Raw genomic sequence first — 72,089 nt, forward strand, 5'->3', positions numbered from 1 at the left:
TCCACGCCCTCTCATTGGTTGCCTGGTGGTGATGTGTCCACCTCATTGGTCGTTTGCTGGTGACGTGTCCACGCCCTCTCATTGACCATTTGCTGGTGACATGGCCACGCCCTCTCATTGGTTACCTGCTGGTGACGTGGGCGGTTCTTTTAGCCATGCCTACCACAGTCGCAGTTGATCACGCGGACTGTGCTTGCAGCCACGCCTCCTTGCACATGAACCAACGTCTTCCTTCAACTATACAAAGGTTTGAAATCCTGCCTAAACTCAACGCATATCTGCTTTAATTACTACACAACTAGCCAAAACCCGTGGAACATCCACGGAAGGGAGGATGTGGTGTATGGATAGAGTGTACCATTATGGATGGCATAGGGGATTTGCTTGTCCGAGTAAGAGTTAGGAAGAAAGATGAGAATGAAGAGTGCATATATGAACAACGCTCGCCGACACCGGCACAAATGCATGCTCTGGATTGTCCACTTAGTGGACGGCTTGCTTTCGCCTTCGTCCAGCAGACGCCAATACGATGGCGTCGTAAGATGGCGTCGTATCGGCAGTTAATCGGATGCTTTTGGGCCCCAACGTCGGCTAATTCAGATTTTTCGAGTATGGCTGTACGCGATAAACAAAGAGCGCGGTTCGTAGATCGTAAATCCATTAGTGCCGTGGGCATCGGGTCACTGGGTGCGGCGTAAAAGGGATAACAAAGTCGAGTCCTTACGCTATTATTATACAGATGGGAAGGGAGCTAATCTTTACATTTAGTAAGAAAGAACTGACTACTGCAGGCTACCTCGTAAGTATACAATTACATTTATACATATTATATATATACTTATATACATGTAAATATTCTATATTTTCCTCAAGCGATTATAATGAAAATAATATTAAATACCAACCTTGTGTCATCATTTTCCAGTTCAGGCTCAAAACTTTGTTGCCATCCATTATAAATGGCATATCACCACCACCTTGCGAAGAGTGCTTTTCAGCTTGTCAGACACATGGATAGAGGTGCTAGGTCTTAAGTTAATCAAAGCAAGGATAATTGTCGACAGAATCATGCCACTGCCTCCCTGACTATTCCCTCATGTTTATTCACAAGTAACTGTCACATTCGTTTTAGTCACTGAACTATTAACGAGCCATGACTCAAAAATTGCCCTTTTTTCCTGTTTTACCTGTTTTCCCTTCCGTGCACTTGCCACGTCCGGTTATTATTATTATTGCTTCCAGGATGCTAGTTTGCAAACAATGTGAACCCAGCGTTGCATAAAATTTAATTAGTAGATTTAATATGCATCTTGGAATAAACTGCAATGGGAGCCTGAAAGTTGTGTTTGTTAATGTGGCTTCCTACACTGGAAACAGAAAGCATTATAAATTGAATGAAACTTATGGTCATTTAGTGCTGAAGTGGAATGCCAACAATTATAACTTTTATGGGGATTATTCAACTGCCTGCAAATAACAAAATATCAGACAAATTTATTCCAGAAGAGTATTGGCAGCAATTTTTTTTTTATGTACATGGTCTAGGCTAGAATTCTGTACTTGTCTTGTAAAAAAAAAATTTTTTTGAAGAAAGGGATAAAAGGATCGTTAATTACACTATATGCCCTTATATATACCTGACATACAAATATCCATCCACATCACACAGTGGTGGTGTATAGTACGTTATTTTGAGCTGATTCATAACCAAACTCTTGCTCTTCCATGAGCCTTGTTCCTTTAAAGAACAAGAAGAAAAAGACATACAATATCATAGCCCCCACCGTGGTTTTAGCAATTTTGCTGGAAGAAGTTAAAGGCCATCAGTCATCTTTGGTCGGGTAACAAAACAAAATCTTCTGCATATGTATACTCATGTATACTCATGTATTGTCTTTGTGCTATGTTTGAAGAAAATCGGTCCATGCATGTCCGAGAAATGGATGGGGCCACGTTTAAGTAACAAAATGGCCACCAGTCAGCCATCTTGAATATGATCTGGAAAAAAAAGATGTGCATACGCAACCCATCGTTCATTATCTGTGTGCCAAATTTAAACAAAATTGGTGAATGCATGTCCGAGAAATGGTGGAGGACGTGGTCAATATCAGGGTTTTTTTTTACAACTAAAATGTCCGCCAGTCTACCAGTCAGCCATCTTCGATAAATCGCAAATAGAGTGAAGTGCACGTATATGCCGTCATGTGCTGTGCTTGTGTCAAGTTTGAACAAAATCAGAACATGCATATTCAATAAATGGTTGGGGACACGTTTATGACAAGTGGTTGGAGACAAGTAACAAAATGGCCACCAGTCGGCCATCTTGGATTTGATCTCGGAAAAAAAATGGCGGGAATATGTAAGCCATCATTCTTTATTTGTGTGCCAAGTTTGAACAACATCAGGAAATACATGTCCAATAGATGGTCGAGGACGTGTTCAACATCGGGTTTGTTTTCCAACTAAAATTGTCGCCAGTCGGCCATCTTTGATCGCATCGTGAAACAAAATGATGTGCACATGTTCAACATATTGTATTGTCTTTCTGCCAAGTATGAACAAAATCAGTTGATACCCCTCCAAGATATGGTTGCGGACACACGGACGGACGAGACCCAGTCCATAAGCCCCCGTTTCAGACTAAGTGCAACGGGGGCTAATAAGGTCCATCATCCTTGTGTTGGAGTTCCAGCATGTTTCGTTATACGTATGACGGAAGCCTTTCGGTTATTAATCAGTACAAATGTATGTATGTATGTATGTATGTATGTATGTATATATATATATATATATATATATATATATATATATATATATATATATATATATATATATATATATATATACATACATACATACATACATACATACATACATACATACATACATACATACATATATATATATATATATATATATATATATATATATATATATATATATATATATATATATATATATATATATATATATATATATACACACACTAGCTGAGGTACCCGGCTTCGCCCGGGTTGAATAAGAATAAGACAAATATATGATGAAAAGAACATGTATATTTTATCACATGTATATTTTCAATATCACAGTACATTTCCTACATGACGTTTTGTCAATTGTCAATTTCTCAAAACCTCTTGGTATACAACATTTCTGGTTTTCTTACTTGGTGCCAAGACAAAGATTGCTTGGTTTTCCAACCCTCGAGCAGCCTACGTACAGCTGGCCATGGGAAGTACCCGGCATTGCCGGGTGGGGGAAGGGAGGGGGAAGGGAGGAGGAGGGGGAGGGGGGAGGGGGAGGGGGGAGGGGAGGGGGAGTGGAGGGGAAGTAGGGGGAGGGATGGGGGAGGGGGGAGGGGGAAGGGGGTGAGGGGGGAGGGGGGAGGGGTGAGTAGGAGGGGGAGGGGTGAGTAGGAGGGGGAGGGGTGGGGGGAGGGGGGGCTTCGCCCGGGTTGAATAAGAATAATACAAATATATGATGAAAAGAACATGTATGTTTTAGAGCAATATCACAGTACATTTCCTACATGACGTTTTGTCAATTTTCAATTTCTCAAAACCTCTGGGTATACAACATTTCTGGTTTTCTTACTTGGTGCCAAGACATAAAGATTGCTTGGTTTTCCAACCCTCGAGCAGCCCACGTACAGCTGGCCATGGGAAGTACCTGGCATTGCCGGGCGGGGCAAGGGAGGGGAGGAGGAAGGGAGGGGAAGGGAACGGGGGGGGAGGGGAGGAGAGGGGGGAGGGGAGAAGAGGGGGGGAGGGGAGAAGAGGAGGGAGGGGGAGGAGGAGAGGGGAGGGGGAGGAGGAGAGGGGAGGGGGAGGAGGAGAGGGGAGGGGGAGGAGGAGAGGGGAGGGGGAGGCGGAGAGGGGAGAAGAGGAGGGAGGGGGAGGAGGAGAGGGGAGGGGGGAGGTGAGGGGGGAGGTGAGGGGGAGGGGGGGAGGTGAGGGGGGAGGTGAGGTGAGGGGGGAGCGGGGGAGGTGAGGGGGGAGGGGGGGAGGTGAGGGCGGAGGGGGGAGGGGGGAGGTGGGAGGGGGAGGGGGGGAGGGGAGGGGGGGAGTGGAGGAGGAGGGGGGGAGGTGAGGGGAGGGGGGAGGGGAGGGGGAGGGGGTGAAGGGGAGGTGAGGGGGAGGGGGGAGGGGAGGGGTGAGGGGAGGGGTGAGGGGAGGGGGATGGGGAGGGGGGAGGGGAGGGGGGAGGGGAGGGGGGAGGGGAGGGAGGAGGGGAGGGAGGAGGGGGGGAGGGGGAGGGGAGGGGGGAGGGGAGGGGGGAGGGGAGGGGGAGGGGAGGAGGGGAGGGGGAGGGGGGAGAGGGAGGGGGAGGTGAGGGGGAGGGGGGAGTGGAGGGGGAGGGGGAGGGGGGAGTGGAGGGGAGGGGGGAGTGGAGGGGAAGGGGGAGGGGGAGGGGGGTGAGGGAGTGGGGGAGGGGGAGGGAGTGGGGGAGGGGGAGGGGGTGAGGGGGGAGGGGAGGGGGAGGGGAGGGGGAGGGGAGGGGAGGGGAGGGGGAGGGGAGTGGGAGGGGGGAGGGGAGGAAGAGGGGGGGAGGGGAGGGGGGAGGGGGGCTTCGCCCGGGTTGAATAAGAATAATACAAATATATGATGAAAAGAACATGTATATTTTAGAGCAATATCACAGTACATTACATTTCCTCCATGGCGATTTGTCAATTTTCAATTTCTCAAAACCTCTTGGTGTACAACATTTCTGGTTTTCTTACTTGGTGCCAAGACATAAAGATTGCTTGGTTTTCCAACCCTCGAGCAGCCCACGTACAGCTGGCCATGGGAAGTACCCGGCATTGATGGGTGGGGGAAGGGGGGGAGGAGGAAGGGGAGGGGAGGGGAACGGGGGGAGAGGGGGGTAACGGGGGGGGAGGGGAGGGGAACGGGGGGGGAGGGGAGGGGAACGGGGGGGGAGGGGAGGGGAACGGGGGGGGAGGGGAGGGGAACGGGGGGGGAGGGGAACGGGGGGGGAGGGGAACGGGGGGGGAGGGGAGGGGAACGGGGGGGAGGGGAGGGGAACGGGGGGGGAGGGGAGGGGAACGGGGGGGGAGGGGAACGGGGGAGGGGAACGGGGGGGGAGGGGAACGGGGGGGAGGGGAGGGGAACGGGGGGGGAGGGGAGGGGAACGGGGGGGAGAGGAGGGGAACGGGGGGGAGGGGAGGGGAACGGGGGGGGAGGGGAGGGGAACGGGGGGGAGGGGAGGGGAACGGGGGGGGAGGGGAGGGGAATGGGGGGGAGGGGAATGGGGGGGAGGGGAGGGGAATGGAGGGGAGGGGAACGGGGGGGGAGGGGAATGGGGGGGAGGGGAGGGGAACGGGGGAATGGGGGGGAGGTGGAGGGGAACGGGGGGAGGGGAACGGGGGGGGGAGGGGAACGGCTAGCTTGGCAAGCGATAGCAGGATTTTTACTTTTATTTTTACCTCAATGAGGGCTATATATATAGTCCGTGCTTGGAGCCTTCAAGTTCAACATAAACTTTTTTTATGAAAAATAATGCAGATGTACTAACAATCCACCAATGTCAAGTTCAGAAATGAATGCAGATCCTTTACTTTGCGATACAAACGCAATTCCCGCCATTTCCACTCACGATCGAGGCCCTCCACAGTCTGGCTTCTATCAGTTCGGCCGCGCCTCTTCTTCCTCCTACAACTTCGTCTCACTTCTTTCACTCAAAATGTACGAAATTCTGCCGCATGAAATTATGTAGAGGCCTCGTCGGGGGGATATAAGGTACATAAGGAAGGCGTTGTAACAGAAGAATCAAAATAAAAGTGGAAGAACATGAGGAAATGGGAGCTATTCTGGACCCACAGCCAAACCCGACAAACCATTGCAATACACCCCGAACGTCTAGCGCCGCCACAAACCACCATGGAATTGCAGGTGGTGCGGTTTTTTTTAAACCATTGATATTAAAATAAATCGTAGCCTATAACCACCAGGATTTTATTGCTGATTCCGAATCTGTGTCTAAAACTTTTCTCGATGTGTAGTTCTTGAGTTATAAGCGGACATCCAGACAGACACACATACACACACACACACACACACACACACACACACACACACACACACACACACACTCACACCTCCTCCTTTATATATATATATATATATATATATATATATATAGTATATATATATATATATATATATTATATATATATATATTTGTATGTATATATACACACACTGCCAGACTGACGTTTCACTGGTAGGAGGCTGTGTCTGTATGCACTAACCCTCAAATCATGGATTTTAACCTGGAGACCAGTCGACTCTACTTTGAAGATCGCACGGTTTGTGGTTTGTTGAGGATCAAGGCAAGTTATCAATGGAACCCTGACCAACATCTCTATTCCTGCCATAAAGAGTTCCAGTGAAACATCAGGCCTGGCCAGCTGGTTCATGAGATAATTTAACCAATCTGATCTGCTCTCTAAGCTACCGGCCACAAACTAATGGTAAAAGGAAGATGAGGATGCACCTAATGCAGAAAAACAACTTTTGAAATTCATTTTTTTTCACAGGTCCATCAAATTACTAACCTTAAGGGACTATCTTCAAGATTTACATACAAAAAAAAAGGCACAAGTCGTAATGCTTTCCGCAGCTCCCTTCTTATTCCTTTGCCTTAGCCCTCGCCTCTTCCCTCTCATCCCAAATGCATTTTCCCCCTTTTCTCACTCTTCTTCCGCAACTTTCTTACCCGTCTTATTTCACCCCGTCTTTCCATCAATCCATTATTTTTCTCATTATACCCCATACTCCCTTCCACATTCATTTCTTGCACATTTGCACGATGCCTCATCGCATCGGCCACATTCTCACTTATTGCTGCTTACCAGGAATGAAGCCAGGGCCATGATACCTTGGCCAGGAATTAAGCCAGGATATGATGCGGTTCAATACCCTTTTAGCCACGCCCGAATGGCATCAGCCCATAATGAGGCAACCTTTAAATGAAAATGCGTCACCACATCTGGAAATATATTCGTCCATCAAGTACGTGAATATACATTCATTGTGTGACCAGAAAATCATGTTTCTGGCAATTTTAGACGCTGCCTTCAACCCACACAAAGGTGTGTAACACTTGTGTCTATTTACTCACCCACGCCCATGTGCCTTATGTTATGTACAGATGGCATCAATAATTGACACTGAGCGTCGGTGGAGCTCATTCTTGTTCCGGCATGAAGCCATGATGTGCCATCAACTTCATGCAAGGCTAAAGTATAGTTTCACTTGCTAAACCATTAAGGTGATCACACGGTGCTTCAATCAAGTAAGCATGTGACTTAATTAACTGCGATCCTAGGATGAGTTTAATCATTAGCATAGTGCTGAAATAAATAAAGTGTGTTTATGCATACTATTATGAGAATCATCAACATTTACATCATGCATGCAGATTTTTTGTGAAGGACAGACAGTGGTTCATCAACGCTTCCGAACACACAGAATTCATTAGAAACTTAAACAGCAGGTCCAGAGAAAAACGATCTCAATATCCCAGGGAAACTAATGCAGGATCGATTTGTACAATCTCGAAGTCACGCAAGCTAAACGACATCATGGGGTGGAAGTTGAGGACATCAGGATCCACCATTGATTTGTTTCTGCAACATGCAGGTTAATAAGATTAATTTATGAAATAGTTTGCCGTCAAAAATTATTGGCTCGATACAAATGCATCTTTGAGACCGTTTTGTATGGCTATTTACACAGGCCTTCTGCCTGCGTTTAAGGGTTTATAATGTCTCTGGTGACTGGTGTAACCCTCTTTTTGTCTCTGTCGGGTGAGTGAACATCGTGCCGGATATTAGAACCTGGAAGCTCAATGTGCTTGGTATGGCAGCCACTGAGGCTCAAAGATGATTAAACAGAGCAAAGTCATTGTGAGATGTACTCCTACTTGACCCTGCCCATAAGCTGCGATGCTGTAACAACAATTTAAATTCAAATTTCTCCAATACTCCCCCTTTTTCTTTTCGTTCCTTTTACTTTAACCTACCTCACTTCCTGTTATCCAAATGCAGTCTTGGGCATCCTACATGTTAAGTGGATGCCATATGAGAGCTCTGCACCACAAGCTAAATTAGTGTTGCTGATGCACCTGATGCTGAAAACAACTTTTGTTGATGTATATATATTGTTGCGGATATGAGGACTGTATTTTTTTATTGTGTGCTTTATTATTATTATTGTTTATTCTGCGCCTCCTGCCTCCAGTGTTGTGTAAAAGTAAAAAGGGCGTCCCGGTAGTTATTCCATGAAACACCACATTGCAGGACCCGATAAAACCCTTGTTCAGCAGTTTATATCCTTATTATGTGTTTTAGGGTAAGGCCTTGTCGTCCATTAACATGACACTCCATTGCACCGAGTAAAAGAGATAGATTCCCTTCAATCCCATTCCCAAAAACTTCCATTTCCCCTTTCGTAATGGCCAAGCCTCAATTTGGCAATTACATCCCCTCCAAAGCCGCCATTGACCACGAGGCAGGGTTGGGGAAGAAAGGCGGGTCTCCACCTCGTCATAGAGGGGAGGAGTAAGTCGGCCCCGCTCATCCAACCCAGAACGAGGGGTTTGGCTTGAGAGGGCGGAGAGAGAATGCTTGGGGGAGGTTCGCAAAAGGTGAAGGGCGGGGCCTATATAACCCGCCACGGGACGCTCCCCAAGCACACAAGCAGATGAGTCCAAGAGATGAGCTGAAAGGCTGAGCTGAGCTGCGTGGTGAGGTGGACAGGAAAGAGCTGGGTCGTCAGAGCAGGGCTGAGTCATGAGGTCCAAAAGCAGAAGATCATCCAGGGAAGCACAAAGCCTGCTATTCGTCACCTTGCTCGCCAGCAGCAGCGTCTACAGCAGCAACAAGACTCGACAGCCGTTTGGGGCCTGGACGGCAGTTTGGAGCAGGGCCGCGAAGGGACGGCGGCTGCCGAACGCGCCGATTCGTGCTGCCGAACAAATTGGACTTTCCTCTCCTTCCAGCCAATTCCTATCATCATTCCCCGTGTGAGTCGTCTTTGTTTGTTCTGTCCTGGGTAGGTAATTAAGTCTGTATAAGCTAGTATTTTCCCTGTGTCTCTAAAAGCTTCTGTATATTATTTTCTTATCTTTCCTTCTCCTTGGTTATTTTGAGCCTGTAAATAGTAAATAAATTCAGTAGTATTTTCAACCCTTTTCTCATCTTCTTCTTCCTCTTTGCATTCGTCGTCTTCGTCTTTTCCCCATTGAATATCTGTGGCGCGATACGGCCAACGTTTGGGTGAATCGGGTTTAGTCGGGGAACAACTGTTCGGTCGCGGAGCCTTCGCTCGGCAAACAACATCCTTAACCGCGTACCGTAACAATATATACAATATATATATATATATATATATATATATATATATATATATATTGCTGCGGTTTTGAGATTGGCACATTGAAGTCAATAAATGTTAAAGGTTTGCCCCCCATAGTTAGTCCACAAGCAACATGTAGGCCCACTTAGAGTATTAGTTATGTCATAGTATGTGTAAGAGTCGGCCATTTCCCTAGTAATATCTGCATTGTGTAAAGAAATGAGCTTAGGTCCCTTTCATTTTGCAGCCACCCTCCAATTCCACCATGGGCATAATCAATCCCGCGCCCCATTTTGACCGATCCCTCCGTGCGTTACGCTTTGGCTGCCAGCAGCATTCGCTGCCCTTGGTTTGCTCAAAACTAGCTCAGTAACACGAGGTAGGCCTAAGAAGAGGGATGAGCACGGGGGTCGAGGAGGGGCGGCGTCAAGCAGCACGTCAGAGGCGGTGACGGTAAGGGCTCAGCCAACCGGGGCTCTGTTGGCATGGCGTGATAGGGCGTGGTAAGGGCGCGTCTGGCAAGTTCCAGAGAGTTCGCTGGGCATGGCTATATAAGCCTTCATGCAAAGCCCTTGAAGAGGACTTGCTACCAGAGGACTGCCCTTAAAAGGACTTGGTCGAGGACTGGTATGAGAGAGGACTCGTTACCAGGACTCACGTGCACACGACAATATTGAGAGGATTTGTCAGAGGAGTTGAAGGAATTGAAAAGCGCATTGTTAGCGCCTATTCGCTTATTACATATGCAGCCACGTGAGTGATTAACTGCCAGAGCCCAGCCCTACCGTGCGCCCCGTAATTATCCCGTGCGCGCCAACGACATACGGAGAGCTCCTGCCGTCTACTATTTCATCTACTTCGCGGTGCGAGCTGGGGACCGGAGGAAGAGCTGCCCGGACGCCATCCCTGGACGTGCTGACCTGTTCATCTGCAATCCCCGTGTGAGTGTGTCTGAGTGTGAAATGGGCCCGTTTGTCCAGGGAATAAGTATAAGACTGCTTAAGGACTGCACTGTGTCTTCTTATTCTGATCATTGTACATCGTGTAAATAAATCTTGTTATTCCTTTTCTTCCAATTTGACCGTTTCTGTGATTTCCATCATTGGGTAAGCGTGGCACGAATAAGAACCGCTTGGATTGGGGTCGTCATTGATAACGGCTCGGGTCACGGGTTCGCTACCGCTCGGCGTATCCACCAACACCCGTGATTCGTGCGGGGCTTATTTCCTCGTTTCTGGGCAGCGCGAGTAATTAGGTAATAGCGAATTCTTAGTCCTAAAACCCTATTTCGCGCTGTCAGGGAAGGACGACATAGGTCCCGGGTCCCATCGGCTAGTCAAAGACAAGGGGACTAATCCCCCCTTGGTAAGGGGAAAAGGCCGGTGCTGAGATCCGCAACAATATATTATAATAGATATCAACTAGTACTGACAACTATTGGGAATCGGGAACTATCGGGAAGAGAGGACTGCCTCTTCATGTAAGTCGGGGGCCATATCTTCCCCATTCTTCCCTGCTGCCCGGATTCGTCAGAGCAACGTGGTCACGGTCAGAGTGCCGATCGGTCCCCATGGACCGGCCCTTTCACTCCTGTCTCTCTCTGTCTGTCTGTCTATCTCTCTACCTCTCTCTCTCTCTCTACCTCTCTCTCTAGCTCTCTCTCTCTACCTCTCTCTCTCTCTACCTCTCTCTCTAGCTCTCTCTACCTCTATCTCTACCTCTCTACCTCTCTCTCTACCTCGGTCGTGGCCCCGACTTTGTGAAGGAGGGAGTACACCATGCTAGATGTGGGGCATCTCTGGGTCGCTCCTGGTGGATCAATTGGCCGTCTTTGTGTCGCAGGCTTGTTCAAGAGAAGTCTTGGACTATACAACAATAACAACACCAAAAACTACTTCTGTATGAAGTTCTTTCTAACCACTCACTCATATAAATGTTTTTTTACTTTCTAGATAAACTACAAAGTTGAGATTTTGCATACTGACGCAACTTAAAGCCAAGAAAAATTAAAAAAAAAAGTTGTCCGAATATGTCCAAAAACAAAAATATCCTTACCGAAAGTCGGCAGATGGAGTTTCGCTTCTGCTCATGGAGGGTCACGTGACCAAAGACACGAGCCTGCCTGCAGTGGATCAATCGCAGATCCAAAAGTTTATCGCCAGGTCAGGAATTGACAGCTTAACCCAATGAGACAGCCTTATGGTAGAATCGTTTTGTCTTTAGCAGTCCATTACACAATTGTTATTAATCCAAATCCAATGAACTTGTCAAAAAGAAAGATTATAACTTACCATGATGATAACTCAAACTGGCTCAGCTCTTTATGATGTGCAAGGTGGAATCGGCTACAAGAATGTGACAATTAACACACACACACACACACGCACACACACACACACACACACACACACACACACACACCCGCCCCCTCTGAAGACTGTTCACATTCACATATTACCATGAGTCCATATTACCTGTCAGAACCCACATTCCTGTTTAAAACAAGCACCTGCCACATATACTTGTTATGACTGCCAGTTCTCTATTCGCATATATATTGGTAATTGGCTTTCTAGTTCCAGTGGAGTAAGCAAATGAGATTTCGAAGGGGAAATGTACAATTAAGGAAAATAAAATGTAGCAGCACATCACTGTCATAACCATCGATTATGAATATTTATTTGTGCTGGGAGTGCCAAGATTATGAATAGGAGTAAAATCATAATGTTTTTGAATGATGATGATTGGCTTGAGTTGATGGAGAAAGGCATTTATGCTTTGACAATGCAATCAAACATTTCTCAATTGGATTAATTTTGTTTGCAACAGGGTGGTTGATCATATAATCGGTGAGAGTGACTTGAGATGGTGGTTCCAAAGGTTATTGGCTTGATATAGAAAAATGGCCTTGCAGCAAATCTTTCTTTGATTTTTTTTTCTAGGTTTCCACAAGTAATTACAAATACTTGTGCCAAATATGAACTCATTACTGGAACCTTCGATGTTATATAAGGTTTCTTGGACAAATCTATACTCGATCAGTGTGAGAAAAATTGAGAAAAATGAGCTGCATGCGGAGATAAAGTCTTTAGATCTGCAGAAACTCAATCCCAAGGAATGTCTCACCAAAATTGTGGTGATGCTGGTTGACATCACATAGTATGTCTAAGAAAGGGTTGTCTAATTCAACAACACCCAATAACTATGGCCAATATGCATCAATATCAGGAAAAGGTGTACAACATCAATTCTCGAGTTTATGATTAAATACCCTTTGGTGTGGATTATTCGGATTTCAGGATCAGTACTCCAGCATCAATGGCATTGTTACCCAATCATTTGCACATTGCAAAATGTCCGGAAAGTCGTCTCAATAATACTAATGCAAAAATAAGCTCAATATTGTTTCAATTTTGAGGCAACTCCTGAGCAGTATAGTTTAAGCTTGAGGCAACTCCTAATTTTTGGTTCACGACATCAAGTGACCACTATATTCGTCATGTGTGTGCATCTGTCTGTGTGTGTCTGTCTGTCTGGCCGCAGCATAACTACCCGATGATATCATCCGATCTTGATGAAACTTGGGTGGGAGGTTGATATCATTATCTAGTTGTGTCCTGCCTAGAATGGGCATATTGCGCCCATTGTGGGGGGAGCGAGGCCCGAAAAAGATGTCTTTTTAGGGGGTAATCGAGTTCAAGCGACATCTTCTCCGAGGGAGTTGGTGGAATCTGACAGGGGCTTCGGTATTTGGTTAGGCCAATGTCATGTGTCTAGCCCCACGGAGCTCGATTTTTCATTTGCGCCCCAAGGTCAAGGTCACAAGGTCACGAAATTTAGAAAAGTTGATTTTTGATGGTTTTATTACATTGTTCGCTTCCTGATAGGGTAAAATGTCGTACATGTTTTTATATTATCACATACATCATAAAATACAAGTTTTCCAACAAATTTCAAGAATCTTCGACCTTTGACCTTTGAAGGTCACAAAGGTCAAATTTTCAAAGTTGTCGGAATCGAACCGAATTTTCGGTATTGTTAGATAACGAACCTCATAACTGATTATACATTATTTTCTATCTCATTTCAAGGTCAGTAACCTTCGTTTTGACATTTCAAGGTCACAAAGGTCAAATTTTCAAAGTTGTCCGAATCGAACCGAATTTTCGGTATTGTGTAGCTAACTAGTCTCATAACAGATAATACTGCTACGGTTTTGAGATTTGTACATATGACATCATTAAAGGCTAAAGGTTTGCACCCCATAGTTAGTCCATGAGCAACACGTAGGCCCACTTAGAGTATTAGTTATGTCATAGTATGTGTAAGAGTAGGCCATTTCCCTAGTAATATCTGCGTTGTGTAAAGAAATGAGCTTAGACCCTTTCATTTTTGCGGCCACCCTCCAATTCCACCATGGGCATAATCGATCCCGCGCCCCATTTTAGCCGATCCCTCCGTGTGTTACGCTTTGGCTGCCAGCAGCATTCGCTGCCCTTGGTTTGCTCGAAACTAGCCCAGTAACACGAGGTAGGCCTAAGAAGAGGGAGGAGCATGGGGGTCGAGGAGGGGCGGCGTCAAGCAGCACGTCAGAGGTGGTGACGGTAAGGGCCATCAGCCAACCGGGGCTCTGTGGGCATGGCATGATAGGGCGTGGTAAGGGCACGTCTGGAACGTTCCAGAGATTTTGCTGGGCATGGCTATATAAGCCTTCGCACAAAGCCCTTGAACAGGACTGACCCGGAGTTATGATAGAGGACTTGTTGGAGAACTTACGAGGACTCGCGTGCACATGACAGTATCGAGAGGATTTGTCAGAGGACTTGAAGGAATTGAAAAGCGCATTGTTAGCGCCTATTCGCTTATTACATACGCAGCCACGCGAGTGATTAACCGCCAGAGCCCAGCCCTACCGACCGCCCCGTAATTATCCCGTGCGCGCCAACGACACGCGGAGAGCTCCTGCCGTCTACTATTTCATCTACTTCACGGTGCGAGCTGGGGAACGGAGGGAGAGCTGCCCGGACGCCATCCCTGGACGTGCTGACCTGTTTGTCTGCAAACCCCGTGTGAGTGTGTCTGAGTGTAAACGGGCCCGTTTGTCCAGGGAATAAGTTAAGACTGTGATTAAGGCTGCACTGTGTCTTCTTCTGCTGAATCATTGTACATCGTGTAAATAAATCTTGTTATTCCTTTTCTTCCCAATTCGACCGTTTCTGTGATTTCCATCATTGGGTAAGCGTGGCACGAGTAAGAACCGCTTGGATCGGGGTCTAGTCATTGATAACGCCGTGGGTCATGGGTTCGCTACCACTCAGCGTATCCACCAACACCCGTGATTCGTGTGGGGCTTATTTCCTCGTTTCTGAGCAGCGCGGGTAATTAGGTATTAGTGATTAGTCCTACGACCCTATTTCGCGCTGTCCGGGAAGGACGTCATAGGTCCCGGGTCCCTTCGGCTAGTCAAAGACAAGAGGACTAATCCCCCCTTGGTAAGGGGAAAAGGCCGGTGCAAAGATCCGCATCAATACATTCCTATTTATATATTTTCAATGTCCGTTTTGACCTTTGTCATTGAATACCGCTCGCTCGTGAACCATCGTCGTCTCCTGACTTGTTATTTTTACAATTATCTAAAGCTCATGGAGGAGCTTGTACACAAATAACATGCAGGCCAAAAATATGACATCGGTGTGCTTTAACCTGAATTGTAGACATTAGTTGTCAATGGATAAATCAAATAATCAATCGATGTTTATGGAAAAATTACGCACACAGACCGGGATTCAAATTTTAAACTTTAATCGGAATAATGGACAAATTTTTACAAAATCACACAATGTACAGAAGTTGAACCTAGGTTCACAGCATCATGAATCCTTGGTTCATATAGTAACTCCACATAGGTCAATCGAATATTACATTCACGAACTGCAATGAAACATGGATCCCTAATTTTGATCCATTGAAGAAGTTCCGATGTCTTCTCTGGATGCAAGCACACCCTTCATCCCCATGAAATTTCAAAGTCATGGTCTCAGCAGGAAATGTCAAGCCCACATCCATTTTTAGGGATGTATGAAAAGTTGAACACGGTGGGTAAAACCAATAGCTCAGTTAGCAACCGTATGATCGGACAATGATGAAAAAAATTATAGTCAACTCTTACGCGAAGAGACAAAATAAGATGCGTCATCACATAGGCATGTTGTTGTTGTTACCTTTATTTGGATGTCCCATGCACATCTTTTTAAAAATTCACCCAGGACAGGTAATTTATGAAATCAAATAGAGATTGATACACATGTGGTGCAGTCAGGTAACTGCAGCCAATACAAAATAATTCAGCAATTCCCGGTTATTTCATAACATCCTGAGAGGTCAGTGCAAAGACAGTAGTTTAACACTTACCCGTTTCCCTTTCTACTGTTTTATGAGGCTGAAAAGAACATATATGCTCACATTATTACACATGTGGATGGTGAACTTAAACAAGCATTGATCAATGGTGGCATATATTATATAAAATAATCCAATCCAATATGAGATTCATGAAAATATTCAGCTTGCAAAGTAATTATCACTACAATTATATTTAGGACAGCCTAAGTTTCATAAACATTATGCACAAAGATGAAACTGCCGTATTAACCAAGAGAATCATCTGACGTCACTCAAAAACTAAGGACAAGCATGTAAAATAACCTGCTCCAACAACATGTCGCAAAGTTCTTCATCACAACAGCACTTGATCTCAAACACTGGGGTGTAGTCTTTTTGGATTAGCAAGATACTGTTAAACCCCGGTTTACATCAGGGATGTGTTCCTGAAAAGTGCGACAAAATGACATAAATCAAAGCAATCTTTCTCATCATAATGAGGGGGATGCGTTCCTCATGGCGCCATTTCACGTATTAGATTTTCCTTTTTACCTACGAGTACACCCACTCCCCACAGAAGCAGCAGGAAGGGTCATGTTATTATCTTCTGTGGGGTATATAGATTACAGTATATCTATGTTCAGGTCCGTTCATCTGTGGTGGACGTGATATGCATAGAATGCCTCAAGGATGATGGGATTCCTCCAAATTTCTTTCAGTTTCGTGTTAAACAGCACTTTCGATTCTTTCAAAAGGTAATCATACATGTTTGTGGTTTTATAATATTTTAACTTCTGGTAGAGGTGCCCCCCATGACATGCCACAATAACCTATTTGTACACATTAGCACAGCGCTTGTCCAATGAGGAAAAGCCCCTTGGGGAGGTGGGAAATTATGAGTATTAAAATTGTTTTGTAATCACATTAATATTATAATATTTTTCAGTGTTGTTATTACTTTTCTTATTAAAAGCCACCCTGGAAAAACGACATGATAAGCTATTTTAATAGGGATATACACCACAACATGGATTGCGCCCAAGGTGGAAAACCCCTTTTGGGAGGGAGGCAAATGAAGTCGCTGCAACCTCCATTGTGTGACATTGTATATTTAAATAAAAATAAACCTCATCCGTAAAAAAAATAAACCTCGGTCGGAGTTAGCGGTACATCTTCTTCTCCCTTCTTCAATAAACAGCGGCATTTTATGGTTTTAATACACAGCGGCAATATTTAGTCTTGGTGTCTGTGGTGCCCCGCTTTTTGGAGAAAAAAAAAAACCCCACAACTTTGTTTTCATTGTGAGGCAGAATTTCAAGCACTACCAATTTGCTAATATTATGAGTTGGCATACCTGGACCCATCAGCGATATCCGATCACAGCCCTCTCGTTATAGATGATACGTATCGTAGTCGGAGGCAAACTTATTAATCCGGAACCATCAACAGCATTTTCACCAACATATATTAGACAAATACCATCTAATTTCATTTCTAAGGGAACACTTTTACAATGCCTCTTAGCCAATATACGGCATGGTGCGAAGCAAAGCACAGTAGTTCTTTCGGTGATTTTGCAATCTCCCAATTTGGTACTGTTATGTCGGTGGGTGGGGCATATATAGATTTAGGTAGATCTGTATAGGTATCATACTCCGGTTGTCGTGGGTGGGTAGAACCATCTCGATGTAAATAAGTAGAGGACCTGTCTAGACCGGATGTCGGATAAGTTGGGTATATGTCCCTGCCATGAGGGGGCGGGGCTTGTTAACGAACGTAGGGATTATGCTAATTCCATTGTGTGTCGTTCCCTCTGTGAACATCCCGGTGTCCCTTATGGCAATACATCCCATAGACATTAGCTAGGCCCAATAGCGCACCACATTAATTAATTCCCCCGCCGCCACAAGACTTACAGGAAGAACAGGCAGGAAGCCAGTTCGGGGCACCGCCGATGGGGCCGCAGTCAGCCACATCACCAGCTGCCATAGCAGGCAAACATCGTGCAAGGCAGGCTGAGGCCACGCCCACCTCACGAGAGATTGACACTGAGGGTTTGGTGGGCGGATCGCACGACTGGTGGGAGGGGAGTCGTAAATTGATAAGAGGGCCGGATGATGTCAAAGCGGCCCGGACAAGAGACTTGGAGTAGCGGACATTTTCTCTCTTCGCCTCTGCCTGTCTTCTCCTATGCTGAGCTCTTCCCTTGGCCCTTCTCGCTTTGGCTTCATGCCTGCCAGGACCTCCCTTCTGCCTTTGCCCTTTCTCTCCATTTGGACCTTTTTCCTGTGTGAACCACGAATTTCCTGCGTTATGGTGGACGTTGGAGCACCGACGATCCTCTTGCCCGGCGTTCACGCACGGGACCTCACAGGCGTTCACGTGCGAGCAAGGCTTGCCGCTGGAGTGGGCGCGATCGGGGCGAGCGAGTGGCTCGGTGGCCTAGCTGTGCGCTAACGGGGCCTTATCGAGGCCTGGTGGACAAGGACGCGCCGAGGCCTGCTTCGCGCCAACATCGGAACCAGATGGAGCCTGACTGACATCACACATCCAAAACAGATAAGACACATCCACAAACAACGTTTTATTTGATTCATTCTTCCTGTGTTGTGTATTTGAAGTGAAGTGTGGGAGCGCTCCATTAGAGGGGTTTAGGTTTTATCATCGCGTTCCATTGTTCTCGGGTTCCGTAATAAATATTTCCTTTTTGTACATTTTACCTCCGTCTCGGGTTGAGTAAATTTCCACAGGGAGAAGACATCGTCGGACCAACAGGTAAGCCGCGGCACCCTCCCCCAATGCCCCGGCTTGTGTATTGATCCACCATTGAATTGGAAACGCCTCAAAGTAAGCTCGATTCCATCTGTGGACGCTCTGTCTTAACTGAAAGCCGTCCATACTAGAGTACTTTAGCGATGTATTCTGGAATCTTTATCAGTCTTGTTAGTTCTGAAATGTTCGAGAATAAAAGGTATGTCTTTTAAAGTGACGTAAGTTTGAATTGAGGCGATGCTAAATCGGGGCATGGTATTATTAACGTGACGATGTATTTGCTAAATTACGGATAAAGGGGAGATCCATATTGGCCAATTTCAGATATTGCCTTGTTCTTTTTTGGATGCAAAAATTATTGGCTTGGGGAAGACGTAGTTTACCGAGGAGAGAAGGTCAACTGATTGACAGTGTGGTAATGGGGAAACAACTTGACACAAAAATGAAAGCGGAGTGAGAGAGAAAGATATAGATGGAGATAGAGAAAAACCTGAAAAAAATGGAGGGAGTGTGGTGAGGGGTAATGGTTACAGCTGGAAGAAGGCGGTAAGCTATCATCTTGAAGCCTGAGAGAAAAATGGAGTTATATTGACTCGTGGAAGTGATTCGGAAAGTAGGAGAAAAGAGGACCAAGGATTAAAAACAGGGTATCTTAAAGAGAATACATTCATCAATTCCAAATAAAAACTACAATCAAGTCTCCATCATTAATAAATTAATTTAAACATAATATTAAACACAGAAGATAACACACAAAGTTTATCTTTGCCATATTGAAAAGTGTTTTGTTAGTTCCATTGACAACAGTTCCAATAAATCTTCTCAGGGATTAAATTGTGAGTATTATAATCAAGCTCTGTAATCATTCATCATCAATTTAAAGTCAATGGATGTTGGTTCTCATTTAATATTCGAAAAAAATACACTTCTGTAATAATATATTGATTACTTCATTTAAAATAAAATTGTTGATGCTTCAATAAACAGTTTGCTATCCTCCCTCCTTTATTACTACCTACCCAATAAGCCCCCATCTAATCTATTTGTTTGCAACAACTTAAGATGGTGATTCCAAAGGTTATTGAGTTGATATAGAAAATGGTCTGGCAGAAAACCTTTTTATTCCAATTTTCATCAGGTAATTAGAAATAATTGCACCAGTCGAGTCTGTTGAGCAATTGTGATGGGTTTCTTGAAAGGACTTTAACACATCTACTGGATTGAGCTTTACTTCTAGCAGTATTAGCTTTCTTATCTCTCGTCTTAATTGCTAAACGCCATCTTGCTTCTTTCCTAAATCAATTCTGAAATGTTTCTCATTCTCATTCGTATTGTTACGTTTGTGGGGGTAGATGATGAAATACCATAGTGAGGCAGGATCGTACAGGTATAGCATGGTCCGTGGACGAGTAGGAGACATCTCAATGTATTAAGTAGGGAAACTTGAGCTGAAGTTTGTTACGTGTCTTCACACGAGGGGTGAAGCTATGGTAATTATATAGGGGTTAAGATTAGTTTTCCCCCAGTCTGATTGCCCTCGTGGTTTTTCCCGACGTTTTACAATTACAAGGCAGGCCATAAAACCATCCATAAAACGACAACCATCCACTACAAGCAGGCAGAGCCGTTCAGCAACTAAACCCCACCTACAAAGGCAGGCCATGCCCTGAGGTTCGTGATTAGTCGAGCACGACCATGGGGTGATTTGATGAGGCTTGGGATTGGCCAGTGTGACGTCAGAGCGAGAAGGTTCGAGACGGAGTGAAGAAGAAGAGTGCGGCTCTTGTTGTATGATCAAGGAGGAAGGCAGTGTCATTTGGTGTATGTGAACCTGGTGCAAAGAGAGGGTGGTGTCGGCAATTTTGATCACGAGGGAGTGGTGTTGGCGGCGGTTTGTGGGGCTCCTGGCGCTTTGGACGGAGTGGAGAGTGAAAGAGGACCGCCCGCATAAAGTACCGCCCGCATAAAGGACCATAAAGTACCGCATAAAGCACGTGGTGCCGAGGAGCGGCTATCTTGTGCGCTTCACGCCTGTGGGGCTTCTAGCTATGACGACCAGCAGCTCCCAAAAGGCATTTGGGCCCAGGCTGAGTGCCGGCCGTCTAACAGAAAGATTTTATTTTCATTATCTTCTCCTCCGTCTCGGAGTCCAGAAAAGTGTCTCGGTGTGTGTGTGTGTGTGTGTGTGTGTGTGTGTGTGTGTGTGTGTGTGTGTGTGTGTGTGTGTGTGTGTGTGTGTGTGTGTGTGTCGTATTTGTGACGGAGTGGAGACGTCTCACAGTAGGAAATATCAGTCATCTTGAAGGAACTGCGCTCCAACGCGAGTCGAAAGAATTGACGCGACCAAAGACGGAATTCGTCCGAGTTGCTTTATTGAAACAAAACAGCTCAGGTATTCTGACAAGCCCGTTTATCGGGCAGCAATATATATACACATTTATGTCGGGAAGTTTGCCTGGCAAAAGCTATACCGGGCATGCCCGGGTGTCAAGGGCGAGCCTTGGAAAGGCGAGTCTGGACCTGCCCGGGCGTGTTTGGCTGCGGCCTGGCAAGTCGAGGCTGGGCGTGCCCGGGCGCTCTGGGCGAGCCCTGGAAAGGCGATAGCGGGCATGCCCGGACGCTCTGGGCGAGCCCTGGAAAGGCGATAGCGGGCATGCCCGGACGCTCTGGGCGAGCCCTGGAAAGGCGATAGCGGGCATGCCCGGACGCTCTGGGCGAGCCCTGAAAAGGCGATAGCGGGCATGCCCGGACGCTCTGGGCGAGCCCTGGAAAGGCGAGAGCGGGCATGCCCGGGAAAGACGAGACCGGGCGTGCCCGGGAGGTTCGGGCGTGCCCGGGAACAGTGAGTCCGGGCATGCCCGGGAGAGGCGCGTCTGGCCGTGTTCTGGCCGGTGCAAGGCGATTGTGTGCATCCAGCGGTAACCGCTACACACGCCCCTCCAGAATCGACCTGCACCGGCAGGGTCAATTTAAGGGGGGTCCGGATGACCTGGCCGAAGCGACCCCTGGAGGGTCGTGGGGAGGGATCCGATGTGGTGGTGGGTGGTCGAGCGGGGGGAACTGTGGACGGGGGGCGGCCTCGCCGCGGAGGAAGGGCCAACCGTGGTGGTCGGTCGACGTCCATGTGCGCCGGTTTGAGGCGGTCCACAGAAATCCGGTCCGGCCGGCCGCCGAAGTCGACGATGAAAGACTTGTCGCCCCGTCGCAGGACCCGGAAGGGCCCGTCGTACGGCGGCCGGAGTGGCCCCCGGTGCGCGTCATGATGCACAAAGGTGTACTCCGCTGTGCGAAGCGCCGGGGGGACGTAGGACTGGGGGCCACCGTGGCGGGACGTCGGCACGGGGGCAAATCGTCGGGAGGCCTCCTGGAGGTCCGAGTGCTGGCGAGCGGCGGACCAGGGACTGGTAGCGTCGGGCACGAATTCGCCCGGGACGCGGAGCGGCTGGCCGTAGACGAGCTCGGCGGCGGACGCCTGGAGGTCTTCCTTGGGGGCCGTGCGAAGGCCCAAAAGGACCCACGGCAGCCGGTCGGCCCAACCATCGTGCTGAAGGCCGGCCATGAGTGCCGCCTTCATGGAGCGGTGAAACCGCTCGCACAACCCGTTGGCTTGGGGGTGGTAGGCTGTGGTGCGGTGCAGCGTGACCCCCAACGAAAGGGCGACCGCGCCCCAAAGCTCAGACGTGAACTGTGGGCCGCGGTCGGACGAGATGTCCGCTGGTGCGCCGAAGCGCGCGACCCAGGTGGCGATGAACGCCTGCGCCACGTCGGCGGTGGTGGTGGAGGCGAGCGGCACAGCCTCCGGCCACCTGGTGGTCCTGTCCACCATGGTGAGCAGGTGGGTGAACCCCCGCGAGGGGGGCAGGGGACCCACCAGGTCCACGTGGACGTGGTCAAAACGCCGTTCAGGCACGGCTAAAGGTGCCAGCAGGGCCTGGGTGTGGCGGTGGACCTTGACCCGCTGGCAGGCCGTGCAGGCGTTGGCCCAGTCGCGGATGTTTCGTCGAAGGCCGTGCCAGACGAAACGCGCCGACACCAGCTTCTGAGAAGCTTTCCGGCCCGGGTGAGAAAGGCCGTGGATGGAGGCGAAGATGCGGCGCTGCCAGGAAACGGGCATGATGGGGCGAGGCTGGCCCTGGGAGACGTCGCAGAGCAGGACGGTGCCCGCGAAGGGAATGTCGGCCAGGCGGAGGCCCTTGTCCGCCGCACGGAGTGCCTGCACCGAGGCGTCGGTGGTCTGGTCGGCCGCCATGAGCGCGAAGTCCACGCCGAGGTGGACCGCGTTCGCGCTGGCCCGAGAAAGACAGTCGGCCACGGCGTTGTCTTTGCCGGCGACGTGCCGGATGTCCGTGGTGAACTCCGACACGGCGGAGAGGTGGCGCTGCTGGCGGGCCGACCACGGCTCCGTGACCTTAGCCATTGCGTAGACCAACGGCTTGTGGTCGACGAAAGCCGTGAACGGGCGGCCCTCCAGGAGGTGTCGGAAATGGCGAACGGCCAGGAATAGCCCGAGCAGCTCGCGGTCGAACGTGCTGTAGTTTAACTCGTTCGGCCGGAGTTGCCGGCTGAAAAAAGCGAGTGGCTGCCAAACCCCGTCCACCCATTGCTCATGGACGGCGCCCACCGCGTAGTTGGAGGCGTCCGTAGTGAGGGCAATGGGCGCGTTGAGCACCGGGTCAGCCAGCAGCGTTGCGTCGGCGAGGGCCCGTTTGGCGCTGGCGAAGGCCGCGTCCATGGCCGCGGACCAAACAATGTCATGCTTGGCCGGCTTGCCCCGGAGGGCCTCGTAAAGGGGCCGCATGAGCTGAGCAGCGCGGGGCACGAATCGGTGATAAAAATTCACCATGCCGAGGAACTCTTGGAGGGCCTTGATGGAACGGGGACGCGGGAACGTGGTGATGGCCTCAACCTTGGTCGGCAGCGGCACGGCCCCGGTCTTGGTGATGCGGTGGCCCAAAAAGTCAACGGTCGTCGCGCCGAAGTGGCATTTGACCGGGTTGACAATTAAGCCGTGCTCGCTGAGGCGACCGAACAGTGTTCGGAGGTGGAGGAGGTGCTCGGCGCGGGACGTGCTGGCGACGAGGATATCGTCCAGATAGACGAAAAGAAACGGCAGGTCGCGCAGCACGCCGTCCATCAAGCGCTGGAACGCCTGGGCCGCGTTCTTGAGGCCAAACGGCATCCGCAAAAATTCGAACAGGCCGAACGGCGTGATGACGGCCGTCTTCGGGACGTCGGCCGCCCGGACAGGTACCTGGTGGTAGCCCCGTATCAGGTCAATTTTCGAAAAGATGACCCGTCCCGCCAAACGGGCGGAAAAGTCCTGAATATGCGGGATCGGGTACCTGTCGGGGGTGGTAGCGTCGTTGAGACGGCGGTAGTCACCACACGGGCGCCATCCACCCCCCGGCTTTGGCACGATGTGCAGTGGCGAGGCCCACGCGCTATCGGAGCGCCGCACGATGCCGAGGTGCTCCAACGCGTCGAACTCGGCCTTCGCTATGGCGAGCTTGGCCGGGTCGAGGCGGCGGGCCCTGGCGTAGACCGGCAGGCCCGTAGTGGGTATGTGGTGCTCGATCCCGTGCCGCACCGCGACGGCCGAAAACGTCGGCCGCGTGAGGGCCGGGAATTCCGCGAGCAGGCGAGCGAACTCGTTCGCTGCCGGGAGGGCGCACGCCAGTTCGGTCGGCGCGGAGCTGCTCATCGTGCACGCCAGGGAGCTGAAGGTCTCGGCGTTGACAAGGCGACGACGTTTGACGTCGACCAGCAGCCCGTGCGCGCAGAGGAAGTCGGCGCCCAGCAAAGCCATGGGGACGCAGGTGGTCACAAAAGTCCATTGAAAACGCTGGCTGCCGAAGCAGAGGGTGACGACGCGTGGGCCGAAAGTGCGTATGGCCGAGCCATTAGCAGCGACCAAAGAGGGGCCGCAAACGGCGTCCCGCCTGTCCTGCTCGGAGGCGGGTATGACGCTCAGTTGGGCGCCGGTGTCACACAGGAAACGCCGCCCAGACGCTTTGTCCCGAATAAACAGCAAGTCCCCCAAGTGGCCGGCGCTCATGGCTGGGAATGAACGCCGGCCCGGCCGTTTCCCGACCTGCCGAAAGTGCACGGGGGCCGGCACGTCCGAGCCTTGTGTCCGAACCTGGCGTGGTAATAACACCACGCATGGTCAGGTGGAGGCCCCGGCCGTCGTGTCGGAAGCGGGCGGTGCGGCGTGGCGGCCGCCAGTTGCACCGGCAGTTCGGCCTCCAACCGCGCAGGGTGCTCGGGCGTCGTGGGCGTCGCCTCGGACGGCGGCGGGCTCCAGGTAACCGCGCTGATGTGCTGGCCCGCCGAGGAGATCTTATCGGCTTCCCTGGCGAGGGCGCGGGAATCCGTGATCAACGTGCCAGCCAGGGCGAGGCGTACCGGGTGAGGCAGCTGGCGAAGGAACAGCTCGCGGAACAGAAAATCCGGAGAGTGCTCACCGAGCAACGAGAGCATATAGTCCATGCGCTCTGACGGGCGCGTGTCGCCGAGCTCGGGCAGAGCGAGCAGGCGCCGTGCGCGTGCTGCCGGTGAGAGGGCGAAAGCATCGAGGAGGAGTGTCTTCAGCGCGTCGTATTTGTCAGCAGCCGGCGGGTGCTCGAGGAGGCTCAAGGCGCGGGCCGCGGTGGCGGTACCGAGCGCCGCCACAACATGGTGGAAGCGGGTGTCATCCGCGGTGATGCCTCGCAGGGCGAACTGAGAGTCCGCCTGAGCGAACCAAACAGCGGCGTGAGCCTCCCAGAAGGTAGGCAGTTTAAGCGTCACTGCCGTATCCATGTCGGTAGGTCACCAATGAAGGAACTGCGCTCCAACGCGAGTCGAAAGAATTGACGCGACCAAAGACGAAATTCGTCCGAGTTGCTTTATTGAAACAAAACAGCTCAGGTATTCTGACAAGCCCGTTTATCGGGCAGCAATATATATACACATTTATGTCGGGAAGTTTGCCCGGCAAAAGCTATACCGGGCATGCCCGGGTGTCAAGGGCGAGCCTTGGAAAGGCGAGTCTGGACCTGCCCGGGCGTGTTTGGCTGCGGCCTGGCAAGTCGAGGCTGGGCGTGCCCGGGCGCTCTGGGCGAGCCCTGGAAAGGCGATAGCGGGCATGCCCGGACGCTCTGGGCGAGCCCTGGAAAGGCAATAGCGGGCATGCCCGGACGCTCTGGGCGAGCCCTGGAAAGGCGATAGCGGGCATGCCCGGACGCTCTGGGCGAGCCCTGAAAAGGCGATAGCGGGCATGCCCGGACGCTCTGGGCGAGCCCTGGAAAGGCGAGAGCGGGCATGCCCGGGAAAGACGAGACCGGGCGTGCCCGGGAGGTTCGGGCGTGCCCGGGAACAGTGAGTCCGGGCATGCCCGGGAGAGGCGCGTCTGGCCGTGTTCTGGCCGGTGCAAGGCGATTGTGTGCATCCAGCGGTAACCGCTACAATCTCCGCTTTTATTTTATTGTTTGATTTACTTCATAAAATTCATTATTGTGGCATTTTTCATTTGTTGTGTTGTGTTTCTTTGTTCGTGGGTTCTGGAATAAGCCTGGGTGGCTTCTGTTCAGGTAAGCACCACACTGCCTTCCGTCACACGTGCATCAAAAAGTACCGCCAATTTTCGGGCTGCCGCCTTGGGATTAAAAACGATCGGTCATTCGTCACCCAGTGGCCTTAATCACTGGGTGACGCAACAGTATTTTACCGAGTACATATGGAAAATATGTGCCATTCTACAGTTGTGCAATCCCACAGCAAGACCATCCGATGCCAGCACCATCCAAAGGCAAATGTATTGGATCGTAGTGCCATTAACAATCGGAGCCTTTGGCAGCTTCCATTGTGGATTTTTTATTCTGTCTCCCCACCAGATCGCCAATAATTGATGCAAGAATAAAGCCTGAAGGAGACATTCAGTGTTTGGGCGACTTGAACAGGGAGTTGAGCCAATAGGCCCGCCCGCCTTCATGAAGTCAGGGCAACGACAGAGTTAGAGAAAGAGATAGGGGAGGGGGCGGGAAAGAAAGAGAAAGACTTTGACTTTTGACTCCTTTTTAGCTCACCTGGAACCAAGTTCAGGGGGAGCTTATGCGATGGCGCGTGGTCCGTCCATCAATCCGTCAGTTCGTCCGTAAACACCTGAAACTTCTTCTCTGAAACCGCTGATGGGATTGCGACCAAATTTGGCACAAATGATATTTGTTGTGTTGTGACTAAAGTTTGTTCACGGCATTAAAAAAAATAGAATAATAGAAATAAAAAAATATGTATAATTTTTTTAAATCGGGATCTAAGGAGGTTCACCGTGGGTCAAACTCCATTCAGGTTTGACTCCCCAAAATAGGAATTTTTTTTTCTCTGAAACTACACACACAATTTTGATGAAACCTGACCATAAAATCTTCTGTCCCAAACCCATCTCTTCTGTACTCACCATTCCCAGTCATACCCAGCTGCTCCTGGACTCTGTGTCCTTCTCTCCTGACAAGGTGGAGAAGGTTCTGTCAATCTTCGACTGATTCTGAAACTGGACCAGACGGCATCAGCCCATGGGTCCTAAAATCCTCCTCTGCCTCTCTTTCCCACTCTCTCTCTGTTCTCTTCACCCTCTCTTTTACTCAAGGTCATCTGCCATCAACTTGGAAATCATCCAGCATTACCACATTACACAAAAAAGGTGCAAAAATAGATCCTTGCAACTACAGACCGATCAGCCTGCTCCCAATTAATCAGCAAAGTGGGAGAACATCATTGCTTCGGATATCAAATCCTTCCTCTTCTCCAATGGCTTGATCTCTGATCATCAATTTGCTTTCAGACCAGGTCGCTCTACTCTGGACATGCTGCTTTTGCTGTCTCAACAATGGATGGAGGTCCTTAATGCCAAACAGGAAATCAGACCTTGACATATCACGTGCCTTCGATACGGTCTGACACACCGCTCTGCTCACCAAACTCTCCTCCTATGGTATCAATGGAAATCTCCATGAATGGCTTGCGGATTTCCTCTCTGGTCGTAGTCAACATGTGGCCATGAATGGATTTCTCTCATCTCCCCTTCCTGCTCAGGCTGGAGTTCCCCAAGGCAGTGTTATGGGCCCTGTGCTTTTTCTGGTCTTCATCAATGATCTCTCCGACTCTCTGGAAAATCCTCTCTGTCTCTTTGCTGATGACTCCACTCTCTGCCGCTCCATACCTCATCCCTCAGATCGGCAGTCTGCAGCCTCCTCACTCTCTGCAGACCTGGACAAAACCACAGACTGGTCAAACAAGTGGAACATGTCTTTCAATCCTGACAATCTCTCACTTTCACCATGTCTCTCCGAAAAGACCAACTGGACAACCCTCCCATCTACTTTCTCAACAATCCTTTCCACGAAGTTGTGTCACTCAAGCTTTTGGGGCTCACTATCTGCCATGATCTTTCCAGGGAAAACCACATTTCCAAGCTGGCCTCCAAAGCCAGTCGCCGACGGGGCATCCTCCATCGTGCTAAGTCCTTCTTTGGCACACCTGAGCTCATCACCACATCCAAGGCTTTCATCCGCAGCTCAATGGAATACTGTTCTCCCCTCTGGGCTGGTGCTCCTGCCTCACACCTAGCTCGGCTTCACATTGTTGAAACCAAAACTTTCAGAATCATTGGAATCTCCCGCGATGAAGCTAACTCCGAGGGCCTTTCACTCACTCACCGCAGGCAGGTTGGTGGTCTTTCCGTCTTCTACAGACTCCTCTCTGGCCTAGCTCCCCCAGATCTGTCTGTGCTCTTTCCCCCAAATATTCCTACAGGTCGCACAAGATCTGCCAGCAACCCTCTTATGGTGAAACTGCCAAAATCAAGACTCTCTGCTCACCTTCACTCTTTCATTGCTCTTTTCTCCCGCCTCTGAAACAAACTCCCTCACTCTCCTCAATCCCACTCCACCCTCCAGGTCTTTCAAACAGCTTCTTCTTTTTTTTTTTCCTTTTTTTTTTTGTATACAAGATCGAGGCTCGTAAAAGAGCTAACATTAATCACACAAAAAGACAAACCGACACACAAAACACAAAAAACAAGGGGAGCGGTAGACAAGATGGGGAGAGAGGGGGAAGGACACAAACACAACTTTTGAGAGCAGGGACATCGGGAGGACTTGGGGGGAGGTGGGAGAGGAATAAAACATATGAACACTGCAAGGACTCTGGGGTGAATTACCGGGGGTAGAAAAGATCAAGGTTTTCGATGGGGGAAGATAAGAGATGGTGGTGAACAGCTGTTTTAAAGACCTGGAGGGAGGAGTGGGATTGAAGGGAGTGGGGGAGTTTGTTCCAGAGGCGGGAGAAAAGGGAAATAAAAGAGTGAAGGTGAGCAGAGAGCCTAGACTTTGGCAGTTTAACCATAAGAGGGTTGCAGGCAGATCTTGTGCGACCTGAAGGAATATTGGGGGGACAGAGCACAGAGAGAGCTGGGGGAGCAAGGCCGGATCTGCCAGCAACCTGGTGGCTGTTCACCACCATCTCTTATCTTCTCCCATCCAAAACTTTGATCTTTTTTATCCCCGTTAATTCACCCCAGATCCACTTTTTTGAAATACCGACTTCGTTCCTGGAAGTCCTAGCAGTGTCCATGTGTTTTATACCTCTACCACCCGCCTCCCACCCTCTCTTCCCATGCCTCCTCCCCCCAAAGCCCTCTCACCCCACAGATCTCCTGATGTTCCTGCTTTAAAATGTTGTACTTGTGTGCTTACCTCTTTTTCCCCATCTTGTCTCCCGCTCCCTTTATTATTTACTTTTTGTGTCCGGTTTTTTTTTATGATTAATGTTACCTCTAACACGAGCCTCTATCTTGTATACAAAAAACCCCCCCAAAAAACCCTCTCCCAACCCCGTATACCTCCTCAGACTCCAATTTTTATAATGCCTTGAGCAAACATTGGCACATCACGGGTGTTGAAGGTTGTGGTGAAGTTTCATCGAAATTGTCGGTGTAGTTTCTGAGAAGAAAGCAAATTACTATTTTGGTGGGCAACCCCGCCCCCCCCCCCCCCCCCATAGACCACCAAAGGGGCATATTTTTTTCAATGCCTGGAACAAACTTTGGTGCATCATGGGGGGTGAAGGTTGTCATGTTTCATCAAAATAGTGTGTAGTTTCAGAGGAAAAAGCACATTCCTATTTGGGGGGGGGGGGGGGGGGGTCAAACCTGGATCCACTTTGACCCCCGGTAGACCCCCTAAGAGACCGATTTTTTTCATGCCGTGAACAAAAGTCAGCAGCTGCTTGTTTTTTGTGAACAGGAGGGCTGGCAGCTCATGCCCTAAAAGTTAAGAGAAAAATAGGGTGCAGGTAAGAGGGGCTGGGGGTGGGGGCAATGAAGTTTGTGTGTGTGTGTGTGTGCGTGTGTGCGTGTGCAACAGCAACAGAAATGAAAAAAAAACAGATGTGTGATGATTGACAATTCTTTTGGCGAGGATTCTCCGGCTGATTTGTCATTATCTTTTGGTGGAAAATCCACAATAAGATTTGTTCTATATTTATTTGGTTCTTCTGCCTTTTTCTTTGAAAATGATGAAACTAAACAAAATGAAAGGTGAAGCAGGGCAGCGACCAGATGAACTCGTCTCCCTGGGCACTATAAGCATAACCCTCAGATAATTTATGTTCCTCGACAAGGTACTGCTCTAGTGAACTCAGATCCCCTGGATGTAGGAAGTGGCCATTCTGGGTTAGCCAATGGGGAACACTTATCCGAATACAAAGTGCGTAAATGTGGGATTTGCCATTACAAAACTTGTCTTATCTTTGCCACAAACAATATAATTAATTGTACAGTAATGGATAGATCTTACAAGTTAAAATAAATCAAATAATTACATGTAAAACATCAAACATAGTTTACTTATGGCCTTGTCGGAAAATGTTCGATGCTATATGCTGGTGAAACAATGCAGAGATGTAATGTAAGATGCACATAGGAGCTGCATGAGAAACCCAGTAAAACTACTGGTTGTCCACTACTTACCCGTCACTTTACTTATGGACACTGTCAAAATGCGAGCTTCAGTATTGAGGGTGTGGGGAAGATAAGCGGTGATGGTCGAATAAAAGGATGGGATAAAACAATCACACAAGCTTACAGAACTTTTCGGTATTAAAGAATTAAGAACTGCTTACCCAAATGGAATGAATGAAAGAATGAACCACCTTACCACTCAGGATGTGTATGAATTGTTTTTACAGTTTAAAGTAGTAAACAAAAAATATGTCGTGCATAGCATGATACCTGTGAAATCTCGAGAATAAGTTGTTGACCTTTAGCCTGCGTTGACCTTTTGGCCTATGTTGACTTCAAAAATAATTTGTGATTAAATTCAGTGATGTGATATGCAAATTATTTTCAAATTTCAAGTTAATCGTATGAAACTTCGGGATTTTAGATATTCCATCTTAAGTTGTTGACCTTTAGCCTATGTTAACCTTTTGGCCCATGTTGATTCAAAATATTATTGGTGGTTGAATTCAGTGACCTGATATGTAAATCCTCTTCGAATTTCAAGTCGATTGGATGAAAATTGAGGATTTTAGAAATTTGACAAAGTTTGTGAACTTTGGCCTCTGTTGACATTTTGACCTCAAAATCAATATAGGCTTCTTCCTTATGACCAACTCCGCCATTTGGTGAAGTTTCGTAAAGATTGGTTTAAAATTGCGACTTGTAGGCGATTGACATACAAACAGATAAACACACAGACAGACAGACAAACAGGCAGAATAACACACAAGACCAATATATACTTGAAAAATCTTAGATTTTCGCCAGTAACAAACAGTTAAAAACAATTTCTGTTTTCTTCCTCTTGATCCATTTGCAGTTATGACAGTTTTTTGAGTAAGAGATGAAGGATCGAGAAAGATAAATGGGCTAGGCAAACCTTTTGTTGCTCTGAAAGTTCCCAGGTGCATTCATCACAAAAGGGCCGGTGTAGCAATCAGATGGAAGGCGATTTTGGGCTCAATGAGAAAAATGATTACTCGCATTGTGCAGCGACAATACTTTGGGAAATCCACATATCCAATTCCTGAGAGATGTTTTGTACCGTCCAAAAGCTTCATACGCTTTACACTGCAAAAGCTTTATTTTATTTTTGGAAAAGCTTTTCCAATGCAAGTCAAATCAGCTTGAATTTGAGCGAGGTTTCATGTGTTTTGTCTCTTCTGGTTTGGACAAAGATTTTTGTCAAACGATTTTATCGGAAGCAGGAAAGGGAAGGTAGTCATTTGGAATAAAAGGTGTTGTATCGTCATATTAAAGGGATGCTTGCATACAGAGGAAGAATTACGAGTGTAGAAACAAAGTAATCAAGGAGTGCAAATATGTATTTTTATAACCTTTTTAAAAGGTTACAAAACTGAATTGGATTTGAGCAAAACTTTTACATTACATTATTTACCTTCTTACATCAGTTTTTGGAACGATATGCATTTATAAATCTTTATTGCATATGATATGACATGACCGTATGTTATTAAAATGTGCAGCTGGAATAGAATAGTGCCCACTAGAAGAGCTGTGTCAATACCCCAGAAACACCATTTTGTTTCTTCATATATATATATATTGTTGTGGTTTTTAGAACCCTCACTTTTGTAAATAAATAATAACTCTTGTAAATATCCCATCATTTAATAAGGTTAAAGGTTGCACCCATAGTTAGGCCACAGCAACATGTAGGACACCATAGGATTTTCAGTTATTTCCTTAATATGTGTTTCAGATAAGGCTGTGTTCCCAATAGTTGAATCTGCGTTGCATTAATCAAATAAGATAGGCCCCATTTCGTCCATTTTGCCAGTCTCTCTCTCCAAATTGTGTTACGCGGCCCTGCCAGCAGCTTTCGCTGCCTTTGAGCTGAAGCTCGCTCCAAACGCCATTACGCACGCGGTCAAGCTTGGAGAAGAAGGGGGCGGGGCGCCAAGAACGAGGCGTGGCCCTGTCAACGAGCCATCAAGGGCGGAGCCGGTGAGCCCTCGCTAACCAACCAGGGCTGAGGTGAGCTTGCTGGCGGGCGTGGCTCTATGAAGCGCGGATTGATCTATAAGCGCACTATATAAGCGCACGCGCCAAGCCCTATCACGGACTGCGCAGGGAACCATCGATGGTAACGAACTGCGCCGGGGATTGCGTTGCACGAACTGTTTATTGAAGAACTGCGCCGAGAGAGCTCGTTGTTACGAACTGCCTGTTTGATATGGACCTTGATTGATCGGGAAAGAGAGAGCGTTTGGCACGCTATACGTACGCAGCATTCCAGCCCCTCGCATATGTAAGGTCCGCTCGCGGTCAACGCCAACGACACGCTGCCGGCCTGTTTCCATCACCGCCACGGCACGAGTCGGGACCGGACGAGGAGCATGGAACCGTCTGCCTGGACCTTCCTCCCCTACCACTACAATTCTGTGTGAGTCTGTTTGTCCTGGGGTCGTGATAAATTAAGACTGTATAGGTAAGCCTGCCCTGTGTCCTTTTGCTTCTTCTCCTTCTTGTATATTCCTTTCGTTTCCTCTTTGGTTTGTTAATAAATGTACCTTGTTCCTTCTTGGTTTTCCTAATCCGATCGCCTCTGTCTTTTCTTCCAATTGAGTACCTGTGGCACGATTTGGAAACCGCTCAGGATCGGGTTTAGTCATTTGTTAACGGCTCGGATCGCGGATTGCGAACCGCTCGGCAATATTCCATCTTATCCATGGTTCAAGCGCGAGTTATCTCCCTGCTCGTGGTCGGGGTTGGTAATTAGGTATTTGGGACCCCAAATTGACCAATCACCCTACCCAAGACCGACCAGGAGGAGCGTCATAATTTCCAGGATTGGGGGATGGCCAGCTTAAAAGACAAGGGGATTAACCCCCCCCCCCCCTTGATAAGGGGAGCGCCGACCCCTGAATCCGCAACAATATATATATATATATATGTATATATATATATATATATATATATATATACTAGCGAGGTACCCGGGCTACGCATGGGTGGGGAGCCGGAAGCAAACAAACAATGCGGAAACAGTTATTGCTAGACCATGGAACCAATAAATTCCACATTCCTGTGCCACCTGCAGTCAACCATCAAGCATGGACAGCAGGTTCGTGAAAGACTTGTACAAAAAACATAGCCGTTTGAATGGTTATATACCCAGTCAATGGCGAATCTGCATATGGTGATCCGCAAACGTCACGGTGAGAAAGTAGAACCCTTCACGTCATTTCCTCATTCATTTGAACTCAACATCTCTATTTTCATTTCAAACAGCAGAACTCCCATCACAAATTAAACAGCATTAATATAAAAAATATAAACTTTTATCACGACCCGTGACAGAAACAAATATTTATATCCGTGCTGGCGTTACATCCGGATATGGAGCAGTTCCGTACGGTTGGAAATTTAAAATCATAATTGTATTCACTCAATTCCAAGCAGCACAACTCGAATCAAAAATTGATAATATAACAAAATACTGTGTTAAGTAACGATTGTATTGAGATATTATCAAACCAGCTTATTGTCGTCATGTGTTCACTTCCAGATTTGGGGCAGGTTCGTACCAAGTAAATTTCAAAATCATAACTTTATTGAGAAATTTATGAAACCTCCTACCTACTTTACAATATCCGCTGGGACCTCAAAACGTTCCACAGGAGGTTTGGCGGGGCAAGCCCCAAAAATGAGGCAGTAGTTTGGGGACGGACAGACAGACACTCCTGTTTTATAATATAGATATATGCATGGTGTCAACAAGATGGTTCTTCTTTTTCATTGTAATTCAGTTGCAATCTCAGGAAATAAAGTGGCTAGAGTCACTACTGTGAGTGTGATAATTTACTCGTCCCATCATGATACTGATATACTCTGTAGCTCGCAGAAAGTTTATCATTAACTCATCCCAGCATCCTGCACAGCATTTATTACTCTGCCGCCCTCATTCCAATGCACAACTACCAATCACCCATGAAACAAAAAATACTTCTCATTCCCAGGAGCTCTGCCTCAGCAGTTATTTGAGCGTAAGGCCTAAAATTATTTACCTAGTCACTGCTTTTTAATCAACTGCTCAAAATAATCTGAAGATGAACAATTGGAGAAAATGAACTACTCGCGCAATGCTGAAAATATTGCCTGGTTTTTATTTTCATAAGAAAATAAGATTTTTCAGACAAATCGAGAGTTTTCTTTATTTCTGTCCTCAAGGCTATGACTTAGCTCAATGAGGTTTCCACAGCAGGGACTTAGCTAAATGAGGTTTCCTGCTGAAGTGCAAATTAAGTTCTAAAGGGATCTTGCCAAAATCACCTTCCCACTGAACCCTGGCATCCCTTCTGGTTGAATTAGCAGATGACAGAGCTAAGTTAGCATGGGTTTCAGGTTGCTTCTTTGAGCTGTTGACCAATAAAGACACGAGTTATAAAGATTCTCACCTCATATGAACACATAGCACCTTGATTTCAGAAACATCTTGATCTCTATCCTTCTCATCTGCCAGGGAATAACAAAAGAAAGATGCAGGGTAAATAGAAGAGAGATCTGAAGAATTACTTCAGCTTACTCACTGCCTGATTCAATTACCATCCGGATCATCAGCTGGGAATTTTGTGCATTATCCTATTCCCCCATGCACAGCAGGAGATGGGGTTTTGTAAGTGTGTGTGTGTGTGTGTGTGTGTGTGTGTGTGTGTGTGTGTGTGTGTGTGTGTGTGTATAGGCCATAACCTTTTTTTTATAATTTGAGCTTTTGTCATCAAATTTCCAACAAACCTATGTTATGAGAATTATGAATAACATAATAAAAAAATTAGGTCAAAATGTGAAAAAGCAAAGTCATAGCAACGACAAATTCCTCTTACTAGCAATGGTACCCACCCTACGGCCGGGGCTTCAATTGGGAGGCCCAAATGAAAAGGCAAAATATCAGAAATTGAAGGCTTTTTATTATTTTAAACGATTTATATAATAAACATCCGTTAAATCATATCACACGCAAATCATCAAAATCTAAACAGTATTTGTAGAATTTCAATAAAAGCCACATCACTGTTCATATCGGTAAATATTATTCCATCGTGTTTGGAAAAACTGCAAAATTGGAAAAATTGGAAATTGGGAAAAAAAATTGGAAAAACAATATCGCCTATTTTACTCCAGGGGGTCCCAGGATTACCCACCCAAAATATCGTTGCGATCGGTTCAGCCGTTTTTGCGGTACCTGGGAATGGACGGACAGACAGACAGACATTTGGTGAATTATAGTAAGATTAACCCGGCCATAGCACTTCCAAGCACGCGACCGCAGTGTTTTTTCAACTTGGGGACAAGTTCAAGATCTTCACGTTGAAAATTCTTAAAATTGATCACATCTATCATTTATCCCTAATAGTCCTTGAGCCAACCGGCCATTTTTTGAAGTGAATGCTCCGGCGGGGGGAGTAATTCTCATTATGATTTTCCATTAGACCAATGTCTCAAGTGTCAGAAAAGGTGTGATGGACATCTGAGAACGGTAGCTTAGTGCCCGGATGGACGCCATCTTTGAAACCACCCAGCTCGAAAATGCCCATTTGGTGGGGTACATTGTTGCACGTGTATCTGGACTTCTATACTAGCTATCGATGTGCGGTTGACGACTAAATATACGTCCGATGTGTACCGTCTAAATAAAAAATAATATGAAGCATTTTGTTTTAGATTAATTATTATAAAAATCAATTATCGAAAAAAAATCATATATTTTTCAATATTTTATTATTAGACTTGTACTTTTTTTAGTGAAACAACACTGGTATGATTTTCCAAATTATGCATTGTGCTACACCGTTTATCTGTCTATAAAAATAACTCAAAAACTAAAACATATCATCCACCACGAGTGTACACAAAAAATATATGAAAAGGCATGCACTTTCCACAAACCGAAACTATGTCAGTTGGAATTTCCCGCCGATAATCAACCCACAGAACCCAGTGCCGAAAGTGACGTCAGTCTATTCTATATCTATATTCTATATTCTATATCTCAGTCTGAGATTTGTTGCGGTGACCTGATTAATTTCTGAGGGGGGGGGGGGGGGGGGTGGGTGGCTTAAGAACTAAAAGTGAACATGTTAGATGGCGCCACATACAACTCTATTATAGAGTTGTATTGTGGCGCCATCTAACATGTTCACTGACTTGGATGAGTATGTCTATGTAAGCTGGCGAGCTTTTCGGATATCGGAGTAATCTAACGTCAGTCTTTTTGTTCTTTCAGCTGAGATGGCCGGTGTCGAGGCGAAACGGGCGAAGATTGAACCTGAGTCCGGAACGTGCATCCTGTGCAGCAAGAAGTCTCCACTCTCTGAACTAAGCAAGGCAGCGGGCAACAGTTCTTGGAAGACATTGTGTGACGCAGCCGCAGTTAGAAACTTTTATCCAATTCTAAAGCTAGTCCAAGAAGGCGCAGTTGAACTTCCTAATATTCCAATATTATACCATAGGGCTTGTAGATCAGACTTCACTCACAAAAACCACCTAGCTACTTTGACCAATGCAGCTAGAAGTTCTTCAGTTGATACTGGCGATGCGGTGCGACGGCGATCATCACGGGAAGAGACAGGATCAACTTCAATGGTCTACGATGATAAATGCATTTTTTGCCAGCGTGCTTCAAAATTCATAAAAGGCAGTCGTACCCGTGAAACAGTTGTCTTGGCTGTTGAACTTCGAGCAGATAAGACAATAAGAGATGCTGCGACAGCTCGCAATGATGAGAGAGTTTTGGCATTGACTACACGAGATATGGTTGCAGCTGAGGCTCACTACCACTTCTCCTGCTATAGAAACTACACACGGCCCCAAAAACCTCAAGTAGAAACTGACATTGAAGATAATATCGAGAAAAAAGAAATGATACGATGTATATTCAATTTCATTCGCACTGACTTGTTCTTGAACCCGAGGATTGTTCCAATAGTTGATGTTGCAACAGATATCCTGTCTTCAGATACATTTTCAGTTGATGTTCGTGACTCCATCAAGAAGAATCTGCAGCGCACATTACAAAGAGAGTTTGGAGAATCGCTCATCTTCTTCAATGTGAAACACCGTGTATACTTGATGCCCGATAATCTGACAAAGCGAGAGATTGCTGCAGAGTGCGTAAACCTGAAAGCAGAAGTGAAAGCATTTGAACGAACGGACGGTGAAAGTAACATTGTGCGTGCAGCTACTTCACTGCGACACCAGATCAAAGATGCTCATTACAATGAACGTTGGCCGCCTCAGCCAGCAGAACTCACTTCAGATTACGTGAAGATACCAGATTCTCTTCGTGTATTTCTGCATACTTTGATTTGCGGGAGTGGGGGTAGCTCTGCGCGTGCCGACACACTGGTATGGTCGATGGCTCAAGATATCATCAATGCTGTACACCGGGGTACCATCAGAACATCGAAGCATGTCCTACTTCCGTGGGTCATGAAAACGCTCACCGGTAATACAGAGGTCATCAGAATATTGAATCGACTCGGGCACGGATGTTCGTACACAGTTCTGGAAGAAATCGAGACAGCGCTATGCATAGACAAATTAGCAAGTGTGGAGAAAGATACAGTACCACTTCCGTCACATGTGCACCCTTCGGTCCCGACTGTATTAGCATTCGATAACATCGACAGGCTAGAGGAATCGCTGAGTGGTGGCGGAACATCGCATCGCGTCAACGGTATCATCGTCCAACCGAAGTCGCAGTTGTGTTTGCCGCCCCAACCTCCATCGGCAGTATCCAAAGCAGATAAGAAGCGATCTATCCCGTCATCCAGCGATTTAGTTCCAATATACAGCGGTGGGAAACGAGAGGGCCCACCTGCAATCAAGCCTGCAGATCTTTCTGACACTCTTGCAGGCGCAACATCCCTTGCGCAGCGCCGAAATCACGTATGGATTATGACTCGCATGCTGGAACCATGCGACCAGACAATCAGTTCGTGGACTGGTTTCAACATCATGACTAGAGATCGTGTTCAGGTGACGGAAGATGTAGTTGGCTACCTGCCGACTATAAACGCACCTGCCACAGATATGGCAACAGTGCAAGAAATCTTCAGAGAAGCTCTGAACATCATGTCATCACTTCAGCTTGAGCGTATACCGGTGGTGCTAGACCAGGCACTATTTGCTAAGGCGACCGAAATAGCATGGAAAGATGTCGATCGATATGGAAGAATCGTGCTCATGATGGGGAACTTCCATACCATCTGTAACTTCATGTCGAGCATTGGGAAAATATTTGGAGATGCAGGCCTTCGGGATGTAGCTGTTGAGTCAGGAGTAATCGCTGAAGGTTCCATCAACAGGGTTCTGGAAGGCAAGCAATACAACCGTGCTGTGCGACTCCACAAGTTGATGTACGAGGCACTAATGCGCATCATTTGGAAGGGCTTCCAGGTGTGGATAGAAAGCAATCATCCTGACAAGGAACCCCAGATTTGAAGCACTGACCTCAAAATTCGCAGCATCAAGGAGGATGTTTGCCACGAGACTCTCGCCGCATCCTTGCTGCAGCGCTTCACGCTGGTCAAGGCAGTGAGCGCATCGATGTTGTCTTTGACACATACACAGAAGAATCCATCAAAGCAGCTGAGTGTGTGAACCGCGGTTCAAATGAAGGCATCAGTTTCAGCGAGATCAGACCCGCACACAAAATCATGAACTGGCGGTGTCTCCTTGCTTGCAGCCAGACAAAGGAGAAACTGGTTGTGTTTCTGGCGGAGTCGTGGAAACATGAAACAAATCGCGAAAAGCTAGGCAACAGAACACTGTATGTCACCTGTGGTGAAAAATGTCTGGTACTGACCAGGTGGAAGTTGGTGCAAGCACTCGAATGTAGCCACGAGGAAGCAGACACGCGTATGTTTCTCCACGCAAAGCACGCCGCTACCCACTACAAGGCGATCATCTTAGTGGCAGATGACACCGACGTTCTGATCATCAGTCTTCATCTCAGCAGAACCATCGATAGTCAGCTCTTCATCAGATGAGGAACAAAGGTTCGAGTCAGAATGATCGACGTTGGAAAGTTGGCTGCGGTATTGGGGTCTGGAGTTTGCAGTGCATTGCCAGGGCTTCATGCATGGAGCGGGTGTGACACTGTGAGTGCTCTGGCTAGCCAAGGAAAGATAAAGGCTTTGAAGCTTGTGCAAGCGAATGAGCTGTATCTTCAAGCATTCACAGATCTGGGATCTTCGTGGAATGTACCAACAGACGTCTTCAATAGCATTCAGGCCTTCACGTGTCAGCTGTACGCCAAGAACACGAAGATCGTCGGTGTTAATTCGCTCCGTTATCACATGTTCTGTGCAAAGAAGGGCCAGATCGAATCTGGACAATTGCCGCCTTGTGAAGACTCCTTGATGCAGCATACGCTTAGGGCCAACTATCAGGCGGCTATCTGGCGACGCAGCCTTGAAAACCTACCAGACGTCCCAACACCATCAGCAGGACATGGTTGGGAACTCGATGATGGCGGTTCGCTCACAATCCGATGGATGGCGGGTCTACCAGCTCCAGATGTCGTCTTGAATCTCATCTCATGCACATGCAGAAGGACGTGTCGACCGTCAGATTGCTCCTGCATACTGAATGGGTTGAAGTGCACTGTTGTGTGTAAGCTGCAGGGATGCTCCAACATGGTGCAGGATGATGCTATCGTGGCTCAGGATGCCAATGACTCTGATGGCGACTCTGATGATTAACTTTGTGTGCACTGTATATTGTATAGCATATGTTGTTCTCTATTATAATGCAGGCCAAATTGCCTGAAAATCTTTATAGACAGATAAACGGTTTAGCAAAATGTATAATTTGGAAGATCATACCGGTGTTATTTGACTAAAACATGACATGTTCAATGATACCTCCGCTTGCTTATTAGGAATATACATCGTATGGTGTTAAAATCAGCTCCATACGTCTTTCCAAACTCTAGTAATGAATAATTAATATAATTGGCGGCCATTTTGAAATCCAAGATGGCCACCAAAGTGCAGATTTCCTATGTAACAATTTCCGCCTGCTTATTAGATATCGTATGGTGTTAAAATCCTCTCCGTACGACATTCCTAACTTGCGTTATCGTCAGAATAGATAATGCCAGCGGCGGCCTAAGTCATTTTATGCCTCTTTACATTTATTTGTTGTAAACTCGTGGTGGATGATATGTTTTAGTTTTTGAGTTATTTTTATAGACAGATAAACGGTGTAGCACAATGCATAATTTGGAAAATCATACCAGTGTTGTTTCACTAAAAAAAGTACAAGTCTAATAATAAAATATTGAAAAATATATGATTTTTTTTCGATAATTGATTTTTATAATAATTAATCTAAAACAAAATGCTTCATATTATTTTTTATTTAGACGGTACACATCGGACGTATATTTAGTCGTCAACCGCACATCGATAGCTAGTATAGAAGTCCAGATACACGTGCAACAATGTACCCCACCAAATGGGCATTTTCGAGCTGGGTGGTTTCAAAGATGGCGTCCATCCGGGCACTAAGCTACCGTTCTCAGATGTCCATCACACCTTTTCTGACACTTGAGACATTGGTCTAATGGAAAATCATAATGAGAATTACTCCCCCCGCCGGAGCATTACTTTTGGTCTGGCTCAAGGACTATAAAGGGCCTGGGTTTATTTGAATAATTCCACCTCAAATCTGGTTTTCTTGGATTTCCACCTAAGATCTCTGCTGGTGCGATGAAATCCTATTATATAAAACAAGACAATGATATGTATGTATGCATGGATGTATTAATGTGTGTGTGTACATCTGAAAATCGTAGGAAAAAAAACATGGCTGGGCCAATGGGCCATCCTCCAGCAGATTTGTGCATTACATGCCAGGCAGTGGTGTATCTAGACCTTGACATCAAAGGGGTGATATTCTGCCAATTTATACATCCCAGCAGGGAAACATATCACATGTTCATTTGGCCAGATGTAACCTTGTTGCTCTCAACGATGAACCCACCAAGGCTAGGGCAAAATAAAACCGTTATGGAATAAAAACATTAATTTTGTTGTCTATCCAAAAGTTATTTGGCTGAACAATCTAAAGATTATTATATGACACTGCTGTAGACTTGAGCGGAAGAATCGATTGCCCAGTTAGAATCAATTCCCTTCATTAGAACCGGGAATCGAATCCCAAGTTATATGGAGTAGATTACCTGCCTGTAGCGGTTCCAATCCCCCGGAGTCAGTTACCCGCCTGTAGCGGTTCCAATCCCCCGGAGTCAGTTACCAGCCTGTAGCGGTTCCTATCCACCGGAGTCAGTTACCCGCCTGTAGCGGTTTCAATACTCCGGAGTCAGTTACCCGCCTGTAGCGGTTCCAATCCCCGGAGTCAGTTACCCACCTGTAGCGGTTCCAATTCCCCGGAGTCAGTTAACCGCCTGTAGCAGTTTCAATACTCCAGAGTCAGTTACCCGCCTGTAGCGGTTCCAATCCCCTGGAGTCAGTTACCCACCTGTAGCGGTTCCAATACCCGGAGTCAGTTACCCGCCTGTAGCGGTTCCAATCCCCCGGAGTCAGTTACCCGCCTGTAGCAGTTCCAATCCCCCGGAGTCAGTTACCTGCCTGTAGTGGTTCCAATCCCCCGGAGTCAGTTACCTGCCTGTAGCGGTTCCAATCCCCCGGAGTCAGTTACCCGCCTGTAGCAGTTCCAATCCCCCGGAGTCAGTTACCCGCCTGTAGTGGTTCCAATCCCCCGGAGTCAGTTACCCACCTGTAGCGGTTCCTATCCCCTGGAGTCAGTTACCCGCCTGTAGCGGTTCCAATCCCCCGGAGTCTGTTACCCGCCTGTAGCGGTTCCAATCCCCCGGAGTCAGTTACCCACCTGTAGCGGTTCCTATCCCCTGGAGTCAGTTACCCGCCTGTAGCGGTTCCAATCCCCCGGAGTCAGTTACCCGCCTGTAGCTGTTTCAATCCCCCGGAGTCAGTTACCCGCCTGTAGCTGTTTCAATCCTCCAGAGTCGATTCTTACTCGGCCTTATCTTTTATCTATTCGTTGACGTCATTTATTACGCTCGCTGTGCTCCGACACCCAGGACCCGCATCAAACCTCAGGCCCAAGTTTCATTGGATGAACACCCCAGGTCCAAATAGAAAAAAAACAAGGGAAAAATGACCACAGTGTGGTCACCAGCTGCGACATGTAGAATCATGAGGATATCCGTTGCAATATGCGCTGCCAAATTCGACCAGTCATTAAATTATACACATGCACTGGCGTCTTTTTGTCTTTCAGCTAAATTGATTCTGGTTTCTTCAAACAAATCGCGATTTTAGTCCGCTATGTTCTTACCTCATACCAACGCACTTCCGAGTGTATGCGCATGCGCAATTCAATAATTACACCTCATTTGTGTCAGGTTCTGTGAAACGAGATTGATATGAAAACATTCATGTTGTCGTTGTTGCTAAATTTATTCTGGTTTCTTCAAACAAATCGCAATTTTAGTCCGCGATGTTCTTACCTAATACCAACGCACGTCCGAGTGTATGCGCATGCGCTATTCAAAAAGGCACCCCAACAACAAGAACAACAACGCGGTCCTCTCATAGAGCTGCTCGTCGCAGCTAAAAACATCATTGCTTGATTTCACTAAATAGGTTCATGATTTCACGATCAAAATATAAAGAAGGCCTGAATGGATATACTTTAATCTGAATCGATAAACACCAGATGTGGGAGGCCATTAACACCGAACTTAATTAATGGCTGGTAGAATAGAACATTAGTGGTAATTAACTCAGGAGTATTTAGCAGCTTTTAGCATCAAACATTCTCCTGCCTGGCAGACATCCATCTGATTACAGTAACACAACTGCAAGTTTTTGTACCAGGTTAAGTTGTACAAAAATGCCTCACTAAAAAGTACCATGGGAGTAATTTAGATATAAATCGTGGTCATGATGCTTCACATTGCACCCCATCCGGATGAAATGGGTTAAACGAATTAGCATATCGAAATATCCCCTCAATGCCCTATACAGGGGCATGTTTCTGACGACGAAAACACGGAAAACATAGTATGGGTCGTTACAAAAATACGGATTTCCGTACACATATTATCGAAGTTGTATCAAAGTTTATAAAATAGTACACATAGTAGGAAGAGTTTCACCCATGTAACTAACTATTCCTTATCTGGGCCCATCAAACACACCACCACAACAGAGAGGAACAGCAGGTGGGGCGAGACAATAGTGTTCTGGCAAACCTAGCAGAGTTGATTGAGATGGCAAGAGCCAATTTTCCGGGTGGGAAAAATCACGGATTGTGTCAGTCAAATGGAATCACAGAAGTCCTTTGTGGAAGTGCTATGGCTGGTGAGAGAAGTACCAACAGCCGTAACGCGCACCTTAACACCCATGTAACACATGACACACCAGAGGCAGACAATATTTACATACTCTCGCACGGTGGTGCATTACAGCAAAGAGGTTGAATACCCATAGACTCAAGACATTTCAGATTTTCATTTTTAATTATGTAAAAATTTCTATTAAAAAAAAAAACCCCTGATATTATGGGGTAGTACATGTAGATCGGTCACAAAGATTTTTAAGTTTAATCCATTTTTAATTCAAGCTGTAACAACAAAATGTGAAAAAGTCAAGGTGTGAATACTTTCTGAAGATACTGTACAAGGTCATATCTACAAGAGTGCGATTACTACAGCAGTGAAAAAGCATTAGGAGCAAAACACATCTCTCCAATCTCCATGGATATTCTGAGTAAAACTCAAGTAGCCTTTTCCATCCTGGAATGCTTGCAGAAAGCCACATTATTCATGGCTCATTTTGAAAAAATTAATGGAAACAACAAAACTGATATATTGACTAGGACTACTTTAAAAGGCCCAATTCATCGTAACTGATGTGGAGATGGCTGCAGTACACTTTGTTCCACTAAAGTTGCTTTGGTAGGAATTAGAAATTTAGCCAGTGTGCCACTGATAACTCACCCACTCTTTGCAACAGATGTTGGCATCCTTAATAACCACGAGGTAATGTGAACAGACATGTGCCCAGCTTCCCATCCATCCAATAGAAAGCACACTTTCTGATGCCAGGCACAGCCACAGAAGCACCAATCCAATATTTTACAGTCAGCTAAAAATATGACTGAGACTAGAAAGCTCAAAGGTATAAAGTGTGCTACCTCTGCACCATCCAGTTGGACACTGATACCCCGATACCGATACGAAAACTGCATTATTACAAAATAGGGAGGTGAGACAACTCACTCACTAACCCTGGTGTTGGCTTAGCGGTTAGGGTGCCGGCTTGGGATCCTAGGGTCCTGGGTTCGAATCCCGGTCGATCGCTGAATTAACGCCAGGGGGGTTGACTCAGCCTGTCATTCTTCCGAGGTCGGCAAATTGAGTACCAGCTTGCTGGGATGAATGATCCCGGTGTGTACCCCAGTCTACAATAGGTACACCTTATCCCTGCACATCGAAGAGGCGACTAAGGGTTGGCGTCAGGAAGGGCATCTGGCCATAAAAACATTGCCTCAAACAGGGAACCATGATTGTCATGGGGCCTGCCAGGCTAACCCCCGCTCTGGTGGGGAAAATGGCCTTAAAACGATCATTCATTCATTCAGACAACTCAGTTGCTCTGGTTGCCACATTTTATCCATGTGAAAGACTACAAATGAACAAAGATAAAAATTATTATGCAGGAGCTAAAAAGTCTTGTCAAAAGGTTTGTGGAATGAATATTGTTATGTTTGTGGGGGTAGTGATATGTAGAGTCAGGTAGATTCATATAGGTAGGTGCTCCGGATGTACGGGTAAGAACTATTACCTGTAATAAGCTCCGTTTAGCCGAATGTCGGAGTAAGGTGTATCTTCGTCCCTGTCATGAAGGGGCGGGGCATGTTAACTAGATTAGGGCATAAGGATAAATTATCCCTTGCAAGTTGTACCCTATGTGATCTATCCTTTGTCCTTTATGGCACCACAATAGACACTAGTGAGGAAATGCCATTAATTGCACTAAACAATAACCATAAAACCAACTGAAAGCCAGTTCTGAACACTGCCGATAGGCACCACCGGCGACATCGCCTCACATAGCTCGAGCAGGCCAAAAACATGCCCCGGGGACTCGTTATTGGCTGGGGCAGAGCAAGAAGCGACTCGCTATTAGGCGGGAGTCGCCAAACTGGAAGGCCAGGTTAAGGAAGGACTCATGATTGGCCAGGGCAGAGCAAGAAACTACCCGCTGATTGGTGGAAGGAAAGCCGATGAGGAAGCAGAGCACATATTGGCGAAGACCACCGAGGATGTCAGAGGTGGGTAGAAGCGGCACGCTGATTGGTGGAGAAGCGCTGATGACGTCACGAGCCGACGTTAAAAGCACTCAAGGACCGACATTTTTTTCTCTCTTCTTCTTGCCCTCTGTCCTTGCTCGCTGACCCTGGAATCTTGCTTTTTGCCCTTCACGCCTGCATTTTGCCCTTCCTCGCCTCTCGCATCTTCCTCTTGTCCCTCCCTCTCGCTCACCCCTGGCCGTCGACACTCTGACTGAAACAATCCTTTGGCGTGCGAGGAGAATGGAGGCCTGACTTTGTACGTGTGTGCCAAATGATGAGTGGTTTCCCGCCAACACCGGAGCTGCATCGGGACTGCGCGCTGGGCCTGGACGATTGCTGATGACGTACCGATCGAGTTGAGCTAAGTGCATGATAAATCACACCATTATTTTCCAACGTTCTTTTCTTCCTGTGTCTGTGTTATAAGTCTGGTGTGGGAGCGCTGCATTTAGGAATCTGATTTACCGTTGCGTTTCTTGTTACCGGCATTCCGTTTTAATAAACATGTTTATTTTTGTACATTTTAAATCTGGGTTTTCGTGTGTTTATTTTCTGCAGGTTTGAGAACTGACTGGCGGGATCGATCAGGTAAGCGGTTCATCTTCCTCCCCTTTCTTGCCCCGCAAAGATAAAATCTGCGTTTCGGCATTGCCTTTGGAGTTTAAAAGCTCCCTATTGGCTATTCATGATTTCCCCGGTATTAACCAAGGGGAATCACGTGACAATATTAATATGCAGCCTATTTTAATTAATTAATTATTTTTTATATAAACAGGAATCAAATTCCTGCGAGGGGCTAAGTGTGAAAAAATTCTGACTCAATGCGGGGCTCGAACCACCGACCTCCGTTGATAACGCGTCAACAGCTTGCTGCGCTATTGAGCCAGCCGCAATCTCCTCAGACTTTTTCCACACTTAACACTGTGAGCTTTATCATGGCCAATGTCTTACATGCCTGCTCGGCAGACCCCGAATGTTAGCGTAAGTTTATGTTTGCGTGAATAAGTAGAAATGCATTGAAGATTAATTAATCTACAATTTTATAAACAGGAATCATAATTCCTGCGAGGGGCTAAGTGTGAAAAAATTCTGACTCAATGCGGGGCTCGAACCACAGACCTCCATTGATAACGCGTCAACAGCCCACTGCGCTATTGAGCCAGCTGCAATATCCTCAGAACTTTTCCACACTTAACACTGCAAGCTTGAACATGGCCGATGTCTTACGTGCCTGCTAGGCAGACCCCGAATGTTATATATATATATATATATATATATATATATATTGTTACGGACCGCGGATAAGATGTTGTTTTGCCGAGCGGATGGCACCGCGGCCCGAACAGTTACCCCGACTAACCCGATTCCCGAACGTTGGCCGGATCGCGCCACAGATATTCAATATGGAAAAGACAAAAGCGACACGGATGTGAAGGAGAAGAAGACAGAAGTAGGGAATACGAATATAATTTATTTACTATTTACAACCAAAAGTAACCAAGGAAGAAGGAAAGATAAGAAAATAATTTACAGAAGATATTAGAGACACAGTGCAACGCTAGCTTACCTACAGTCTTAATTAACCCAGGGACAGAACAAACAAGGACAGACTCACGCGGGGAATGATGATAGGACTGGCAGGAGGTGAATGGCTGGAGGGAGAGGAAGGTCCACGGGTACTGCAGCATGATCGGCGCATTTAGCAGCCGCCGTTCCTTCGCGGCCCTGCTCAAAACTGCCATCAAGGCCCCAAGCTGCTGTGGCTGAAGCTGCTGTGGCTGCTGCTGCTGCTGCTGAAGCTGCCGCTGTTGCTGCTGTGGCTGCTGCTGCTGCTCTGTGTACATCGCGTGCTCTTTCCAGGACTCGTCTGACTCGTCTCGTACTCAGTCCAACCACACCTCTTGGTCCAACCACACTTTCGCTTCTTGCGCGCGCGCTTTTATAGCGCCTCAGGCGATCAAGCCGCCGGCCTTCAGGACATGCCCATCGGTCAGCTCGCCTCGGCCCTGATTGGTCGGCACGGCCCTCTGGCTCCGCCCTTGATGACGATGGGCGGGCACGCCCTTCTTCCCCGAGCTGAGCACATGCTTAATGGCGGCTTTGGGGCGAAATCAACAACCACAGCTGTAGCAAACCTGGCAAACTGCCCAGTGCAGTTGGCAATGGAGGCTTGGAGGGGATGTAGCTGGCAATTGAGTCTTGGCAATGGAAGTTTTGGGAGTGGGAATGGGGAATGAAGGGAATCTATCTTATTTCACTTGGTGCAATGGAGTGTCATTTTAATGGAAGACAAAGCCTTAACCTAATACACAGAATAAGGAAATAAACTACTGAACAGGGATATTATAGTGTCCTTCATGTATGCTTTATGGAACTAACTACGGGAACGCCCTTTGACCTTTATACAACCACAAACGGAGGGAGGAGGGGCGATATTTTCAACAACCTTTTACAACAACAATAAAATTAAAAAAACCATTCTCATATCCACAACTATATATATATATATATATATATATATATATATATATATATATATATATATATATATATATATATATAATTTAAGAAACAGGAAGTAAATTCCTGCGTGGGGCTAGTGTGAAAAAATTCTGACTCAACCCGGGACCCTCATCACTTACGCGGTGACAGCCCACTGAGCTATTGAGTCTCCGGGATATCCTCAGAGATGTCTCACACATAACACTGCGAGCTTTATAATGGCTGATGTCTTACGTGCCTGCTAGGCAGACCCCAGATGTGAGTGTAAGTATATATGCGTATGTACGTGTATGCAAGAATATGTGAATGTGCATTGGAGATTAACTCATCCACAATTTTTTAATAAACAGGAATTAAATTCCTGCATGGGGCTAGTGTGAAAAATTCTGACTCAACCCGGGACTCGAACCAGGGACCTTCATCACTTACGCGGTGACAGTCCAATGCGCTATTGAGCCAACGGAATTTCCTCAGAAAATTTCCACACTTAACACTGCAAACTTTATAATGGCCAATGTCTTACATGCCTACTAGGCAGACCCCGTATGTGAGCATAAGTATATATATGCATATGTACGTGTATGGCTGTATGCAAGTATATGTAGAAGTGCATTGGAGATTAACTCATCTGGCCAACACCAGGTATTATTTTAATATAGACAACTTCAAAAATGACTGCACAATATGCAATCTACCTGAGCATCCAAAAGGAAACAACAAAATCTAACAGAGTCAACACTTCTTTGTATATTGCAAGAGAAGAAGGTAAATAAATTGATCATTGCTGCTGCCATTTGAAGAAACAGAATGGCAAGTCATTGTATAAAATTGCACGATGATTAGCCTAATATAATGTTTTGTGCTTATAGAGGACAGTCATGAAAGGGAAGAAGGAAGCTACGGGAGTTTTTGTAAATCAAAGTAAGCTTCAAATGAATTTGTGGATTGGTAAGCAAAATTATGCACAATTTGTGTGACCATAATTCAAAGAAAAGGTACATTTTCAGAGTTAGTGTTTTACTAAGCAAAGAACAGTTGACAACATTGAATGAAAATGGAATTCTTATACTAAACATAGGGGCAATACCACTGACGCTCACCTATTGAGAATAAACAGTACACTGCACGGACAAAAGGTATTTTAAACCAATTTCAATGCTTGCTAGAAGACAGGGCAGCATGTAGAATCTTACTAACATAATCATAAGACTTTATCTATCTATAATTCCAGTAATCTCTGTGTGTTTGTTTGTTTGTACGTTTGTACGTTTGTTTGTCTGTGACCGCTGTTTCTCGACAACCACGGGTCCGATATACTTTAAACTTGCCAGGTATATTGCTGGGGACCCGAGGATGTGCCTTTTCAAGGTTTCATATTAATCGGACAATTACTTACCGAGCTATGTCCAAAAAACGATTCAACCAATCAGAGAGCAGCGAGCTATCGCGTGTGCCGAACGTGGCGGACACACTCTGCCTCGGATGGCACATTTGAGAGCGTATTCATTTATTTCACGTTTGCAAACTATGTTGGCGCTATGTTGGCGTTAAACTATGTTTTAAAACTAATAAAAACCCCGGGGGGATTGTCACTGTACTCGCAAGCCGTTCGCCGTTCGCTTTGGCGTTGCGAATGGACCAAAACATTTCATGCACCAAACCATTTCATGTAAAGCGTTCGCCGTTCGCTTTGGCGTTGCGAATGGACCAAAACATTTCATGAACCAAACCATTTCATGTAAATAGAGGGGGGGATATAATTTTAGATATAGATATAGTACGGGCATGCCCTAGTATAAACAAACAAAACAAGAAGACGTCATGCGTAGCACGATACTTGCAAAATCCGCCCCCTCCCCCCCCCCCCCCCAAGTTTTCCATTGATACAGCAAATTGTCCATTCCATGAAGATTAAAATTTACAATCTAAATCAAAGCTCGAGTCAACAGGATGAAAAGTGACGATTTTTCAGATGAAAAATGATGATTTTAGAAGTTTGACCTTGAGTTGACCTTTGTCCTTTTGACCTCATAAGTAGTTGGTTTCCCAATTCAGTGAGGCAATGCACAAATGCTGTTCTATTTTCAAGTGAATCGGATGAAAAATAATGGTTTTTCAGATGAAAAGTGATGATTTTGGAAGTTTGACCTCGAGTTGACCTTTGACCTTTTGACCTAAACAATAGTTGGTTTTCCTATTTATTGACAAAATGTGCAAATGCTGTTCTATTTTCAAGTCAATTGGATGAAAATTGACGGTTTTTCAGATGAAAAGTGATGATTTTGGAAGTTTGACCTAGAGTTGACCTTTGACCGTTTGACCTCAAATAGTTGGTTTTCCTATTTATTGACACAATGTGCAAATGCTGTTCAATTTCCAAGTCAATCGGATGAAAATTGACTGTTTTTCAGATGAAAAGTGCTGATTTTGGAAGTTTGACCTTGAGTTGACCTTTGACGTTTTGACCTCAAAAATAGTTCATTTCCCAACTTATTGACTCAATATACAAATATTATTCAATTTTCAAGTCAATCGGATTTAAAATGGCGATTTTAGGAATTTGACCTCCAGGTGACCTTTGACCTTTGACCCCAAAATCAATAGGCTTCTCAATTGGGACGACCTAGACAACTTGGTGAAGTTTCGTGACGATCGGTTTAGAATTGTGACATGTAGGCCAGTGACAAACAGACAAACAGACAAACAGACAGACAGAACCACAACGCAACCGACCAATATACTTGAAAAATCTTCGATTTTGCTAGTAAAAATACCTATTTTGGGGGGCAACCCCCCCACCCCCACCCTCCATCCCCCATAGACCACCTCAAACCCCGATTTTTTAAATTCCAGGAACAAACTTTGGTACAACACAGCTGATTAAGGTTGTGGTCAAGTTTCATCAGAATTGCATATGTAGTTTCTGAGAAGAAAGCAAATACCTATTTTGATGGGGGGAACCCCCTCCCACCCCCAACCCCCCCCCCCCCCAGCAGATCCTCAAAGGGGCAGATTTCTTTAATGTCTTGGACAAACGTAGGTACATCACGGGTGTTGATGGTTGTGGTGAAGTTTCATCGAAATAATTTGTGTAGTTTCAGAGAAAAAAGCAAATATCTATTTTGAGGGATGGGGGGGGGGGGGGTCAAACCTGGACCCACTTTGACCCTCCATAGTCCCCCAAAGAGGCAGATTATTTTTAATGCCGTGAACAAACTTTGGTACATCGAAGGCTGTGGTGAAGTTTCATCGAAATAGTATGTGTAGTTTCCAAGGAAAAAGCAAAAATCCTATTTGGCGGGGGGGGGGGGGGGGGGGGGTCAAACCTGGATCCACTTTGATTCCCGGTAGAGCCCCTGAGACCCCGATTTTTTTTAATGCTGTGTACAAACTTCAGTCACAATACAACAACTATCTTTTGTGCCAAATTTGGTCGCAATCCCATCAGCAGTTTCGGAAAAGTAGTTGCAAGTGTTTACGGACTGATGGACGGATTGACAACGCACCATCGCATAAGCTTCCCCTGAACTTCGTTCCAGGTGAGCTAAAAATGACAAAGTATGCTAAAATAATAATTCATTAAAGGAGACTTTCCTCCATGTATAATTGGTATATTTGCCGGACTCGGCGCAGCCGGAACTCTCGCAGGAGAAATATCAGGAGCAGTAAAAGCCACCAATAAAAGAAAGGCCAAACAACAAACCCCCCAAAACACTGAAAGGCACATCAAAGAATTGAAAAGGTCTGTCAGAGTTGTTGTTGTTGTATAGGCACGTACAGTTCTGTTGAACAAGCCCATGGCACGGAGACAGCCGATTGATCTTCCAGGAGCGACCCAGAGATTCCCCACACCTAGGATGGTGTACCCCCGCCTTCACAACGTCAGCGCCACAACAGGGTTAGAGAGAAAGAGAGAGAGGGAGAGAGAGAAGGAGAGAGAGAGTAGAGGGAAAGGGCCGGTCTATGTGGACCCATCGGCTCTCTGACCATGTCCACGCTGCCCTGACCAATCTGGGCAGCAGAGAAGAAATGGAGAAGATTTGGCTCCCGACTTGCATTGGGGGGGGGGGGGAGATGGGGGAGTGGTGGGGGTAAAACCACCATGACGAGGCGTCCCCGATAGTTGTCAGTCAGAGTTGTTCTATTTGCTGTTTTGGAGTCAGCCCTTTATATTTGTTGTTTAAGAGTTATTGTCGATTTTCTTTCCTCAGTTAGTCTTTAGGATAAACTATAAATGTTATATACTTAACTCTATAACACAAGCAAATGTTCAACTCAGAAATAGTCCTATTACTACATGAAAATCTCAAGAATAGATCACAAAATACCTTGAATACGTCCTTCTCCAAAAATTTAATTACAGCAATTTAGAAATTATTCATTGGTTTGGAAAAACCACATCAAATTTGGAATATCAAAAGATCTGTAAGATGCCAAAAAATAACAAAGGAGGTTTTTTGTGCACGAAAGACAAATAAGGAGAACACCCCAAAAAATACCAGTGTTTTTTTTAATGAATTTGAACAACAGCTGAGGGAACCCATCAAGAAGTTGGCATACTCTATGATTCAGCACAATCCACTAGCACTGTAGGAGAAGACAGCTGGTTTTAGATTTCATGTTTCAGAGCTTTAAACCCAGAACCTGATAGCTCATAGACGAGCATACATCCACTGAGCTATCCTGCTGCCTAGAGGGGAGACTTTCCAAAGTTTGCAAAATAATATGGAGCAAAATTAACAAATAATTTTAGTTTCAGAAGCTCTTCAATTCAGCTCCAAGTGTCAGTTGACATGTAGCCTTGATCTGGAGATATTTACACTCTTCTTGCTGCAAACGTTTCTCCGTGTGCTGGCTGTTTGCTGTTAATCCTGAAGCAATGATTTTACCCCTTGGGTCATATATCACAACAAGGACAGGCTTTAATAAACAACACCAATAAAGAGACTGCTAGAATGAGATCGAAAGAGAGACGGTAAGTTGATTAGGAGTTTCACTAGGAGAGAAAAACAATGACCATGCTCAGTCAGTATGAACAGAATACCGAGCAAAGAGAAAATACAAAATAAAAACAAGAAATAATTAAAATATTTTCAACTACAACATGACTCGGTAGCGAGCATAGCACCGCCAGGCTGAAGAGTTTACATTTTGTATCCCACTGATAAGACGGATCTGGATTCTGAGATGCAACAAAATCGAATCGGCAAGTTCATGGCACCTAACCAACAAATACACCAAGTTTTGTCATTACTTGTCCACAACTTTTTGAGATATTGTGCTATATACCGTTTTTGGCCCTATCACTCAATGGTGAAGAATCGCTCAATTTTATTTAAGTATAGTATCTGGATCTTCACAAAAATCTAATAAATTCGTGCTATCACTCAATGGTGAAGAATCTTCTTTTTTTTAATTATAGGATGTGGATCTTCACAAAAATCTAATAAATTCGTGCTGGTCGCACAACCAGCCTCTTCACCAAATTTCGTTCGAATCCATCCACAACCGTTTGAGATATCCTGCTCACAAACAGACAGACAGACAGGGAGGGAGGAAAACATAACTTCCCTCCGCCTTCAGTTGCAGAGGTAAACATAACCTCCATCCACCTTCGGTGGCGGAGGTAAAAAGGTAACACAGACAGATAAACGAAAACAAGGTGGTGTATTAAATAAATGCAGAAAAACTCAGAGATTAGATGTGATGGTGCACAGATAGTGCACCATCGTCTCGGATGTCTGACCCTTTGGGGTTAGACCGAGTTTGATTCCGGACCCGATTATATAAACTGTCGGACCGGAGCTTCTCAGGTTGGGTGTTGCATCACAAAGTGAACCATCTCTTGGAGGGATGTTAAAATGAGCAAACATCTGCAGACATCATCTGGTGGACACTAAAGATCCCACATTGTCATTCGAGGAAGAGTAGGTGAAGTTGTCACCATCAACCTGGCCAAATTAAAAAATCCTGTACTGACTACCGTTGGAAAGCAAAGACAAACCACCCACTGTATTCCTTGCTGTGGGCTGCTTAGACAGCACTGAACCTGTCCTAAGGCAGAGCAACAGAGACAGGATAGAAGAGAGCAGGGAGAGAAGAAGTGAGAAAAGTGAGTGGAAAGATAGATCAGAGGTAACGTACACTCTTCTGCTTTGCAAACCGGATGTCGCATCAATGAGTAATTATGAGTAAGAAGAGTATTCTGTCCTTCAATGTAGACATTGAGCATACTGACCCATCTTGCATTTGCTTGTGGACATTGATCAATATCCCACAGTACCTTTTGAAAAGTGTGTCGGTACTGTGGACAATTTCTAAATTCCTGCCCTAACCTGGCTGCAAGGAGAGGAGATGGGAACTGCCATGTGTTTGATCCAGAAAAACACTGACAGGGTTCCCCAATGATCTTCCTGAGGCAGATCAGACCACATTAAATAAATAAGGGAATGAATATAAAAATGAAGACTATAATTGAAGAAAACATGTGAGACCTCTGGGGCCAATTGCTTCTCGAGCCGGGACCTCTGATATTAATCAGCTTGTATATAGTTCAGAAGTTAATGCAATATGTTTCTTCCTAAAAGTCATGTCATGGCAGCGAGCACGCTTTATTACAACGACATAATATATGTTTCACACCATGAAAATGACGAACTACATAATCTTAAATAGGATGCATTTTCAAGTGGATGCCTCATGAAAACTGCATACCGTAGTGAATATAGGCACAACGATCTTCAAAGCAAGGCTTCGAGTATGTTTTTCATGTTCAACCTTTGAGGTATTGAAAACTGCTTTTGCTGTTTAAAAATGGCATGGCACCACTCAAGGTATCGTAGCCTGTGGGACCAATCATTAGTCCCCGTCCCACAAGCTACAGTGTGTTTCAGAAATGTGCACACTTCAAACCAACCCTCTGTTGATTGCAGGTGGAAACAAGAAAGAGCAATCAGAGATTGCAAACCCTCGCCAGGATGTATTTTCAGTGGTTTTTAAGGCTTTTGTGTGAAAACAAATATGGCGGCCGAACCACGTAACCGATGACGTCATCTTTTTTTTTCTAAACTAATTTATTCGTAGATTATGCTCAATCAATTTCATCTTGATCGGATGAAGTTTTGTACTTGTGGAAGTATGACGTCATAATGGAGGCAACTATGACATCATCATTAACATATTTTATTCCCCGTGGAGAGTTCTTTACAATGAGCCATGTCTCAATTTTTTATATTCAGCGCTTTCAGAGATATAGAGGTGCAACGTTTTTCGGTTTTTCCAAGATAGAGGCCGAACCACGTGACCGATGACGTCATCATTTTTTCCCCCACCAATTTATGCCTACTTGACGCTCAAGAAATTTCATCTTGATAGGATGAAGTTTTGTACTTGTCGAATTATGACGTCATAATGGAGGCACCTATGACATCATCATTAACTTATTTTATTCCCCGTGGAGAGTTCTTTACAATGAGCCAAGTCCCAATTTTTTCCGTTCAGCGCTTTCGGAGCTATAGAGGTGCAATTTTTTTTCGTTTTATTCAAGATGGCGGCCGAACCACGTGATCTATGACATCATAATTATCATTAAAAAATTATACAGGTGGAGTTGCACCTATGAAAATTGAAAATTTCCTGTCAATCAGACCAACGGTTGCAGAGAAAATCATATTTATTTTGTGCGGACAAACAAACAAAGACAAACAAACAAACAGACAAACAGACTCAAATGCAATACCCTCTCCTCTGGAGAGGGTAACGAGAACTACACACACCCAACATATTCACTAAATTTCGTCTGAATCCATCCCCAACTTTTTGAGATATTCTGTTCACAGACAAACAAACAACCAAACAAGAAATATGTCGTTCCGAGCATGATACTTGCAAAATCCCAAAAATATGTTGTTGACCTTTTGGCCTACGTTGACCTCAAACATAATTGATGGTTGAATTGAGCTAGCTGATATGCAAATCCTCTTCAAATTTCAAGTCAATCGGATGAAAATTGAATATTTTAGAATCTCTACCTCGGCCATTGACCTTTCACCTATGTTGACCTATTAGCCTATGTTGACCTCAAAACTAATTGGTGGTTGAATTCAGTGACTTGATATGCAAATCCTATTACAATTTCCAGTCAATCGAATAAAAATTTAGGATTTCAGAAATTTGACAAAGATGTTGACCTTTGGCCTATGTTGACCTTTTGACCTCAAAATCAATAGGCTTCTTCCCTATTACCAACTCTACCATTTGGTGAGGTTTCGTAAAGATCGATTTAAAATTGTGGCCTGTTTGCATTGGAATACAGACAAACAGATAACACACAAGACCAACCAATGTACTTGAAATTTTCACATGTATTCAACAGACAGGGGTGAAAACACAACCTCCATCCACCTTCGGTGGCAGAGGTAATGATTTGCAGGAAATGACTTGCAGGTGGAAATGTACCAGAATGTATCTTGGTGGAGCACTCAATACACATTCCAAACTATTTGTACCAATATTAGTAATTAGCACATGAGTGGAATGTTAGGGTTAGGGTTGTTAGGGTAGGGTAGTTAGGGTTAGGATAGGGTTAGGGTTAGGATTAGGGTTAGGATTAGGGTTAGGGTTAGGGTTGTTAGGGTAGGGTAGTTAGGGTTAGGGTTACGGTAGGGATAGTGTTGGGTAGGGTAGGGTTAGGGTTGTTAGGGTTAGGGTTGTTAGAGTTAGGGTTGTTAGGGTTAGGGTTAGGGTTAGGGTTGTTAGAGTTGTTAGAGTTAGGGTTGTTAGGGTTGTTAGGGTTAGGGTTAGGGTTGTTAGAGTTAGGGTTGTTAGGGTTAGGGTTAGGGTTGTTAGAGTTGTTAGAGTTAGGGTTGTTAGGGTTGTTAGGGTTAGGGTTAGGTTAAGTGTATCTGACAAAAGGTAGTTTTTATCATGCAATATCTCCTGCTCCGTTGTCTTCTTGATTTAGCTGGAATTACTTTCAATCCCATATGCTGCAATACTCACTCATCTGCCATCACACTCCTCAAATGAAATGCATGCAATTTTCTCAGGAGCATTTAGTGAGAGTGCTTTGTATGAGCCATTGAAAGCAACGAAGAAGGCAATGCACTCACCGTAAAATCCTTCACCACCATCCCCTCCCCAACAACCACCCCCTGATCATAAGTCACTCGAGCTTGGAGAATCTGCTGTGATACTAAATGTTCACTATATACCGATCCTCTGTTGCTATGCCCAGCACGTCAGCAAGCGTCAGTCACACTTGAGCCCCTTGTGCTAAAAAGGAAAAGAAAATGGATCACTTCAAATGTTTGAGAAAATAGAATTCTCATGTGATTCTGAGAGTGCAGAACTCACAGAGTCACATCAGTATCAACGACAAACGACTATATGGATGGCCTGGTTCGCACTAAGAGGCCCCAGGCGCTCGTGTATGCGAATGTAGTGATCTATTTGCCCACAGTTGGAAGACGTGACTTGGTTCAAACCACAACTGCACACAATCAGATAAGCATACATATGCATGAAACCCAAAAGGAGAATCAGAGATGCACAAACCAGTCTGATTCACCCAAAAAAAATATGGATAGTTTCAATGGTCATTGGATGGGCAACGCCTTGTTGCTACCTGAATGACGACCTATTTGCCATGACAGTTTTCTTTCTCATTAGCATCGGCTTGCAATTTTCAATCTATACCTTAACTGTTCAATTCGCTGTTTCTGTTTAATATTGGGTTTTAGCTGTTGGGTTGATTCACAGGGTCATCGAGTAAAAATGATAAATAATGCATCTTTTGGTGCAGCTTACTTAGCGAAGTTGACAACTGACCAATTGGAGTCGTATAAAGACATTAATGGCAAAACATAACAGGAGAGCGCATCGACAACATTCCTCAGGAAGATGTGGTGTCGCATCCTACACCCAACGGAACATGCGGCTTTAGGCATGGGACATTGGGACATCCTCCCCTATCAGCAAAAAAAAAATCATGGGACCCAATATTCCTTCATAGCTCAGTCAATTGTAACAAGTCATCCCTCTCCATGCTTTTACTTGGAGCATACAAATTCACAAGAAAAAACCTATAGCTATCCAACACAAAGGACAAATGGGTAACCCCCTGGTAGATGATCCTCCGGTGCCTGAATCATTGTTATGTGGTGGAGAGGTTACTGTGGTTTCTCTACGCCTCGGTGTGGGTGAATCACTGTTGCTTGAATCCAAGTTAGGCAGCGGAGATACTAACATGGCTCTTCATCCTCCCTGTGTGGATGAACCACTGTTGCCAGAATCCATGTCAGGTAGGGAAAATGCAAATTCGGTTCTTCAAACCCCTGGTGGGCTTGCAGCAGATGCCACTAGGCATAGCAAAGAAAACAAGCATTCTGAGTATTGCGCTGCAATACATGTCCCCTACCGGCAGTCTGTCGTCCGGAAAACTGTTGGGGCAGCCTGCACGTATTGCACTGTGTGAATTATATAATTACCAACTTACGGTTTGTGGTAACTCGGCTAAAAATTATCCAATTTGCACCAAATAAAGTTCATGAATGGTTGCACAGACCCCTACGTCTCACTAAAAGTGGAAACAGAATGTAAATTGGAGTTAAAACAAGGAATATTAACAGCTTTGACTTACTGCACTCCAAATTATAGTCCAGAAAACTGTTGGGGAAATTACCAAAGTTAAAAGTGCCATAACTTTGTCAAAAATGATCGAAACGTTGTGAAGTTCGAACTTGATCTGTAACTTATCATGAGGAAACCATGTGCCAAGTTTGAAATCATTAGCATTAAGAGTTTAGAAAAAAAAGTCTGGAAAGCTGTTCTTTGCGTGACGGACGGACAGACGGAGGGACGGAGTGCAAACCTATAGTCTCCTCCGGTGTACACCGGTAGGGGACTAATAACGAGGAGCTCTAGTTTAACAGGTAGAAGTATTTTGTGACAGCATTGGACAAATGGGTGATTCAGCCTCAGAAGATTTGGAAATCGATGACATGGAAGAAATGTCTTCTCAGACTGATGAGGTGAAAGTCACCCCTTTGGATGATGAGATAATTGGGAAGATGATGCCTTTCTTCGAATGATGATGCCTTTCTAAAAGACTCCCATCATAAAAGGAACGTTGATTTGGGGGATTTTTTTTCCAGATCTTCCTGGACTTATAAATCGCCTCAAGGAAATTATTCAGTCTGGATGACTCGGTTTTCACAGACACAAATACATTTCGGTTAAATAATTGGGTTAAGAAAGCCCAGAACGATTTATAGAAAACCCAGAAGAATTTGAAGGTCTAACTCCTCCCTCCTCATGGCTGAGGTGCGTTTTGGGAGTATAAATATTAATTGAGGTGTAGCCTTGAAGCATATACTCCAGGTTAAATCCTTGGTAAAGAGGTTGATGCTGGGGATTGTCCTGCTTCAGGAAACTCACAGTATCATAAATTATTATGCCGATTGGAGGCAGCTATTGAAAGGCTGACTTTTCTTTCGCGATAAAGGTTCCATTACTGCAGGAATTGTTTTCTTTTTGCATCCTGCTCTGGAAACCACCTCTGTCATGTCCACTGAGGTTGAGCAGGGATATCTAGCCAGTTTGTCCTTTGTGTTGGATAGCTATAGGTTTTTATCTTGTGAATGCGTATGCTCCAAGTAAAAGCATGGAGAGGGATGACTTGTTACAATTGACTGAGAGTAGTGTAATAATGTTGGTTCTGGGACACCCCAAATCCCCATTCACTTACATGTTAATTTTTCCATTCCCTCATTGCCCCTAAACACCTCTATTTCTCTCACCCTGTTCTTTACGAACCTTCTAACCTTTTGACATGTTATCCTTATTCATTAGACCACTTAAACAATGGTCCTTCTGTGTGAACCTGTGATCCTTCTGACCTTATGGACCTTTTAACCTTTTACTCTTAATATCATCTGGTGAATCATCTTTGACCCACTCAAACAACGACCCTACAAATATTTGTTTATGTGTGGGAAATAATTTAATTCTCCTACAACTCTCCTCACCATCTAATACTATAACAAAAAATATGTTTGAGTTTGGTTCTTTATCAAGATATTTTAACTGAGCTAAAATAAAATGATAAACCTCCCTCAATGTTCTTGTCTGAGCACCTCCTCTCCCACATACCATTTTTAAATTAATGTATATATTTTCCTGACAACCATCAAAGTTTTCCGTCCACTCAAAAATATTTTTATCTTTTTTACCCAACTCACCGGTATTTAAATTAATTCTCTTATTTGTTTTATGAACTTTTTTACCAGTTGCCTTTTCAATTTTACCTATTTGATATTTTTCACATTCATTATGTTTTCCATTTATATACCAAGGTTGATTACACCTCCACCCTTTAGTCTGGTTAATACTTGGTTCTATCATTTATTTATTTATAAAAAAGGCGGCGGTAGCCCTTAAAATCCCGAACCCCATTATCTTATCACTAATATATGGATGGTTGTTGTTTAATGGCTTATCAGTTTTGTTTTTTGTAATTCTTGTGAGTAAAATGAACCCAAGATTTCTTCCCCATTCACATCATATAATTTGTAAGTCCAAGGGACTGTATCCATTACATCAATGATTTTAAATAATTCACGAGTCCATTTTTGTGTATAACCTTTTTCAAAATGGCTTTTCCATTTGTATATTCTTACCATATCACCAACTTTGAACTTGGGTTTTTTCAAATTAATCCCCATTTCATATTTTAATTTTGTAAATGTTTCTGATGGTTTTGATTTTGTTGATGAATGAACTGTATTATTGTAATTATCAACAATATTCTGGATTAAATACACCCATTGTTGAGAACCGAGTTGTGTGAATTTTTTATATAATTTTTCTTTTAAAGTACGATTAAAACGCTCAATAACAACTGCCTTTCCTTCATTAAAGGTGCTGTATAATTTAATATCCTCTCCCTTAAGAAATTTCATAAATATTTTGTTATAGAACTCTGTTCCCTCATCAGTCCATAACTTCTTTGGTTTCCTTTTATCCCTATCAAATATTAGCTTAAAGGCTAACATTAAAGTATTACCTCTCTTGTTTTTCAACGGAACAACCCAGGCAAATCTACTCCTCAAATCAATAACGGTTAACGCATACCTGTATCCCCTGTCATTATTCAATTCAATTAAATCAGCGGACCATATGTGGTCGGTGTATTTAGAATAAACTTTCCTTCTTTTAAACTTTGTGATTATAGGTTTGTGTAATTCATTAGCCAAAAGCTCCTCAGCCTTGATGACATCATTGGAGTCTAATAGTTTTTTGAGGGTGAATAACCAAGACCAAGTTTCAATTTGACACTTATCATTTTTTTAACAATAAACCGATCAACTTTCTCTCTCAATGTAGGATTTTGTATCAAAGACAAATTATATAACATTTCTCTGTCTGCTTTATGTTTTTCAGTCAACGTAGTGGTTTTCCCATAAGCAATATCATGCTTCATACACACTTCGTCAACCCTATTTGTAGGTTTAGACCAAGGTTTAGGATTGTCAGCCTCATCTAATCTTTTATCCAAGTTTGTTCCTGGACCACAGAAAGAATACCCTGGAAGGTGTAATTCCCCTGGAATTCCAGTTGTTGTAAATTTACTTCCTGACAGAAACTTTTGTATGTCTCCTCCTCTTTTAGGAGAGATGAATTGGCACTTTTTAGAGCGGTGCGTCGGTGCGTTGAGATTGATTTATTTGCTGTAATACACTCAATCTTTTACGAATCTCACTGATTTCCATCTTTTTATATTTTTCCTCCCTCTCTCTTGGCTCCCTTTCCTCCCTCTCCTCCTTCTCCTTTTTCTCCCTCTCCTCCTCCTTTTTCTCCCTTTCCTCCTTCTCCTTTTTCTCTCTTTCCTCCTTCTCTTCTTTAACTCCTTCCTCATTTATCTTAGCAATTTTTGATATCAATATTTTCACAGCATTCATTCTTTCTTTATTTTCCTCTTCGGTGAGTTGAGATTGATCTTCTTGCTGTAATACATCCACTCTTTTTTGAATCGCTCTGATTTCCATCTCCCTCTCCTCCCTCTCTCTTTGTTCCCTCTCCTCCTTCTCTCTTTTCTCTCTTTTCTCCTTCTCTTCTTCAACTCCTTCCTCATCCCTTGCTACCCTTGAGTTTAAACCCCAAAGAATATTATACATATACTCATCTGGATTTTGAGATATTCTTGTATCTATAATTATTTTTCTCATAATAGGATACCAATAAGATTTGTTGACGATTTCTAAAAGAGTTTTATATTTCATAACTTTGAGAAGTTCATTTTTATTTAATACTTTAAACAAGTCTCTATTTGTGGGTTTAACAATATCAGTATAAGGCCAGTTTTTTATGACAAAATTCCCATGTATATGCTCCAAATCATAAGGTATGTAATACCGAGCACCCTTTTCTTGTAGGTATCCTTGAATACAAAAATTATAATTCTCTTGTAGTCTTCTTCCTGCCATTTATGTATCAGAAATATATGTGAGATTAATATTATGACAGGTAATACCACCCCATCTTCCCACTACCAAATTGGTTTGTATTCCTTGGCTTTCTATCCTTATCTCATGACCTTCCTTCTTTGTCATGCTAACCATCGCTATACTATCATATATTTTTCTTTTCTTAAAACCATGTATTTGTTGTTTATTAATTGTACTTCCACATAAATCCTTATCCTCACCAAGTGGATAATATTCTTCTTTACGAGACTGATTCAAATCATGTAGGTCTTCTATGTTTATTGAAAAAGACCAATTATACCCTAAATCAGGCATATCGTACCCCCATTTATTAATTCGCATATTAACTATATGTCCTTCTTTATAAAATTCAATTGTAAGCAGGTAGTTAAATTCAATGAGGAAAGGTGTATGGTCAGTATAACCAGGTGTTGTGGTTGTAAATTTTACTTGTTTAACAAAACGTGCTGTTTTGTTTAAAAATATATATTGTGATAAATCACTAAATCTAATTAAGTCATTTGCATCTGTAGGGTTTGGATAATTGATTAATTTATAAGTATTCTTCATATTAATATTTTTCCTTACACTATATTTTTGTCGTTCAGCCTGTGCCTTTGTATAATAATTTGATAAATCAATATCCTGAGAGGATTTTCCAAAGATAGAACCATCTTTTCCAACATAAGTCATTTATATTAGATTAAAAATGATATCATAAAAATTTTCATTATTGTTGAGTTGAAATAATACATATAAACATAATTGACCACAACATTTAGAATTAATTTCTTGAACTTGAAATGTTTGATAAACACCATTCTGTAAGAATTGTATTACTTCAACAGGTGGTGGCATACCATAACTATCAAAATAATATTTATCCTGACTATTATGAATACAAACCCAATGAGAACCATTCTGTGTGTCTAAATTCATAATAATATTCTTTGTATTCTTATTTATATGTATTAATTCATCTCTCATACAAATAACCACATTATCAATTTTTAGTGTTTTACAATACTTAGTAAGTTCTATATTTGACGTTGTATTCTTTCCAAATTGTTTAAACCATTTATCCATTTATTTATGAGAAAGATACAATCCATTACCCCGTTTAGTTAGTTTAACACCCGCTTGAGCGATAGAGGAAAGCATATCTCTAACCAACAATCTAGCTTTATCAGGTAGACTTTCAAGTTTTTGAGCAAAATCTACAATTACACCACTTCCACTAATTTGTTTCTCCAACTCCTTGTTATGTCTTTCCAATTCTTTTTGAGCTTTTAGTTGTGCCTTCCTTTCGTTAGCAGTTTTTACCGCTGCTGAAATACCACCAGTCAATGCTCCCGCCGCACTTAAACCAGCAAATAAAGGAATTAGAAACGGGAGAAATCCTCCTCTTGACTCGTCTATTGAATATTTCTTTAACATAGGTTTCGTCATTTTAATTTTAAGTGATCCAACATCATTTAGTGTTTTTACTTGTGTGTGTGTGAGTAAAACATCAATTCTTACAGCTCCTTTTCTTTGAATTGTATTAACATTAATAATACAAGGCTTTTGATTTTGAATACAAGATGTTAATTTATTAAGATTGATTTGATTAACATATACCCCAACCATTTATTTATGAGAAAAAACCTATGTGATATTAATCATAACACCATTATCTGTATTAATCTGTAATTCTGTTTCCTCCAAAAGCAAACAATATGCATTAACCTCTTCACTCTCCCCTCTTTCAATGTATAGAGAAGTATCCACTCGATTAGACTTTATAGTTTCCTTTTGAGAACTCAGGTCAATTGCGTAGATTGTATAAAGTTTTTGAAACGCAACCATATCCAAAATAGGATCATTATTACCATTACTTTCACACACCTTTTGGTAGGACTTGTAGGCTTCCGCATAATCATTTTTTTCCCAATCAATTTCCAATCTATCTCGCGGATAAAATGTGCCATCAAGAGAAACCCGAAGTTGTTTCACCTTAGCATTATCACTCAGCGCATTATTCTTATTAGTACCGTCCTCTCCATCTGGTTTTTTAAAAATGAGCCAGAGGTATCGTGGCTTTCCTTGAAGAACACCCAAATTCCAAGTGTAGGTAGTGTGTTCCAGTTTAACGTGTTGACATCTTCTTTTAAGGTATGATACATTTAGCGGTTTCTTTGAGTTAAGTCTTCTATTTAACATCTCTTCCGTTTTAAGATTAGGAGTATATTCACTGATATACCAACACAAATCATTAATAACAAATTTATTGTTGTCTCCAAAAGCATTTTCAACCCCAAAAAGCAACCTATTTACATTATCATTCCTTTGTAGTTGAAATCTAATTTTAAGACCATACAAAACTTTGTCATAATCACAAAATCCAAATATACCTTTCAGAGGTACTGCTACGGTAAAATTATTCTCTGGTTTTGTGTCATCATTATACATTGCCTTCCTTTGACTATAACCAGGGTCTGTGTTTGTACCCGTTGACATATCAGGAATAAAACCTTCAACAGCTCCCTTACCCATTCTATCACCAAACGAATATAGTGTAAATTTCATCATTTCAGATGTAGCAGAGACATAATCAACCGCTTCAACCTCTTGTGTTCCAATATACAGGCGAACACTATCAAACATTTTCCAGAAGAAATCATTTACGAGTGTAGCATTAGTATTATTCGCAGCCTTAGTGAATTTAAATTTACACAGCAAGAAACTATCAGCTATATTCAAGTAAGTTTGTTGATTATTTATTTCAAAACTTTTTGTTCCGTTTGAATTCCAGTCTGTTCCTGTTATAGCATTTACCTTAAAATAGTCTTCCTTTTTTGTGGAGTTTGAAATGATAATTGTATCATCCAAATCATAGATACTATCAATCGCTTCCATACTTGTATTTATATAGTATTAAAATCGTTGAAACCCTGACCCAAGTATTTTAATGATTTTTTGTCGTTCTTGTGAAGATAGTTGAGTTTTACCTTTTTTTATTTCTTTGATTGCTTGTAATTTATGAGACTCCTTTTGAGCATCTTTTATACTCTTTATAGCACCCGCAACGGAGCCCACGGCAGAAGCAGTTGAACCAATTAGGTCTTTATGTTTAAGGATGGTTGAACCAATACCCATTAGAGTATCAATTATCCCATCTCCTTTATTTCGAAATTGATGACCTACACCTCGTTGTCTCTTAGGTTTATAGTATCCTTTACCCACATACCTTGTATAGTATGGTGAAAGGTACATGCCCTCCCCTGTAATTATTTTATATTTTCCCAACTCATGTTTTCTCACAATAACCATTATTTATTTATTGAAAAACTTCACGTAGGTGAATTCTGATGGATATAATTTCATCATTAAAGGATATCATACGATTATCTTGGTTGGTTATCCTAAAATTTACTCTGTATATGGTTTTTCCTGACACAGGTAAATAGACAAGATTTTTTGGTTCCATATTAAATTTATAACCAATCGGGGTTGAGTATGCACTGAATGAAAATATTGTATTTGTTCTTATTCCATCGTTATAAGCACCATCAATCAAATCACAATGAATTAATACTGAATTTATACCGGAGGATATTTGGATAACATTATCACTGTAAAACGTCCCGTTAGTTTCAATCTTTTTTGAAGAGAAACCCAATAGCTCTCTGAACGAATTTTCAATCGTGAAATCAACTTTATAATTATTTTTCAGCTTAATCGTTGATTTTGAAGTGTGTTTTTGAATATCTATTACCATATTTTTTGGTTCATCACCTTTTTCTTTCATAAGGCGAGAGACTTCTGAAGATATTTGAGAAATCTCGTAAGCTCCGGGTGAAACGGTTATAGTTTTATATCCACTTCCTGGATTATAACTAAACTTGTTGTTTTTCTCTGTGATATTAAAAAGGGTATTGTAAGTTTCCATTGACAACAAAGAAGCCTCATATGAGGTAAGGGGGTCAAGTTGTAGTGGGTAAGGGAATGAAGCTGTGTAATCGCTCGTTGTGAAATTAAAACTAAGAATTGTGCTTCTCATCTTATTTAATATCTAATAAAATATCTTTGTATTGACATTTATTAATTGTTTTCATATTCATCAACTGATCTAAAATGGCTGAGGATTCATTAAAACAATTGTTGTTTCCAGCCTTCTTACTACCTAACAACAATAATAGCCTATTAACTAATTGTGATGGGTCATTTGGAAGAAAACTAACACCTGAACCAAGCTTACTTAAAGCATCAACAATATGTTTCTCCTTCTCATTCTTCTTACTTTTACCAGCAACAGAAACTCCATAATCAAGTGCATTTAGCAACTCAATATATACCCTATCTTCCTCTCTTTCCATATCAAGTGGTTCCTCAAAATATTTTGAACCGCTGAATCCGGGGTTTGTTAGAAGAAACATTAATCTTGGAGTTAATTTAACATTTGGTTGAGTAGAACTCAAGAACATCAATTCATCATTAAATACCAATACCTTTTCTTTCACAAGATGAAACACTGCTGGTTCTTCTGTTGGAATGAGACCTGCTCTGGTTTTTGAATCTGCCAAATATTCATTGTTTTGAAGAGCTTCCACTACATAATTAGGGGGTTGATTTACCTCCTCAAGTTTCTGAAATAATTATTCATCATTATATTCTAATTTTCCAAGTTCTTGTTTTGTTATCTGACTAAAATCTTTGAGCATTTGAAGTTTTTTCGGAGTAAATTCTACCGTGGGAACTGTAGGGTGTTGAGTTTTTAAAAGCGGTTTAAAAAATTTCTCTTGTTTTCTTTCAAAGGCTTCTTCACCAGTTAGTTTCTGTCTCCGTTTCTTCTTTATCTCTTCCTGTTGCTTTACAACTTTTGAAACCAACTCTTGATGTTCTTTAAACTTTCTTGCTCTTTCTTCAGTATTCATTTTCTGTATTTATTTATTGAAAAATATCATTTAATGAATTGTAAAGGTCAATGGGAAAATTTTCCTTTTCTTCATCATTATAGTAAATGTGTTGAAATAAATCCTTTTCTTTAAATATTTCATCAAATTCTTTATTGGTATTAATACGAGTTGTTATTTCTTCTTCACTAATACTTGTATCTCTGCTTTTCATACGTTTGCGTTGAGTCTCCTCATCGATATCAAAACCGAATGATAAAATCTTAACTCCATCACCACACAAATGTTTAATAATTTGTCTCATTCCTTCAGGATTAGTTTCTAAAATCCCAAGACCATTAGATTTTACTTTATTTAACTCACTCTTACAATGTGAATATTTTGTAGAACCAAGAGAGACCTCCTCAAATATTTGACCTTCGTTCCTCAATCGCATATGTTCCTCCATTGAAATGTAGTAATAATCTTTCCCTTCTACTTCTCCTGGTCGCTTTGCTCTGGTTGTAGTACTCACAAAACGAATCATAGGGTGTTTTAAAAAAAAAACTTACAATCTTTTCATTTTTACTATTCAAGAGTTTAGATTTATGAAAGTTCTTTCCTGAAGCAGATTTACCCACAAGATTAATAATAATAGTTATCATTTATATATGTAATTATGTTTAAAATAAAAATACATCCTTTAATATCTCATCTTGTTTCACAACAATATATTTATATTTTTCAATCGTGTGTTTCATATAATTTTCAAATTCTTTTTTACTACATAACGTAGAGCAATTATCTCTCCAAAAATTATTTACATCTATTGAATTTAACTTAAATAAAATAAAAGTATTGGCATTGTTTCTTATTGAGCGTCGAGGGAGTTGAAAATATGATTGACTAAGATATATACAATTACAAGAAGAATGTCTCCCTCTTGTATAGTAGCTATCCATTACTGTTTGGTTTCTCTCATTAACACAATCATCAAAGATGACGAGGTTCTTTTTTGATTTATCTAAATCTTGAGGTGAAGGTATATCATCCGTATTATCACTGAGAATACAAGTTATGGGTTTTGCTTTCGATTTTGATTTCTGTGTATCACAAAATAATTGTATTATATCTTCAATATTATAATCATTTAGTTTGTTTTGAAGTTTAAATAAACCGATAATGTCTTCCTTTTTAAGACCTGCATTAAAACCCTGTGAGAGTAGTTGATACTCGGGTTGAAAACTAGACTTTGTAAAAATTATTAAATTATCATAATCTAAAAAATTAGGACCAAGGAGCATCTTTAAAAGTAAACAGGTTTTTCCACATCCGCTTGAACCAACTATTAGACATCTCAATGAATTTGGAATGTTTTTATGGTTATTAAATTTTATCTTATTTTCCCAAACGGGTAAAAAAATCATTCATTTATATATTTGGAAAACAAGTCATCTAACTTTTTTTGAGCTATTTTAGAAATTCTATATTTTATCCTGGGTTCGGGTTTAATTTCAAAATAATTCATTATTTTATTTATATAGTATCTTGTATTAACATTTCCATTAAAATTATTTTGAATAATAAATATCATTAAACCCTTATACATTTCCTCAATACAAATAGTCTCTTCCCTTGAAAGAAATGGTGTATTATCATCACAATACTTAACATTCATCTCTCTTATTAATCTTGTAAAGTAATTCATTTTTGGTTCTAATTTAAAAGAGTTATATATATTTTTATATTTTTTATTATCATTAATTAAAATTAAATCACAGAAAATACATTGTTTATATGAACCCTCATTATTAAGCCCTATTCTATCACAAGCTGGACAATTCTCTAATTTATCATATGGAGAGTCTGGAAATTCTAAATATCCTTCAGAACTTATCATATTTATATGGTAAATTTTTACTTAAACTAAACGCAAGTTTATTCATTAATAAATACAATGTTTCAAAGCACAAAAGACAAATTTCAATCAATCTCTACTTCGGTGAAAGATATAGAAAAATATGTCAAAGATGTTAAATTGAACAAAGATAAATATGGAAATTTTTGGGTAAAACCAGTTATGGAAAATAACATGAGCCCCTCTATTTCATTTAAAGGAAGAGCTCTAACTATACCTGGAAAGACATCCATTAAAGTAAATCTAACAAAAGTTTCTCCTCTACTCCTGGCAATTTATTCAAAGCTTGAAAAAGTGATTGACCACGATACTTTGAAAAAGAATGATAAGACCATCAACAATACTCGTGGAGAAATTTGTATTTACTTTAATAATCCAAAGGGTGTAGATCTAAGTAAAATGAATGATGTTAATATTTCTGGTGAAATGTCATTTCGTTCTATGATAGTTAGAGATTATTTAAAGATAACTTTTGATATTAAAAATGTAGAGATTGAATCCGTTAATGAAAGAAAGTATATTGGTATAGATGGAAAGGTTTTTTCTGCTAATTAAATATGAGTCATTACAGCAGTGAAGATTTTACTATTTCATTGAACTCGGACGATAGTGATGATAGTATTTCATTGAACTCGGACGATGGTGATGATAGTATTTCATTGAACACAGATGATAGTTATGATACTAATCGTTTGTGCTCAAATGATAGTTATGAGAGTAGCTTTATTGATGACTCTGAGTATGATTCTGAGTATTCATGTGATAGTTATGACTTAGATGATTCTGAGTGAAAAAGTGTTTTAGTTTAAGCACAGCGATATATATAAAACGGAGCTGTAAAGCTCAAAAGTGTTTTATTTTAAGCACAGCGATATATATAAAACGGAGCTGTAAAGCTCAAAAGTGTTTTATTTTAAGCACAGTGATATATATAAAACACCACGTTTTCTCACGCTATAAATATGGTTTATTGTGATACTTGCGAGAAGTAAAATATTGTTGCGAATATGGAATTTGGCCTCCATATCCGCTTGTAAATATTCCCCTATTTTCTCCAATACTCCCCAACTTTCCCCAGTCCCCCATTCCCTAGTCCCATTGCATGTAAATAACAATCAGTAGAGCCGACCTTCCCCTTATTCCCCCATTAAATGTCGTGCCCAGGTCCACCGCACCACACGTAGACAACTTTCGGACATCTTCCTAGTTATTCTTAATCTATGTCAGTTAAGGCCTCGTTTCCATTAATTATGACTCTTCGTTGCACCAGAATGTGATTATATGGCACCAGTAGTGAGTTTAGGACCTTCCCATACCTCCTCCCATCTTCTTCCCCAAACAACAACAACAACAACAACTACAGCTACAACAACAACAACAACAACTACAGCTACAACAACAACAACAACAACTACAGCAACAACAACAACAACTACAGCTACAACAACAACAACAACAACTACAGCTACAACAACAACTACAACAACGGCGCGCGCGGGGAGTGTGCGTCCTCCCTCCGGCTCGGTTAGCCGCCATTATCCATGCGCCCCACGGGGTTACCACGAAGGGGCTGGCTGTCAGCTCCTCGTCAAGGGCGGAGCCTGGTAAACCCCCCCCGCACCCAATAAGAAGGGCGGACCGATTCCATCTGGGCGGAGCTAACGAGCCGAGGGCGTGTCACTCCCCGCCGGATATACGCAGCCGCTTGCCGGACGTGACGTGAGATGCGCCTCAGCTTGGAGACTGGAGAGAGAAGCCACCGCCACCCCCAGCGCGACGATACCTCCCCGCATCTCTGGACCGGACCGAGTCGATTCTGCCTTGAGCCAAGAGTGCACCTTGAGCCATCGCTACCTGCCTTTCCTTGCCATCAATCCCCGTGTGAGTCAGCATTTTGTCCCGTGTGTCTGTCGTCTGTCCGGGGTTAATATAAGAGTGTGTCTAAGTGCCTGTCTTCCTGTAATATACCTCTAGCCCCTGTAATCTAACCTTTTCCGTACGAATATACTTGAGAATCGAAACGTTGGTGTCGTATTGTGTGATTGTAATCCAGCCGGGTGTCTTCTTTTTCTTATTGAGCCAGCGTAGCGCGACTTCGTCAACGTCGAGTATAGTCGGGTAATTTGTGCGGACACGACGGCCATTCCGCTCGGCCCACTTTAACATCAAAGTCGTGTCTGTAACAATTGGTGTCGGGAGTGAGATTCGAGGCCCGACCAAATTTTGAAAAAAAAAAACGAATAGAGGAAAAAAAAAATTTGGTCAAAATTTGGAGCGGCCGAAATTTGTTTTGTTTTACGAAACTCGAATTTTGCAAGTCGCGCTATGGCGGATCAAGACGGCTGGGGTCCGGTAAAGGAGAGTGAGGTAGGGTCGATCCAGGACCAA

General features: G+C 43.9%; 1 long non-coding RNA gene across 1 annotated transcript; it reads right to left on the bottom strand.

The window, feature by feature from the left end:
* Positions 1 to 15,581: 15,581 nt before the first annotated feature.
* On the bottom strand, positions 15,582 to 52,410 carry LOC137425114 (uncharacterized). The gene is made up of 3 exons (XR_010984058.2): positions 52,205 to 52,410; positions 34,974 to 35,031; positions 15,582 to 16,189 (listed from the first exon to the last, which is right to left on the bottom strand). It is a non-coding gene; the product is annotated as an uncharacterized LOC137425114 (long non-coding RNA).
* Between the last annotated feature and the right edge of the window lie 19,679 nt (positions 52,411 to 72,089).

The sequence above is a fragment of the Myxine glutinosa genome, chromosome 4, assembly GCF_964187855.1.
Source record: "Myxine glutinosa chromosome 4, kmMyxGlut1.1, whole genome shotgun sequence".
Lineage (NCBI taxonomy): Eukaryota > Metazoa > Chordata > Myxini > Myxiniformes > Myxinidae > Myxine > Myxine glutinosa.